We start from the raw sequence: 72,089 nt of genomic DNA, 5'->3' as shown, positions 1-72,089 counted from the left end.
ACTTACCTCGATGCCACGAACACAATTCAAGCCTCTACTATCGCTTTACCTCGTGATTCCACCACCAATTCACTCGTATATAGCCACAAGTTACTTAATTACATCAATAAATGCTAAATGAATCAATCCTAATGCATGAAAATGAGTTTTCTAAAGTTTTACCCAAAAAGTAAAAAATCACCTACGGGCCAACATGGTCAAAACCCGAGGTTCGAGCCTAAACCCGATTACCATTCCCCCACGAACCCAAATATATAATTTGTTTTGAAATCGGACCTCAAATCGAGATCCAAATCCCCAATTTTTGAAAAACCTAGGTTCTAGCCAAAAACGCCCAATTTCCCATATGAAAATAATTAATTTTGAGTTGAAATCATGTGAAAAGATGTTAATGATTGAAGGAAACTAGTTAGAAATCACTTACAATCGATTTGGAAGAGAAATTGCCTTTGAAAAATCGCCCTAGAGAGGTTATGTTTTGAAAAGATGTAAAAAATGGTTGAAAATGCGTCTAAGTTATGAACTTACAGGTCTCTGATGTCGCAATTGCGACCAAGGTTTGAAATTGCTAACCCTTCAGGATTTCTAAGACTTTCCCATTTGCGAACAAGATGTCGCCTTTGCGATACATGAGTCGCATTTGCGATACATGAGTCGCATTTGCGGCTTCAAGCATAAATTAAAACTTCGCATTTGCGAACGGTATCTCGCAAATGCGAGATAAGGGCTGGCCTGGGTTGTTCGCATTTGCGACTTAGCCTTCACATTTGCGAACTCGTATTTGCGAGCCAGGCTTCGCAAATGCAAAGCTTGCAGGCCTGATCACACCAGCAAAAAAACCTGCAATTTTCCAAGTCCAAAATCCACCCCGTGGCCTATCCAAAACTCACTCGAGCCATCGGTGCTACAAACCAAATATGCACACCAACCTAAAAGCATCATACGGACTAGCTTGTGCATTCAAATCACTAAAATAATATCAACAACTATGAATTTAGCATCAAAATCATGAAATTTCTAAGAACTTCAAATTTTCCAATTTTTCTCAAAAACGATCCGATTCACGTCATTTCAAATCCATTTCTTACCAAATTTCACAGACTTATCTAAAATCACATATAAGACTTGTACCGAGTGCCGAAACCAAAATTTTGGGCCCGATACGATCAAATTTTAAACACTTTTCATTTCCAAAACTCATAAACTTTCAGAAAATAATTTTCTTTAAAAATTCATTTCTCGGGCTTGGGAGCTCGAAATTCAATTCCGGGCATACGCCCAACTCCTATATTTTCCTACGGACCCTCGGGGACCGTCAAATCACGGGTTCGGGTCTGTTTACCCAAAAATGTTGACCGAAGTCAACTTAAATCAATTTTACAATCAAAATTCATCATTTTTCATAGATTTTCACATAATGGCTTTCGGGATAAGCGCCCGGGCTGTGCACTCAAATCGAGGTGATGCCGAAAGAGGTTTTTAAGGCCTCGGAATGCTCTAAAACAACCGTTCGTCCTCGAACAGACATAAGAAGGAAGTACCAGAGTCAGGGAAAAGATGGGGATAACAGCTCCGCATATCAGACTCGGACTCCCAGGTCGATGCCTCAGCAGGCTGACCTCTCCACTGAACACGAATAGAAGGAAAACTCTTTGATCTCAACTGACGAACCTGCCGGTCTAGAATAGCTACCGGCTCCTCCTCATTAGATAAGTCCTTGTCCAACTAGACAGTGCTGAAATCTAACACGTGGGATGGATCCCCGTGATATTTCTAAAGCATGGACACATGAAATACTGGATGCACGGCTGATAAGCTCGGTAGCAATGCAAGTTTGTAATCTATCTCTCCCACTCGATCATGAATCTCAAACGGGACAATAAACCTAGGGCTAAGCTTGCCCTTCTTCCCAAATCTCACCACGCCCTTCATAGGCGACACTCGAAGCAATACCCACTCACCGACCATGAAAGCCAAATCTCGAACCTTGCGGTCGGCATAGCTCTTTTGCATGGACTGAGCTGTACAAAGCCTATCCTGAATAATCCTGACCTTGTCTAAGGCATCCTGAACCAGATCTGTACCCAGCAACCGAGCCTCTCCTGGCTCAAACCACCCAACTGGCAACCGACACCGCCTACCATACAAATCCTCATAAGGAACCATCTGGATACTCGACTAGTAGCTGTTGCTGTAGGAAAACTCTGCTAAAGGCAAAAACTGATCCCACGAGCCTCCAAAGTCAATGACACAAGCTCGGAGCATATCCTCCAAAATTTGAATGGTCCGCTCGGACTGCCCGTCCATCTGAGGATGAAATGCTGTGCTCAACTCAACCCGTGTGCCCAATTCTTGCTGAACTACTCTCCAAAAATGGGAGGTAAGCTATGTACCTCAATCCGAAATGATAGACTCGGGCACACCATGAAGACGAACAATCTCCCGGATATAGATCTCAACTAACCTCTCGGAAGAATATGAGACTACCACAAGAATGAGATGTGCTGACTTGGTCAGCCTATCAATAATAACCCACACAACATCGAACTTCCTCTAAGTCTGTGGGAGTCCAACAACGAAGTCCATAGTGATCCGCTCCCACTTCCACTCGGGAAGCTCAATCCTCTAAAACAAACCACCAAGCCTCTGATGCTCGTACTTAACCTGTTGATAATTCAAACACCGAGCCATATATGCAGCAATGTCCTTCTTCATTCTTCTCCACCAATAATGTTGCCACAAATCCTAATACATATTCGTGGCGCCTGGATGAATATAGTACCGGGAACTATGGGTCTCCTCTAAAATCAACTCTCGAAGCCCATCCATATTAGGCACACAAATTCGACCCTGCAATCTCAAAACTCCATCATCACTTAAAGTAACCTGCTTGGCACCTCTGTGCTGCACCGTGTCTCTAAGGATACACAAATGTGGATCATCATACTGCCGATCACGGATACACTCCAATAAAGAGGAACAAGCGACCGTGCACGCTAACACATGACTGGGCTTAGAAATATACAACCTCACGAACTGATTGGCCAAAGCTTGAACATCCAAAGCAAGCGGTCTCTCACCGACCGGAATATAAGCAAGACTGCCTATACTAGCTGACTTCCTACTTAAGGCATCGACCACCACATTGGCCTTTTCCGGATGATATAAGATGGTGATATCATAGTCCTTTAATAGCTCCAACCACCTTTTCTGCCTCAAATTTAGCTCCTTTTGCTTGAACAAATACTGCAGACTCTTGTGATCCGTGAACATCTCATATGCCACGTCATACAGATAGTGCCTCCAAATCTTTGACGCGTGAACAATGGTTTCCAACTCCAAATCATGAACCGGATAGTTCTTATTATGAATCTTCAATTGCCGTGAAGCATAAGTAATGACTTTGTCATCCTGCATCAACACCGCACCAATTCTAATATGAGATGCTTCACAATAAACCGTATAAGGCCATGAACCTGTGGGCAAAATCAACACTGGTGCCGTAGTTAGAGCTGTCTTGAGCTTCTGAAAGCTTGCCTCACACTCGTTCGACCATCTGAACTGGGCACCCTTCTGGGTCAACCGAGTCATCGGTGCTGCGATAGATGAAAACCCCTCCACAAATCAACGATAATAGCCTGCGAATCCCAAGAAAATCCGAATCTCTGTGACTGATACTGGTCTAGGCCAGTTCTTGACTACCTCAATCTTCTTCGGATCAACCTGAATACCCTCTACGGATATAACATGACCCAGGAATGCAACTGAACTCAACCAGAACTCACGCTTCGAAAACTTAGCATATAACTGACTATCCCTCAGAGTCTAAAGAACCACTCTAAGATGCTGCTCGTGCTCCTCCTGGCTACGAGAATAGATCAAAATATCATCAATAAAAACTATCACGAACGAATCCAAGTAAGGCCTGAACACTCGGTTCATCAAATCCATAAAAGCTGCTGGGGCATTTGTCAACCCGAATGACATCACCAAGAACTCATAATGCCCGTACCGAGTGCGGAAAGCTGTGTTAGGGACATCAGATGCCCTAATCCTCAACTGATGGTAGCCAAATCTCAAGTCAATCTTCGAGAATACCTTGGCACCCTGAAGCTGATCAAACAAATCATCAATCCTCGATATTGGATACTTATTCTTGATTGTAACCTTGTTCAACTGCCGGTAATCAGTACACATTCTCAACGATCTGTCCTTCTTCTTAACAAACAACATCGGTGCACCCCAAGGTGAAACACTCAATCTAATGAAACCTTTCTCAAGCAAGCCTTGCAACTGCTCCTTCAACTCTTCCAACTCAAGCGGGTCCATACGATACGGCGAGATAGAAATGGGTTGAGTATCCGGAGCCAAATCAATGCAAAAGTCAATATCCCTATCGGGTGGCATACCCAGCAGGTCTGAAGGGAATACCTCAGGAAACTCACGAACAATGGGCACAAAATCAATAGAAGGGACCTCAACACTAGAATCACAAACATAGGCCCAATAGGCCAAACACCCCTTCTCGACTATATGCCGAGCCTTCATGTAAGAAATAACATTGCGGGTGGAATGACCAGGAGTCCCTTTCCACTCTAAACGAGGCAAACCCGGCAAGGCTAAGGTTATAATCTTGGCATGACAGTCCAAGATATCATGGTACGTTGATAACCAGTCCATTCCCAATATGACATCGAAATCAACCATGTCTAGAAGAAGCAAATCTACACGAGTCTCAAGACCCCCAATCACAACTATACATGAACGATGGACTCGATCTACCATAATAGAATCACCCACCGGTGTAGACACAATAACAAGAGCACTCAAAAAATCACTAGGCATGACCAAATATGGTGCAAAATAAGATGACACACATGAGTATGTAGATCCCAAATCAAATAAAACTAAAGCATCTCTGCTACAAACTAGAACTGTACCTGTGATAACTGCATCGGAAGCCTCAGCCTCGGGCCTGGATGGAAGAGCATAACATCAAGGCTGTACCCCACAACCTGAACTACATCTCTGGGACGGCCTGCTGCTGGCTGGCCTCCACTTCTATCGGTCTGAGCTCCACCTCTAATACCTCCACCTCTAGCACCTTTACCCCCACTTCTAGCTGGCTAGGAGGGCTGTGGAACACTCGGTGCCTGAGCCATGGCACGAGAACCCTGATGCTGAGAGCTGCTTGATGCTCGAGGGCAATATCTAGCAGTGTGCCTCGTGTCGCCACAAGTAAAACAAGCCCTCAGCTGCTAGGGATGACGACCTTGGAAACTCTGAAGCGGCGGTGCACTAATAGGAGCTGGTGGTGCGCTGTAGGTCTGCTGATCTGGATACTGCATAGGAGAGCCACTGCCACCTGAAGCACCGTGAGAAACCTGAAGTGCTGACTGAAAATGCCTAGAAGGATGTCCTCTACCATATGAATCTCTGCCTCCAGCCGAGGTACCACTGAATCGGCCGGAATGATGATGCCTCTTGTTAGACCCCTGACTACCTCCCTGCGATAGAACCATCTTAACTCTCCCGACCACATTCGCCGCCTCCTGGAAAGAAATATCACTCCTAGTCTCCCTGGCCATCTAAAGTCAAATCAGCTGAATAAGTCCCTCAATGAACCTCATCACCCTCTCTTTCTCGATGGGAAGTATGATAAGAGCATGACGACCAAGTCCATGAATCTGGTCTCATACTGAGTAACAGTCATAGAACCCTGCTGGAGACACTCAAACTGTCTCCGATAGATCTCTCTCTAAGTAATAGGGATAAACTTCTCTAGAAATAGCTGGGTAAACTGCTCCCAAGTCAAAGCTGGTGATCCAGGTGGTCTAGTCAAGCAATAATCTCTCTATCAAGTCTTGGCGGATCCAAACAAGCGAAAAGTAGCAAAATTGACCCCATTGGTCTCCACGATCCCCATGTTCCTGAGAACCTCATGACATCTGTCTAGATAATCCTGGGGGTCCTCAAAAGATGCACCGCTGAAAGTAGTAGTGAAGAGCTTGGTGAACCTGTCCAACCTCCACAAAGCATCGATAGACATTGATGCTCCATCACCGGTTTGAGCTACCATACCCAGCTGAACTGCTGGAGCCTGGAACTAGGGAGCTACCTACTCCGAAGTGCAAGTAGCAGGAGTATGAACTCCTCCTCCAGTCGGAGAGATGACTGGGGATACAGGAAGCAAGCCTGCCCCGGTGACACTCTCCATAAGGCCCACTAGACGGACTAGAGCATCCTGGAGTACTAAGGTAGCAATAAACCCCTTTGGGACCTGAGCTGGGCCCACTGGAACTGTCGGGGCCGAAACCTCATCATCAAAGTCAACCTGAGGCTCCACCGCTGGTGCTGCTGATCTGGGTTGAGCTCTGCCCCTACCTCGGCCTCTAGCACAGCCTCGCCCTCGCCCTCTACCCCTCGTGGGAGCTGCTACTAGGGGCTCGGGCTGTTGGTTAGTGGATAAGAAAGCGCGTGTTCTCACCATCTGCGAAAGAACATAATAGAAATTTGATTAGCTTTGAGAAACCAAACCGCACGACAAGAAAGAATAAATGGGAGGTTTTTCCTAACTCTGTAGCCGATGAGGGATAAATACAGACGTCTCCACACCGATCCTTTAGACTGTGCTAAGCTTGTCTGTGAATTGAGAGACCCTTGTAACCTAAAGCTTTGATACCAACTTGTCACGACCCGGATTTTCCACCCTCGAGAGCCGTGATGGCGGCTATTGGTGAAAGCTAGGCAAGCCAAATTATTCTAATTACTTAACCTTTTCAAAATTTAAACAATTATCAGTGATGAGTAGATATCATGCAAATAGCGAAAATAATTAAGCGGAAGACAAAATCTGATAATTAATCTTAATACAAACTGCGGAAGTCTAAATACAACTCTACCCAGAATTTGATATCACAGTTTCACAGACGGTCAAAGAATACTACATACAAAGTCTGAAGGATAAAATACACACTGTTTCTGAAATGAGTAAAGGAAACAGAATAAAGGAAAGATAGGAGGTGACGCCAAGGCCCGCAGACGCCTACAGGACTACCTCGGGTCGCCTGTTGTACTGAAGGCAGCAACTTCACTGCGGTCTGAAGTCTACAACACTAGGATCTGCACAAAAGAGTGCAAAGTGTAGTATCAACACAACCGACCCCATGTGCTGGTAAGTGTCTAGCCTAACCTCGGCGAAGTAATGATGAGGCTAGGACCAGACTACTAAATAAACCTGTGTAGTTATATCATAAACAATGGAAATAGAAGCAGATAATTGCAATTAAAAATTGGGCGGGGGAAACATGCTGTAGGGAGTAACAGATAACAATAGAATATCAAGAGGAATACAAAGAAATCTAAATCCAATTACTAACAAGGATAGGGAAAACAAATACAGAGTTCACTTTCATTTCACATCTCGTTGCAGGCGTGCCACCCGAATCCCATTTCATGTATCTCGTTACAAGCGTGCAACCTGATCCTATTTCATATATCTTGTTGCAGGCGTGCAACACCATCCCATTTACAAATCAACAACAATCACAAAAGAATCCCATCAAGGGTACAATTATATTTCAACAACATCCGGGCAATGGATTAATAATATCAAGACAACCATCCCGACAAGGGAACAATAATATGACAATAACATCCCGGCAAGGGAACAATATATGATAATAACATCCTGGCAAGGGAACAATAATGATAATAATATGTGAAACACAATAAACCACAACAGAGTCATAACAATTACAATATAAAACTCACGGGCATGCTTTACACCGACATATAGATACTCGTAACCATGCCTATACATCGTACTCCACAATTAACACATAGCAAATAAGACACAACTCCTAATCTCTTAAGCTAAGGTTAGACCAAACACTTACATCGATGCCACGAATACAATTCAAGCCTCTACTATCGCTTTACCTCATGATTCCACCACCAATTCGCTTGTATCTAACCACAAGTTACTTAATTACATCAATAAATGCTAAATGAATCAATCCTAATGCATGAAAATGAGTTTTCTAAAGTTTTACCCAAAAAGTCAAAAATCGCCCTGTCACACCTCCTTTTTGCGCGCCCGCCCCGAAGAGTAAGATGCGCGAGGGAGTTTTTCCATTTTAAGTGACAATATTCGAAATGGGATTATTTATTTAATTCAGAGTCGCCACTTGGGAAAGGTTTGACTTTTGGTGTCCCAAGTCACCGGTTTATCTTGAATCCCAAATCGAGGAAATTTTCGACTTTCCAAATGAAGTCTGCGAACCAGAAATTCTAAGTAAGGAATTCTGTTGACCCGAGGGAAGGTGTTAGGCACCCACGGATCCCGTGGTTCTAGCACGATCACTTAAATTGTTATAATGGCTAAATATTTGATTTTAATACATGTTATAACTTGTGTGCTTTTATTAAGTTTAAACCGCTTTTATTATTATCATTTTTTTTGGAATTGCAACGTCGTGAAAATGCATCTCGAACCACGTCACAATCAATGCACCCGTAGTTGTTAACACATTTAGACTCCGTTGAGATTTGAATTTGGGTCACATAAATGCGCACCCGAATTTAAGAATGTAATTTAATTAAGTCGCGCATAAAGAGTCTAACGCATTATTATCTTTGGGGAAGACAGTGATATTCACTAAACAGTCCATTCCAAATTCTAAGTATTTATTATGACCGATTACTGAGGGCCCCGCAATTTGCATTTTTTATTTGGCGAGGCTCGTCTCGTTATTTTTTAAAAGGATAATCTTAGCATGACTACATTTCCTTTTTTTTTTAAAAAATAAATGGAAGAAAGAAAATACATTCTAATTAAGTTACATGTTTGGCCTACTCCGGATTCTTGTTAGTTATCTGATTAATTATTCACGAGGCAGGAATTATTTTGTGCCTTATTCCATGGGTGAACATGCTTTTAATTTGATAAAGGAAATTGCATACGAAATTTGATGAAATGCCAAACTTACTCCAAATGTTTCTCGAGTTGAATTTAACTAACTTATTTAAACTAGATTAAAGGAATTAACTACTAGAAACTGTTACTAATGGGATTCGAACGTGGTCCTATATACTGCCTAACGGGATCCGATAAAAAAACTCAAAATAAATCAAAACTACGTTGTATTTAGCAAGGTTGAACCATTCTAACCTATACATACAACATATAGCTGAAAGGGAATCTAGCTATCACTATGTCAACTATTCATGCATCTCACGAATTGCATAATTGCATCCTTCGCACAACCAAACAACTATGAATCATAATACTAAAAAAACTAAAACTTCAGTTAAGTATAAAATTAACTATTGTTTTATGCTATTGAGTTACAAACTAGCAAGTCACACGAGTCCATCAATATCTTATAACACTATAAGTATTGCAGCAAATGATTAAACTTCTTCAACATCTTTCATTTCATGCTTTCAACTGTTACGGTTACATCAATGTGGGATTCAAAATGTGTACCTGGAATGCTGAAATGCAAAGAAGAAGAAGAAGGTAGGGAAAATCAGCAGCAGTAGCAGAAGATAGCAGCAACGACAAACAATACAGCAATAATGACAATCCCAGGCAAAATAAACCAAGCAGTAACCCGATGATACAATACCCAATGTCGATTTTTCAAATACTCAAAAGGGAAAATCCTAAGTCTTGACAGAACCAGTAGCAACTTGATGCTAAATTCCAAACAAAAGGATGAGGAAAAAGCAGTGTTTTCAGTTTCAAACAAACAGGAATTTCTTTTCTATCTCCCTCCCCGATTTCAGAAACCAACCCTCTCTTTCTAATTCAAAACTGTTTTCTGTCTTGTCTTTAGCTTCTCTCTGTATGTGTGTATTTGTATATCTCCCTCCTCTCTCTTTTCAGTCTGTGTCCCCCTTAACTAATGGAACCCCTCTCTATTTATAACCTGCCTCAAACCATCTACAGCCTGTAAAACCATTCACACTCCCTCCCATTTTCTGATGTTTTTCCACTCAACCATTAAAAATAAAACCCCTCCCATGAGATTCCCCTGACAACCAAACTCTTTTCATTATTAAAGTGCTTTATCATTTTATTAAAACTAAAACAAACATGGGCAACAGGAATGTATCCTGACAGCACATGTTGTCCCATTTGCTCAAATTTAATAAAGAAACTATAATGCACATGCTGCCCAAGAATACACATGCCATCAATTCAAAATTTAAACCTGAACTGAAACTATAACCCAAACCATAAATGTTTCTGATTCAAATTGAACAACTAACAAAGCTATACTCAGTTCCTAATTGGATTCAAACAAAACTTCAGTAGAAAAACCAATAACATGGATCAGATTATTACCATTCAAAGCTGAACTAATTGACGACATATATCGAATCGACTACGCGAATCACAACACATACAATCGAAGCCATTGATCAGAATCCACAATATTAACATGTGATTCAAATTGTACTGACCAAACAAAGTTGCCCTGGAAACTAATTAATCGACCAAATATAATTTCAGTCGATTGTACAGTTTACACACATACACGATCAGTAAATGAAGAAAAACTTGACCAAATACAGAAGTCTGGGCAAAGTGGATAGGACAGTCAACAAAAATTCAAAATAAATCAACTAAAACATTTGGCCATATGAACAGACATTTAACTATAACAGACAATAAAATGAACTGACAAAGAAAAAGAAAACAAAATACCTTAAAGGCTTGAAAAAATCAGAAAGCCCTAGCCCAGATTTGAATCGACCTTTCTTGGGGTTGAACGGACTTTAATCGAAGTGTTCTCAACTGAGAACACTTCAATTAAGGTCCATTAGACCCTAATCTTCTGGTTCAAACAGACACAAATTGAACTCAAGACTTCTAGGGTTCCTAAAGGCATATTTGGGATTCAGGTTGTCCTAGTTGGATTCGGACCAAACCAAACCTGGTTTGGTCATGGGGGAGGCCAGGGGAGTGCCTGGCATGGATTTGAGGTGGTTTGGTGTAGGTCGAGGTCCGGTTCGAATCTTCAAATGAAGATTCGAGAAGGTGGGGGAGGATTCAAGACCCACGGTTAGTGGATCTGTGTTCAGGGGGTCGAGGGGGTCCTAGGGTGTTAAGGTGGTGGTCACCGGCGTCCTTGCCGCCGGGTTTACGGTGAAGGTGCACAGGGGCGGCTAGGGTTCTAAAGGGTTTGGGTCTGTGGTGAGGACGATCTAAGGGTAGGGGGTTTTGGCTTAGGGCGCGGGGTAAAGGGGAAGGGTTTATATATGGGACGGGGGATTGGATCTCTGGCCGTTGGATCATTGGTGATCAACGACCATGATCTCTTGACTTAAAGAGATGACACCGTTTGGATTAATGACAGGTCCGAACTGGACCGTTGGATCTGTTTGACCAACGGTTCGGATGAGGGGTGCCCAGAAACGACGTCGTTTCCTTTGTGTCTGGGGCCGGACTGGGTTAGTGAGTTTGGGCCTGATTTTTGGTCCAATCCACTAGCCCAATTCCGTTTTAACTTATCTTCTTCTTTTAATTTTGGTTAAAAAATAAAATTCCTATTAAGTTGCAAAAATCAAAAAAAGTAAAATCACACAAATATTAATTAATACTCAAACAAATATTTATCACTCACGTTAGACATCCAATTAAAATAAAATCACTTAATGTCGCGTATTTTGTGATTTTCTCTTTTTAAAAACCAAATTATGGTTTTGATCAATTCCTAATAGTAGAGCAAAATCCCATCTTTATGTGCGACATACATTTTTTCGTATTTTCAATTGATAGAACTAAACAAATACAAATAAAAACTAACAAAAATGACCGGCAAATTTACAAAAATTATACACGAAGACAATTTATTGTTATTTTGATTTCTCTTGGAGTAATTGTCGTGTAAACAAAAATTGCGTGCTCACAGCTGCCCCTCTTTGTGCGAAAACACGAAGAGTTTCCGTACAAAGATAAAGTGAGCGGATATGAACGATTTTTGCCTATTGGAATACTCCGTGTGAAGCACATTTTGAAAGATTTGACCGAATCTTTGGTTCAAAGATTTCCTACATATCCTCGGCTAAACAGGAATCAGGTCAATGTAGTTCGGGAAATTTTTGGTAGCTGGGACTACCATGGGATTGCAATGCTTGCCGTTACTGTTGTTGTTGTTGCCGCTGCTGCTTACCGACTCCCTTATTACAACCAAAGGAAAATTGAAACTGAACTAACTGCGTATGCCTGTCAACCGCTAGTTACAAGATTCCTATCTATGATTCTTTTGCAACTTGATCTTGGGTCTTAGCTGATTCTGCTTGTAGACTTCGATCCGAATCTTGATGCTTGCAAGTTGTAGGCGCCTGTTTATTTCTGCGATATTGAGTGAGACGGGATTGGCAGAGCTCGGGACCTTGATCAAATCTTGGAGCGATCCGCCCTTCGTTTTTCCCAATATCTCGGAACATCTTCTTTTTGTCTTTTCTTCTTTTCTTTATTCTGGATCGAGACTCATCTCGTAGGTCATCTCGATCCATGCGCCTCGAGGTTAGACCTGCGGGGAAAAACAGACGAACGAAATTTTCTGCCCCAGTTTTACTAGGAAAATTTCGTGAGTTAATTGCCAGGAAGTTTATAGAATTGATGAAGGGATTGGAAAATTTCAGTCTACAAAATGCAACTCCGGGATTGGAGCCCTAATATTGCCATAAGGTAAAAACGCTCAGTTCAGGGATTAGAGCCCTAAAGCTGGCTAACAGAAAAAATGCTCAGTTCAGGGTTGGAGCCCTAATGCTGGCTGAATGGAAAAATGCTCAGTTCAGGGGTGGAGCCCTAATGCTGGCTAACAGAAAAATGCTCGGTTCAGCGTTGGAGCCCTAATGCTGGCTAACAGAAAAATGCTCAGTACAGGGTTGGAGCCCTAATGTTGGCTAACGGGAAAATGCTCATTTCAGGGTTGGAACCCTAATGCTGGCTAACAGGAAAATGCTCAGTTCAGGGTTGGAGCCCTAATGCTGGCTGAATGGGAAAATGCTCAGTTCAGGGTTGGAGCCCTAATGCTGGCTAAAAGGAAAAATGCTCGGTTCAGGGTTGGAGCCCTAATGCTGGCTAACAGAACAATGCTCAGTTCAGGGTTGGAGCCCTAATGCTGGCTAACAAAAAAATGCTCAGTTCAGGGTTAGAGCCCTAATGCTGGCTAAAAGGAAAAATGCTCAGTTCAGGGTTGAAGCCCTAGTGCTGGCTAACAGAACAATGCTCAGTTCAGGGTTAGAGCCCTAATGCTGTCTAACAGGAAAATGCTCAGTTCAGGGTTAGAGCCCTAATGCTAGCTAAAAGGAAAAATGCTCAGTTCAGGGTTGGAGCCCTAATGCTGGCTAAATGGAAAATGCTCAGTTCAGGGTTGGAGCCCTAATGCTGGCTAAAAGGAAAATGCTCAGTTCAGGGTTGGAGCCCTAATGCTGGCTAACAGAAAAATGCTCAGTTCAGGGTTAGAGCCTTAATGCTGGCTAAAAGGAAAAATGCTCAGTTCAGGGTTGGAGCCCTAATGCTGGCTAAATGGAAAATGCTCAGTTCAGGGTTAGAGCCCTAATGCTGGCTAAAAGGAAAAATGCTCAGTTCAGGGTTGGAGCCCTAATGCTGGTTAATAGAACAATGCTCAGTTCAGGGTTGGAGCCCTAATGCTGGCTAAATGAAAAATGCCGGGGATACTAACTGATCCCTTTTTTGAGTTTTCTTGTTTTAGTAAAATGTAAAAGAGAATTCTGTGGAAACTTCCCTTTTGAGTGGATTCCTTATTGCCAAACCGTTTCTTGCACTCATGCATTTCTTTTTCTTTTTGGGCGACACCTGCTTCTTGCACGGTTGCCTTGGATCATACCTGTTTCAACCTTTCAAACAAAGAACAATCGTCAATTCGAAAATGGCGGTTGGTTCGGTGGCCTTGATTGTTCCAGTTGCTTTGTTGCGTCCTTATATCTGTTGAGAAACTCTGCCATTGATTGGATTCAAAAGGCGAAACCCTTTTAGACTGCCCAGACTCGCATTTCCAGATTCTGTGATGATTTGTACAAGGGGGATTTTTATTGGGGAGATTCTGTGGGGATTTGTACAAGGGAAAGCTCTGTGGGGATTTGTCTAAAGGGAACTCTGTGGGGATTTTTACAAAGCAAACTCGCTGGGGATTTGTTGGGGCGGACTCTTTGGGGAATTTTTACAAAGGGAGGCTCTGTGGAGATTTTTACAAAGGGAGGCTCCGTGGAGATTTTTACAACGGGAAACCCTGTGGGGATTTTTTTTTTGGTATTTTTTTTGTATATATATGGGTGTGGCTCTACTTCGAATGCAGCCAACATCATGATCCATCGAGTTTGGACAAATGTACCACTAAAACGAGGTATTTACTTCTTACGAAACGGAATTCCGTGAAACCGGTCCTGCCACCTATTCTTTCCAGTATATCTGGAACTTGGAGTCAAAATGAAAGGGATTCGAAGAAAAGTAAAACAAAGAAAGGAGGAAACAAATTTTAGAAGGGAAGTGTCCCTTTCGGGACAAGAAAGACTTATCTGAAGGGAACATGCTGACTTTAAATGGACATGACATGCTTTTTGGACTGGACGCCTGACCTTCAATGAACTTGCATTTTCTCATGAACCAAAACGGATCTATGTTTCCAAATCGATGGAACTTTGCCGAGACTTCCTGTGGTGGAGTCATCCTTTCGGCCGACATCGCCCTTTGCGGGTTTTCGCTAGTCGACCTCTCTCATTTCTCTTCTTGTCGTCGCTTGATAGCACTCTTTGCGAGTTTTTACTAAACAAGCTCTCTCATTTTGGTTTTTCTACTCCCATCGCCTCGTGGTGCCCGAAGGTTTTCACCGACAAGACTCTCTCATTTTATTTCTCTCAATTCTGAATGTACCGGCCTCCAATTATGATATTTCTTGGCTCCCCCCTACCTTTGGTAATTGATCCGAAGGACTTGTGCTTGGTGAAGAACAGTAGATGATACTACAACTTCTAAGCCGTTTGGTGTGCCCCGGTTTCAATTTCAGGGCAAATGGGATTTTATTGTTGGTGTGACTGAACCTCAGAGAGAGGTTGCCTACGTATCCTTTCAGAATCAAGTCAGACGTAGTTCAGGCAATCAATGTTTTGTTTTGTTTGTTTTCTTCTTTTTCTCTTTTTTTTGGTGGGTAGCCAAAAAAATGTAACCGGCTCAAAGGGATTGTAGAGAGAGTTGATAGTGTTTGGGGTAGTGGGAATAAAACCTTCATCATTTCAAATGTGTCAGGACCACTAGAGTATAACTCAGACATAGTACCTTTTGACTGCGTCCGCATTCACTGTTGTTTCAGGATCATTCCCCTCAATATCACCCAGATACAATGCTCCTCTCGGCAATATCTTCCTGATGATGGATGGGCCTTTCCAATTTGGAGCAAATTTTCCTTTCGCTTCCTGGTGATGTGGCAGAATGCGCCTCAATACCAGTTGACCGACTTCGAAATTCCTGGGTCGGACTTTCTTGTTGTAAGCACGGGCCATTCTTCGTTGGTACAGCTGCCCGTGACAAACCGTAGCCATTCATTTCTCGTCAATCAGAGTCAACTGCTCCAATCAAGTCTTAACCCACTCGCTATCTTCAATTTCTGCTTCGACAATGGTTCGGAGCGAAGGAATTTCTACCTCTGCTGGTATTACAGCCTCGGTCCCATAAACCAAAAGATAAGGGGTTGCTCCTACTGACGTGCATACCGTAGTGCAATATCCCAACAATGCAAAGGGTAGCTGTTCATGCCACTGTCGGGAACTCTGGATGATCTTCCTCAAAATCTTCTTGATGTTCTTGTTTGCTGCTTCTACAATGTCATTGGCCTTGGGCCGATAAGGAGTGGAATTCCTATGCGTTATTTTGAACTGCTCGCATACATCTCCCATCAAGTGACTATTCAAGTTCGCTGCGTTATCTGTGATGATAGTTGTAGGAATACCGAAACGACAGATAAGATTTGAATGTACAAAATCCACTACAGCTTTTTTAGTGACCGACTTGAGAGTGACAACCTCTACCCATTTTGTGAAGTAGTCGATAGCAACCAGTATAAATCTGTGTCCATTTGAGGCCTTCAGCTCGATCGGACCAATGACGTCCATGCCCCAAGCAACAAATGGCCAAGGTGCAGACATGGGATGCAATTCCGTGGGAGGTGCATGAATCAAATCACCGTGCACTTGACACTGATGACACTTCCGAACGAAGCTAAATCAGTCCTTTTCCATGGTCATCCAGTAATAACCTGCTCGAATGATTTTCTTTGCCAAAACATACCCGTTCATGTGGGGTCCACACACTCCTGCGTGTACTTCATGCATGATCCTTGCCGCCTCCTCGGCGTCAACACATCTTAGCAGATTGAGGTCCAGGGTTCTTTTATACAATAACTCGCCGCTCAAAAAGAAACCACCTGCATGTCGCCTAATGGTTCTCTTTTGATCTCCAGTAGCATGTTCGGGGTATTCTTGTGTCTTCAAGAACCTCTTGATATCATGGTACCATGGCTGTGTACATGATCCTGCCTCGATTACGTTACAGTAACCGTGTCTTTCCTTGATTTAGATTTCCAAGGGATCGACGTGGGCGTTGCCTGGGTAGGGTAACATTGAAGCTGAGGTAGCAAGTGCATCCGCTAGTTCGTTGTGACACCACGAGATATACCTGAACTCTATTGATTTAAAACGCTTGCCGAGGTCCTCCACGTGCTGTCAGTAAGGAATAAGCTTGATATCCCGAGTTTCCCATTCACCTTGGGCTTGCCGGATAATCAGGTCAGAATCTCCCATAATCAACAAATCTTCGACATCCTGATCGATCGTCATATGCATGCCCATGATGTAGGCTTCATACTCAGCTGTATTGTTCGTGCAAAAGAAATGCAGTCTGGCTGTAGCAGGATACTGCTGACCAGAGGGCGAGATCAAAATTGTCCCGATTCCTACACCTTTGGCGTTTACGGCCCCATCAAAGAACATCTTCCAAACACAAGCGTTTTCCAAGACCACTTCTACGGTGTTTATTTCTTCGTCCGGAAAATAAGTGCTCAATGGTTGGTATTCATCATCGACCGGGTTTTTGGCCAAATGATCGGCTAATGCATGGGCTTTCATTGCAGTGCGGGTGACATAGACTATGTCGAATTCAGTAAGCAAGATTTGCCACTTGGCCAGTCTTCCAGTAGGCATTGGTTTCTGAGATATATACTTCAAAGGATCCAGCCTGCTTATGAGGAAAGTAGTGTGAGCTTGGAGGTAATGTCTCAGCTTTTGAGCAACCCACATCAGAGCGCAATATGTTCTTTCCAGCAGAGTGTACTTGGCCTCGTAGCCGGTGAATTTCTTGCTCAAGTAGTAGATCGCTTGCTCCTTCTTTCCGGTTACGTCATGTTGCCCGAGGACGCAACCAAAAGAATTTTCCAAAACTGTCAGATACAAGAACAGGGGTCTCTCTGGCTCTGGCGGGACCAAAACTGGGGGATTTGAAAGATATTCTTTGATTTTATCGAAAGCTTCTTGACACTCATCCGTCCACTTGATCGCTGCATCCTTCCTCAATAACTTGAATATGGGCTCACACGTGCTAGTTAGCTGGGCAATGAATCGACTGATATAGTTTAACCTGCCCAACAAACTCATCACGTCTTTCTTCGTTCTTGGGGGAGGTAGATCCCTGATAGATTTTATCTTTGTTGGATCTAATTCGATGCCTCTCCTGCTTACTATGAAGCCCAAAAGCTTGCTCGATGGGACTCCGAAAGCACATTTGGCTGGGTTCAGCTTCAAGTCGTACTTCCTCAGTCTCTCGAAGAACTTCCTCAAGTCTTGGATGTGATTATCCTGCGTCCTGGACTTGACTATCACGTCGTCCACATACACCTCTATTTTCTGATGCATCATGTCATGAAAAATGGTAGTCATGGCCCTCATGTAAGTTGCCCCAGCATTCTTCAGGCCAAATGGCATAACCCGATAACAGTAAGTGCCCCAAGGTGTAGTGAAAGCAGTCTTCTCGGCGTCTTCTTCATCCATCAACACCTGATGATACCCAGCGTAACAATCTACGGAAGACTGTGTCTCGTGTTTGGCGCAATTATCAACAAGGATGTGGATGTTGGGCAATGGGAAATTATCTTTGGGACTCGCTCTATTCAAATCTCGGTAATCCACACATACCCGAGTTTTCCCATCTTTTTTCGGCACTGGAACTACATTTGCCAACCATGTGGTATACTGGACTACCCGAATCACTCCCGTTTTCAGCTGCTTGGTGATCTCTTCTTTAATTTTGTCACTGACCTCAGTTTTGAACTTTCTTTGCTTTTGTTGAACTGGAGGACAATCAGGGTGAATTGGCAATTTATGAACCACTAGATCAACACCTAGTCCTGGCATGTCATCGTATGACCAAGCAAACACATCTTTAAATTCAAAAAGGAGTTGAATTATCGTGTCTCGCGTTTTCTCGTCCGTGTGAATGCTTATTTTGGTCTCTCGGATTTCTTCAGGAGTTCCCAAATTAACCGGTTCGGTGTCGTTCAGATTTCGGCTTAGGTTTATTCTCAAAGTGTTCCAATTCTCGGTTTATTTCCCTAAAAGCCTCTTCTTCGTCATATTCTGGTTCTTGGTTCATTATTTCACAATTAAATAGCTCGTTGTGATCTGGGCGTGAAGTCCGCAAGCATGTCATATTATTTAAAGCCGCATTATTATAACTGAAAGAAAAGATAAAGGAAAAATAACAAAAATCAGAACAAAGGAAAAATGAGAAAACAATGATTTTTATTTTCTTGGAATTTGGAAGACAACAAATGTTTATAACTCAGGAATTCAAAACAACATTTGAAAGGAAAAACATCCAAGTTATATCCTGGGGATAACTCGTGATGCAGGAAAGGTGGCAGGGCAGGTCTACCCAGACTCCTGTCTAATCGGGAATGGCGTGGCCTCCCAGTTTCGAAGCTTGGCGTTTGGCCCCACATATAGCATCTCAGCGGTGCTTGTGCCTTCTCCCGGTTGAACTATGTGAGCTTCATAGAGCATTTCTTTCATTGCCCCACATATCTCCTCGATTTCCTTCGCCGTGAAAACCTCATCGTCTTCTTCTTCAGTGTATTTTGGTCCGACGAATGTTTCATATAAATCCGGCAATGGCCGAGGCAGTTTCCAACCCTTATTTTTCCTCTTCTTTGCCCACTCTTCATCTTCTGAGGTGGGTTGAAAACCTATCCCAAAAGGTTTCTTGGCGGAAGGCAAGGTGATGAGTTCCGTTATTCCTTGCAATGTTCGTCCGAGCCCTTTCCCTGGCCTGAATCCATGCCGGATCATCTCTTTAGCCACCATGATCGAGGCGTTAGACAAGAAAGGTTGGGGGCAAGGTCTTCCCTCTTCATACTGCTCTGCTAGCACAACTTCAAAAGCCTGATAAACCGTGTGCTCGCTCCCTTCCTTTGGTTCAAGATATGGGATGGACGGGTCCCGATAGATAGACTGTTCGTCTTCTCCGTGGACCACAATTTCCCGGTCTTCATACTCAAACTTCACCATTTGGTGAAGAGTGGAAGGTACAGCCCCTGCCGCATGAATCCAAGGTCTACCGAGGAGAAAATTGTAGGACGTATCCATGTCTAGCACCTGGAAAGTTATTTCAAACTCCACTGGTCCTATAGTCAACACCAAATCTATCTCCCCAAGGGTGTCCCTCTTGACACCATCAAAAGCCCTTACACAGACATTATTGGGGCGGATTCTTTCGGTCCCAATTTTCATTCTCTGTAGCGTGGAGAGCGGACAAATGTGAACACCTGAACCCCCATCCAACATTACCCTCTTGACGTAGTAGTCTTCGCATTTAACTGTCAGATGCAAAGCTTTATTGTGAGCCGCTCCCTCTGGGGGTAAATCGTTCTTGCTGAAAGAAACCTGGTTAACGGCGAAGAACCTTTCCGTCATCCGTTCCAGTTGTTCAACTGAGGTTTCAACTAGTACGTATGCTTCGTTCAGGGTCTTGAGCAAGATCTTTTGGTGCTCGGCCGACCTCATCAGCAGTGATAGCATGGACACTTGCTCGGGGCACTTTCGTAGTTGATCTACCACTTCGTAGTCTGGCATTTTCATCTGTTGGAAGAAAACTTCCGCTTCTTCAATGCTTACAGGCTTCTTCGGTGGGAAGCGTCTCCGTGTGGCGTTGTTTAGCTCTTGAGTGTTCGAATACCTTCCAATGAAAGTATTTTCCGGAGATTCTCCCGTGACTTCTCTACCTTTGTACGTAACCAACGTTCTTTGATAGTACCATGGCACTGTGGACGGGTTGGTCATCGGCTTCTGTGGCACGCATCCGATAACCACTGGCTCATTCAGCTGAGGTGGTTGAATCGTTCCTCGAACCACATAGGCCCCTTTTGGTACGTACATTGGTTTTGCCCTTTTGACTTCGAAACTCTGTGGTTTCTCTGCTCGACCTCGTGGAACGTAAAGAACTTCATTCCTTACGGGCACCATCGTTACTGTTTTCTCTCCACCTTCTCTTCGGTGTCGCCCTTGACAGTACTGACCTTATTTTCCCCTTTCTCTAGCTTCGGGGTTGTTTCAGGCTTTTTCCTTGCGTCGACGATGACAATTATGGCTTTTAAAGCAGGATCAAATTCTTTGTCCTTGCAAATCATTCCGATCAGCGGCCCGTTATTGTGAGCTGGCAACGGGTTGTTAGTCATGTTTGGGACCTCCTCGTCCCTTAGTACTATTTTCCCCTGCTCTATTAAATTCTCGACTACCCTTCTCAAAGCCCAGCAGTCATTTGTATCGTGCCCTTCTGCTCCTGAATGATAGGCGCACCTAACATCGACTTTGTAAGAAGGTGGTGCCGGATTGTGCCTTGTCTGAAGGACTGGCTGCAGGAAACCCAACTGGACTAGCTTCGGGAACAAAGTAGATTATGGTTCACCAATGGGTGTGAAAGTCTGCCTTCTAGGTGGTTCCTGAGGGCGGAAGTTATTTTGAAGAGGCTGTGGGTTATAGTAGTTGCGGTAGGGAGGCTGATTTCTGGGAGGTGGAGCTTGGCCTCGATTGCCTTGCTACGGCGGATGGACATAAGGCTGGGTGTTCATGACCATGTAGGGTTGAGGAGCATATGCCACATTTTGGTGGGGGTAGTAGTGTTGTGGGGTTTTTTCTGGAAAACGGGGCCTGAGATTACGATATTCCCTTGCTTCTGATGCCGCCATGTCCGTTTCTTCCTTTTTCTTTCCTCTTGCCATTCCTCCGGACCCGCTTTGGACGGCTTGGGAGGTTGCCCTTATGGCTGCCTGACTTAAGATTCTACCCGTCTTCAAACCGTTCTCCACCATCTCCCCGATCTTGATTGCTTTCGCAAAAGGCTTTCCCATGGCTGACATCATATTCTGGAAATAGTCTGATTCTTGAGCCTGGAGAAAAGTAGTGACCATTTCTATCTCGTCCATGGGAGGTTTTACCCTCGATGCCTGCTCGCGCCACTTAATAGCATATTCTCTGAAGCTTTCTGAAGGTTTCTTCTTCAAGTTCGACAGAGAATTTCGGTCTGGTGCAATGTCGATGTTATACTGAAATTGTCTCACAAAATCTCTGGCGAGATCATCCCATATATGCCATCGGGATATGTCCTGGTCCATATACCATTCTGAGGCTATTCCTACCAGACTTTCCCCGAAATATGCCATTAGCAATTCCTCTTTTCCGCCGGCTCCCCGCAATTGGTTGCAATATTTCTTGAGATGAGCAATGGGGTCACCGTGACCATCGTACTTCTCAAACTTTGGGGTCTTGAAACCCATGGGTAGGTGCACGTGAGGGAACATGCATAGATCGGTATAGGAGACGCTCTTCTGTCCGCTCAAACCTTGCATGTTTTTCAAACTCTGCTCAAGGCTTCTCATTCTTTTGGCCATCTCATCTTGTTCAGCAATTTTGGGGTTCTGATCCTGCCCAGGTGCAAACTCACCTTGAGGTTGTGGAGGATGAGTGCTGGTGGCGAACCAAGTTGGTTCCATTGAGAAATATGGTGCTTGGAATGTGAACGAGGATGAGTCAAAATTTGGCTTGTATGTAGCGGGTTGCGCCACAATTGGACAGGGAGGTGCAGTAAAGATGTTTGTATTTACATCCGTTGTTGACACCCGGGGATAAGAATCAGAGGGCGATCCAGCAGAGAAGGCCGAAATGGCTGGGTACCCGAATGGGGCAGCCATATAGCTTATGGGGACGTTAGAAGTCCCGCTTGTCCTGGAAAACAACTCAGGGAATCCAGGGATGACACTTGGTGGCTCTTTTCCGTTATTCCAGTCATCCAGCATTTCCAACATGCGGAGCCACAGGATTCTATTTTCCTCCGCAGTTGCGGACTCGGGCGTGAGGACGGCCGAGATCGAACTCTCCTCGGAAACAGGAACTGTTGGCAAAGGAATTTCTGAAGACATTTCTATGCTTCCTTTTGATCTTGTGAAGTAAGTGTGAGTACCGCCTCTTGACTTAACAACAGGTAATTGAAAACTCCCTTTCGACCTCGTGAAGTATAAATGTGAGGCCAGACTTTCACCAAACCAACCACCTTTTCCAAAACCTAGAGGCTCAACGACAAACGAACGGTTAGTTCGAAACAAATAACAGATAGAAAATCTCACGTTGGGGCATGATGCACCTATACAGTTAAGTGAATTCCTACATGTTTGCGACAAAAGCATGCGTCATTCCGGCTTCCTTTTAGGCTTCCCTTTTATTTATTTATTTATTATTTTTTATTATGTTTTAATTTTTCTTTCTTTCTCCTTTTGTTACTGTTTTCAATTTTTTTGCAGTTAAAATGTGACCGGATCCGATGAGGATTGTCTACGTATCACGATGCCGCGTGAATCAGATCATTACGTAGTTCAAAATATATGAGTGTAAAAGAAACACACATTTTATTACTGAAGCGATCTATTATAACCAACATTTTCGAAAAAAAAAGAAGAAAAAAACCTTGAAAATAAACATAGACTCAAAACATACTAAAGCACCCTGATGCGAAAAGACAGACAGAAGATGTTAAGATACAGACTCGACCTATGAATACATTAAGGTTTCAAAAATTGGTGCCCACAGGGCATCGTTCGGCCTCACCGCGTTCCTAGGTGTGAGATCTCTTTCAAGTTGCTCTAGCTCATGCATGGTCTGCTTGACATAACCCATCACTGCCGAGAGAACGGTAATGCTGGTCATGTTCTCACACAGTAAACACCGTCTGATGATGGCATGGGCAATGGTCCTGATCTTATCTCTGGTTTGCTTCTTCTCTATGAGCAGGCGTTTTATCTGATCACTGCACGTCTTTAAAACCTGAGAATCCTGCATATGCTGATTCTTTAGTTGTCGCACTTCTACCTTCATCTGGGTAACAAGTCGTAACAGTATCTGCTCTCAATTTGGAAATCCTCGGCCTGATTAACTGCTTTAACCTCAAGTGTAGCCATCTCTCCCTTCATTTTGGCAACAGTTTTCTCGTGGTCACGTTTCAATTGACTCAAGTATCGGCGATGCTTATCTGCCCTTGTACCCCACTGTTCCTTGAGCTCTTCCATGACGTTTTCTGACCTTTCTAAACCATCTCGCCATTCCCTGACTTCACTTTTCAGCCCTTTTATCAACTGCTCGTCTGATCGACTCCTTGGCTGTTCATCAAGAGCCGACCTCAATTTCTGAATTTTGGCCCTAAGTTATTCATTTTCTTGGGCCAATCTATTCTTTTCGCCTCGATCCGCAGCGATTTGCATACTGTTATTGAATTTCAGACTGTCAACCTGTTGCTTCAAATCACTGATCTCTGCCCGATACCCCTTTTCTTTTGCTAACCAGTTCCATTGCTCTTGGGATGACTCAACGAAATCTTTGAGATGAGGTCTTTTTGCCGGTCTGTCGCAGGATATGTCACCCCTAAACCAAGCGTGATACCCTGGGGCAACTTCCCCTTTAGCTGTATCCATCACACAAGTGTTTGCTGTCAGGTGTTGGCACTCACTCCAGATTAGGCAGACTTCTTCTTCGGGGAAACGACCGTCTGGACTGATTTCAATCACTTGGGTACTCAAGTCTTCATCTTTCGGCACTACTTGATATCTCCCAAGTTGCCTCAAAACTCGATACAGCGCATAATGTTGGATGCTTTTAAGTCCCATCAACAGAAAGTGGGGCCTGGTCGCCGGCATGTATATGATTTCCTCAATAGGCAACCATCCGAGCGTCCACTGGATTTGATTGGCAGTGAGAGTTCGAAAAATGACGTCCAAGCTGTGACTCCCTCGGGTAGACTAAACCCTTTGATTCTTGTGTAGAATTCTCCAATACAAGTTTTTTCGGGCGAACTGTAACCCAAGAGCGGGGAGAGGTGGCATAAATGATCGGTCATCCACATTTGCAACAACAGGTTACATCTTTTGAAAAAGTCACTCCTGGCTCGGCAAGCAGTGAGAGCCCGGAAGATGTCAGCCATAATCATAGGCGCCAGAGTACTTTTATCTTGGGTGAGCAAAGTACTGACAACCCCAGTTACTTTCAGGTCGATGTTTCCGTCCTTCCTTGGGAACACTATAAGACCCAAAAAGCTGTCATAAAAGCTACCAACCTGTGTTCATCCCATTTTTGTCGGTTACCTCTACTGCATAGTTTGAAGTCTGGCTTATTGAACCCGCCCACGTGGCCGTATCTAGTATATATGAGGTGGAGACTGCAGAAACCTTTGGCAAGATCTGGATGGTGAAATGTTCGAGTTATTTTTAGGAAATCCAGAAACCGGTGTACTGTGACGGCCCTAGGTGCGATCAAGTACTTGAACCTTAACGGGGCTTCATCACCTCCGATGTATCCTGCTATTTCTTCCAATGTCGGGGTGAGCTCAAAGTCCGAGAAATGAAATACATTGTGTGCTGAATCCCAGCAAGTGACCAATGATCTGATAATATCACCCCGAGGCTGAATGTCTAGTAAATCCGGGAGATCTTTCAAATACTTCTTTACTTTGTCTTGCCCCTCCTTGCCTAAATCATTCCACCATAATCGCAACTCGAAAGGGATCTTGGTCATTATTGAAAAGGGTTTGTTTTGTATCGTGCTCATCCTGCACATTTATTAAGGTGGTTATGCCAACGAAAAACTTTTATTAGACTCAAGGAAATAAACTTTTATTCGAATGCGGCCTTTAGCACTTCGGGAACGAAGATTTTAAGGCTGCGAGGATCAACCGGTCGAAAACCAAAGTCGATGACCAAAGACGACCGTTTATGCAATGTCAGCCTTCCGCCGTCCCTTTCGGGAACATTCGGCTGTTTTTGACAACGAAAACATCACTTGATTTTTTATTATTATTTATTATCATTATATTTGTTTTTAGGAATGGTGACCCGATATTGGGAACATGGCCTCGCAGATCCTCTGGGACGAGGATCCTAATGCCATTGGGCAATTTGGTCAAAATTTTAAAAATGACTAAAATGGCTGTTTATGCAATGATAGCCTTCCGGCGTCCCTTTCGGGAACATTTGGCTATTCTTCGGCAAACGGCATCACCCGACCCTCAAATTAAAATTCTGATATTTTGGCTATTTCTGAAAAAGGGGAGGTTGGACCCGATGAGGGTTGCCTACGTATCTCGTACCCTACGAGAATCAAACCGGCGTAGTTCGGGGTTGACGAAGTGTAGAGTAAAACCTCTTCTGAATACAATCTTTTAAAAAGAAAAAATATTTTTCTGGATTTTTATATTTTTTTTTTTATTTTTGAAAAGAGATAAAGACTAAAGAATTTTTTTTAAGGAAGTATTTGGACTATTAGTCTGAATTTATAAAAGAGATACTACAAAAGAAACAACATTTTTTTTGAATTTTGAATTTTCCCTTTTTTATTTTTTTTTTATTTTTAAATAAATATATATATATTTTTTGGATTTTGAAAGTGATTAAAAGGAATTTTTTTATGTTTTTTTAATAAATCAAACTAAAAGACAAACTTTGTTTTCATTTTTTCTTTTTTCTTTTTTTTTTTTTAAGAAAATTCCGGTGAGGTTTTGACACTACTTGGACATTGGTTTTATTTTTCCAAAAATAAGTAAGTATCTCCCTACGCTGCTATTTTTTTTTAAAGTTTTTTTAGAAACCGGTCAGCATGCAGAACTGAAGCAAATAAATGCGCAAAACAAACGGGATGCAGCAGGATGGTCTTTTCATTTCAGGTTGCCTGTCCTAGACGGACCCAACCCCTGTGTTGAGTCCCCTATGTCAAATGCAACATGATGCAAATAAACGTTCCTACTAGGGATCCGGCATGAGGTTTCGTTATACTAGGTTTATAACCTGGGTATATGTTCTAGACTGTGTACCCGAGCGGACAACTCGAGTCGAGGAGGGGGCAACTTACCGGGAACCAAAAGGCCATCCGGCTTCGTAACTTGTCCGAGCCTCTTTTTTATTTCAGGGTATGACACTAACAGAATAGGGAGTCTCAACCAGTAAGCACATCCCCGGAGGTGAAGAAAGAAGGGTTCGACACAGTTTATATATACAGTCAAATAATATCAAAGCGGTAAAAACAACATTTAGCACATTAGGCTCAAACATGTAAAAATCAGATAAAGCCAAATATAACAATTTATCTAAGCTCGAATTTCTAAACCTGAACCAGTGGTTCTGGGTTACTACTTCCCCAGCGGAGTCGCCAGAGCTGTCACACCTCCTTTTTGCGCGCCCGCCCCGAAGGGTTAAATGCGCGAGGGAGTTTTTCCAATTTAAGTGACAATATTCGAAATGGGATTATTTATTTAATTCAGAGTCGCCACTTGGGAAAGGTTTGGCTTTTGGTGTCCCAAGTCACCGGTTTATCTTGAATCCCAAATCGAGGAAATTTTCGACTTTCCAAATGAAGTCTGCGAACCAGAAATTCTAAGTAAGGAATTCTGTTGACCCGAGGGAAGGTGTTAGGCACCCTCGAATCCCGTGGTTCTAGCACGGTCGCTTAAATTGTTATAATGGCTAAATATCTGATTTAAATACATGTTGTGACTTATGTGCTTTTATTAAGTTTAAACCGCTTTTATTATTATCATTTATTTTATAGAATTGCAACGTCGTGAAAATGCATCTCGAACCACGTCACAATCAATGCACCCGTAGTTGTTAACACATTTCGACTCCGTTGAGATTTGAATTTGGGTCACATAAATGCGCACCCGAATTTAAGAATGTAATTTAATTAAGTCGCGCCTAAAAAGTCTAACGCGTTATTATCTTTGGGGAAGGCAGTGGAATTCACTAAACAGTCCATCCCAAATTCTAAGTATTTATTATGACCAATTATTGAGGGCCCCGCAATTTGCCTTTTTATTCGGCGAGGCTCGTCTCATTATTTTAGAAGGGTACCCTACAATGACTACATTTCCTTTTTTTTAAAAAAAAATAAATGGAAGAAAGAAAATACATTCTAATTAAGTTACATGTTTGGCCTACTCCGGATTCTTGTTAGTTATCTGATTAATTATTCACGAGGCATGAATTGTTTTGTGCCTTATTCCATGGGTGAACATGCTTTTAATTTGATAAAGGAAATTGCATACGAAATTTGATGAAATGCCAAACTTACTCCAAATGTTTCTCGAGTTGAATTTAACTAACTTATTTAAACTAGATTAAAGGAATTAACTACTAGAAACTGTTACTAATGGGATTCGAACGTGGTCCTATATACTGCCTAACGGGATCCGATAAAAAAACTCAAAATAAATCAAAACTACGTTGTATTTAGCAAGGTTGAAGCATTCTAACCTATACATACAACATATAGCTGAAAGGGAATCTAGCTATCACTATGTCAACTATTCATGCATCTCACGAATTGCATAATTGCATCCTTCGCACAACCAAACAACTATGAATCATAATACTAAAAAAACTAAAACTTCAGTTAAGTATAAAACTAACTATTGTTTTATGCTATTGAGTTACAAACTAGCAAGTCACACGAGTCCATCAATATCTTATAACACTATAAGTATTGCAGCAAATGATTAAACTTCTTCAACATCTTTCTTTTCATGCTTTCAACTGTTACGGTTACATCAATGTGGGATTTAAAATGTGTACCTGGAATGCTGAAATGCAAAGAAGAAGAAGAAGGTAGGGGAAATCAGCAACAGTAGCAGAAGATAGCAGCAACGACAAACAATACAGCAGCAATGACAATCCCAGGCAAAATAAACCAAGCAGTAACCCGATGATACAATACCCAATGTCGATTTTTCAAATACTCAAAAGGGAAAATCCTAAGTCTTGACAGAACCAGTAGCAACTTGATGCTAAATTCCAAACAAAAGGATGAGGAAAAAGCAGTGTTTTCAGTTTCAAACAAACAGGAATTTCTTTTCTATCTCCCTCCCCGATTTCAGAAACCAACCCTCTCTTTCTAATTCAAAACTGTTTTCTGTCTTGTCTTTAGCTTCTCAAAAGGATCAGAATCCAACAGTATTAACATGTGATTCAAATTGTACTGACCAAACAAAGTTGCCCTGAAAACTAATTAATCGACCAAATTTAATTTCAGTCGATTGTACAGTTTACACACATACACGATCAGTAAATGAAGAAAAACTTGACCAAATACAGAAGTCTGGGCAAAGTGGACAGGACAGTCAACAAAAATTCAAAATAAATCAACTAAAACATTTGGCCATATGAACAGACATTTAACTATAACAGACAATAAAATGAACTGACAAAGAAAAAGAAAACAAAATACCTTAAAGGCTTGAAAAAATCAGAAAGCCCTAGCCAAGATTTGAATCGACCTTTCTTGGGGTTAAACGGACTTTAGTAGTTGAGAATACTTCGATTAAGGTCCATTAGACCCTAATCTTCTGGTTCAAACGGACACAAATTGAACTCAAGACTTCTAGGGTTCCTAAAGGCAGATTTGGGATTCAGGTTGTCCTAGTTGGATTCGGACCAAACCAAACCTGGTTTGGTCATGGGGGAGGCCAGGGGAGTGCCTGGCATGGATTTGGGGTGGTTTGGTGTAGGTCGAGGTCCGGCTCGAATCTTCAAATGAAGATTCGAGAAGGTGGGGGAGGATTCGAGACCCACGGTTAGTGGATCTGTGTTCAGGGGGTCGAGGGGGTCCTAGGGTGTTAAGGTGGTAGTCACCGGCGTCCTTGCCGCCGGGTTTACGGTGAAGGTGCACAGGGGCGGCTAGGGTTCCAAAGGGTTTGGGTCTGTGGTGAGGACGACCTAAGGGTAGAGGGGTTTTGGCTTAGGGCGCGGGGTAAAGGGGAAGGGTTTATATACTGTGAGCACGTGATTTTTGTCTTGCGCGACAATCGCTCCAAAAGAAAAATAAAAAAAAATAATAATAACAAATAGGTCCTGCTGTACAAATTTGGATTTTTATATGGCACTTTGTTAATTATTTATGATTTTTTGCCCATTTTTATTAAAACAAAATACAAAATGTATGTGTCGTGCGTAATTTGAACCATAATCCGATTGTTAAATAGGAAATCACAAAAAATACGCATTTCTTTTGTCCTGATTTGTTGCCTTGTTTAATTTTACCTGCTTTTAACATTTTATACACATGAAATAAATATGTTAAGTGCTTAATTAAGGGTGTCTAGTTTTATTTAATTAGGTTGTGCATTTAGGAAATTAGAAATAAAGAAAAAAGGGGAAAAATTTGTTTTAAAACGAAATTGGGCTACAAACATTTAAAATCTGAAGCCCAAACAAACAGCCCAAAACCAAGCCTGCCCAGTCCACACCAGCTAAACACCCAGAGCGTCCAAACGACGTCGTATTAATACAGGTTGATCTGGGCCGTTGATCTCAAATTGATCAACGGTCAAGATCGATTCCCCATAACCCACTAAGGAACCCGACCCGTCTCCCCCGGACCAACCCAAACCCTTTACCCTTGAAACGACACCGTTCCCTGTTAGTCGAAGGATCCTGGCCCTTCATTACACCTCATCCAACGGCCAGGATCCACCTACCCACTAACTATATAAGCCCTTTACCATACCCTGCCCCCCTATCCAACACCCCAGCCTTCGTCTTCACCAAAACCTTCCCCTTCAAACCCTAGCCGCCCCCATATCCCTTCACCAGAAACCCGGCGGCATGAACGCCGGTGACCCTGCCCTTAACACCATAGATGCTCCTCGCCGTCCTGAACCCAAATCCACCAACCACACACCTCGAATCCTATCCCACCTTCTCGAATCTTCATTTGAAGATTCGAGTCAAAACTCGATCTACCCCGATCTGCCCTAAATTCATACCAGACACTCCCCAGACCCCCCTCGTGACCAAACCATTCTTGGTTTGGTCCGAATCTGATCAGGGAAGCATGAATCCCAGATCTGATTTTTGGAACTTTGTGGTTCTTCGTCACTGGTCCATATCCATTCAAACCAAAGAGATTAAGGTCTAATGGACCTTAATCGAAGTGTTTCTCATATGAGAAACACTTCGATTAAAGTCCTTTCAGCTTTAAGAAAGGTGTGTTCGAATCCAAGTCAAGATTTTCTGATTTTTTGGGTTTTAAGGTGAGTTTGCTTTTCTTTACTTGTTTTAGTCCGTGTAATTTGTTTTAAAAGCTGTTCATGATTGTTGAAATCTGTTTGTTTTGAGTTTTTATTAACTGTGTCCTGTCCACCCTGCCCGAGCCTTTGTGTTTGATTATTTTCTTTCTTCTACTTGTTCACTGATAATGGCATGTGTAAGCTGTGCAATCAAGTGAGTATTGAATTGGCTCGTTCATTTAGCTCCTAGGGCCCTTCTGTGTTAACATTGCAATATGAACCCCTTGTGTGATACTGTTAAATGTCTGATTTTTGGTTACGACTGTATGTGTTATAACTAATATAGTCGAGTCGACGAATGCCGTCAATTAATTTCAGTAGTTCAAATGTTAACGATTGAACCTGTTGCTTGCTGCAACTTTGTTTGAATCAAAGTAAGAATCAAGTAGGGTCACTTATAGTTGCTATATTTGAATCTGAAAATAAAAGGGTAGATTGTTAGCTGCAATCTGAATTGATGGCATGTGCACTTGTGCACAACATGTGCATTGGGCACAGCCTGGTTCCTGCATAAAGGGGCTTTTGATTTTAAAATAGTTTGATAACATATGCTGTCAGATATATTCTGCTGCCCATACTTTGCTTTAGTTTAAGAAGTATTAAACCTTTTTAAAGAATAAGTCTGCTAGGGAATGTTGATGGGGTGGTTAATACTTAAATAACTAAGTGGAACTGAAAAGAAGAGGGCACATGGGAGGGGTGTTCTTTTGGGTCTAACAGGCTGTTAAAGGGCTGAGGTTTAGGCTTATAAAGGGCAGGGAGCTGAAAGATAGAGATAGACATACAGAGATTAGAGGAGAGAGGGCACATAAAGAGACACAGATAGAGAAGATAGGAGAAAAAAGAAAAGGGACACCACCTAATATTAAAAAGTGAACACAGAGGGAAAGGGGATCAGGCATAGTCACAGACTTCCATCAGTTCTGAGAAGGAGGAGACATCTGATATATACAGGGGAGGGAAGACACATAGAGGGAGAGACACAGACTTCCTTCAGTTGGAGAGAGAGAGAACACCTGATATTAGAGGAGATAGAGAGCATACAGAGAAAGGATAGATTTGAGAAGAGAGAGCCGAATACATCCTTATTAACACACACAGGTAGATACAAGGGAGAAAGGATAGGAAAATTAGGAACTGTTTTCTTCATATTGTCATCTGGATTTCATCTGTTCCTCTGCTCATTCTGTTACTTTCAAGTTTAAACTGAGCTCACTGGTTGTTAGTTTGCATTGGGTTACTTCTTGAAGTTTGGCCTATCTGGGGTTTTATATTTCCACTGCCCTGTCTGTTGCCTGCTGTTATTGCTGCTGCACCTGTTGCCATTGTTACTCTGCTGATTTCCCTCATCTTCAATTGTCAAATATTTCCAGGTACACAACTCCTGAAACCATGTGTTGTTGAAAGTTTGAAGTTGAAGTAGAAATAAAGAAATGAACATCTGTTTATGTTATAATACTGGTGTTCAAAATAGGTTGAATGTTAGTTTAGCCTGTATTTGTTTAACTGCAAACTGCAAACATTCTGTATAAATTAACGTATATTCTAAGTTGAGATGAACAATTAGATAGCATTGGCTTGATAGATCAGATGTATTTTTAAAGCATGCAACTGTTAGTTTTGTTTCAGTTATGATATCATAACATAGAATCATAGCAAGCATATGTATGTATTTTTGCCTAGATCTCTGAACCATCGAATCTGCTACATTCGTTTCTATTTGAATTCAAGATAAGTGAACCCCGAACTAATTCTCATGCAGCATTACGTTAACAAGGTAATAATGTATGCTGACCCTTTTATTGGACTACTTGTTTCTACATAGTTTCGATATGGGCTTCAATATAGATTCATCATTTCGAAATAACGCGACTATTTTTTGAGTTCAATTAACAGTGGTTTTCCTAATAAACAACTGATTTCATTTATCAAGCCCAAATGAGCTAGTTTTGCAATTCGAACTGGAAGATCGTTTTTTAATGCAAATTTAGTGTACGTTATTAGCAACCCCCTTAGCAAATTAACAAAACTTATTCACTCCTTAAAGACGAGGCATGAGATAATTCTTACCTCATAAACAACCAATTAGGCAATCAAGCAAAAATTTGGATTCATCATATATAGTAGGGATTTAGTATGTTAGTTGCTTAAACAAGTAAGTTTAGTATTTTTCTCTTTTATTTTCCTAGAGACAAATGTATTAGAAATGTAGCCACTTTAGGATATCCTTTTCTAAAATAGAGGCGAGCCTCGCCAAATAAAAATGCAAAATTGCGGGGCCCTCAATAAATAACCATAATAATTATTTAGAGTCCAGGATAGGCCGTTTAGCGAATTTCATGGCCTTCTACAAAAATAATAACGCGTTAGACTCTTTAGGCACGACTTAATTAAATTACGTTCTTAAACTCGAGTGCACATTGATGTGACCCGAATCCAAATCTCAACGAAGTCGAAATGCGTTAACAACTACGGGTGCATTGATTGTGACGTGGTTCGAGATGCATTTTCACGACGTTGCAATTCTATAAAATAAATGATAATAATAAAAGCGGTTTAAACTTAATAAAAGCACATAAGTCACAACATGTATTTAAATAAGATATTTAGCCATTATAACAATTTAAGCGACCGTGCTAGAACCACGGGATTCGAGGGTGCCTAACACCTTCCCTCGGGTCAACAAAATTCCTTACTTAGAATTTCTGGTTCGCAGACTTCATTTGGAAAAGTCGAAAATTTCCTCGATTCGGGATTCAAGATAAACCGGTGACTTGGGACACCAAAAGCCAAACCTTTCCCAAGTGGCGACTCTGAATTAAATAAATAATCCCATTTCGAATATTGTCACTTAAATTGGAAAAACTCCACCCGCGCATCTTACCCTTCGGGGCCGGGCGCGCAAAAAGGAGGTGTGACAGCTCTGGCGACTCTGCTGGGGAAGTATTAACCCAGAACCACTGGTTCAGGGTTCAAGAATTCGAGCTTAGAATAATTGTTATATTTGGCTTTATTATCTGATCTTTATTACATGTTTTTGCATAACGTGCTAAATGTTGTCTTTTACCGCTTTGATATTATCTGAACTGTATATAAACTGTGCCGAAACCCTTCTCTTCTTACCTCCGGGGAGAAGCTCGCTGGTCGAGACTCCCTATTCTGTTAGTGTCAATACCTGAAATAAGAAAGAGGTCGGACAAGTTACAAAGCCGGACGATCTCGCGGGTCCCCGGTACGTAGCCCCCTCCTCGACTCGAGTTGTCCGCTCGGGTACACAGTCTAGAACAAATACCCAGGTTACGAACCTAGAATAACTTGACTTCATGCCGGATCCCTAGTAGGAACGCTTATTTGCATCATGTTGCATTTGACTTAGGGGACTCAACACAGGGGTTGGGTCCGTCTAGGACAGGCAACCTGAAATGAAAAGACCATCATGCTGCATTCCTATCTGTTTGTGCATTTATTTGCTTCGGTTTCCGCATGTCGACCGGTTCCTAAAAAAGGAAAAATAGCAGCGTAGGGGAGATAATTACTTATTTTGGAAAAATAAAACCAATGTCCAAGTAGTGTCAAAACCTCGCCGGAATTTTTCTAAAAAAAAATGAAAACAAAATTTGTCTTTTTATTGAGAGTTATTAAAAAAAAATAATATAAAAATTTTTTCTTTTTTATCACTTTCGAAAAAAAAAAGTATTTATTTTAAAAGTAAAAAAAAAACGGAAATTCATAATTCAAAAAAAATGTTGTTTCTTTCATAGTACCCCTTTTATAAATTCAGACTAATAGTCCAAATATTTCCTAAAAAAATAAATAGTAATAAATATTTTCTTTAGTCTTTATCTCTTTTCAAAAGAAAATAAATAAATAAATATATATTCTTATTTTTCTAGGTTTATTTGATTTTCTCTATTCACGATATGCCCGAACTACGCCGGTTTGATTCTCACCGGATGTGAGATACGTAGGCAACCCTCGTCGGGTTCAACCCTCATTTTTGCTAAAATAGCCAAAATCAATGAATAAAAAAAAAAATGTGTCAAATTTTTAAAAGAGTCATAAATAAATCGGGTGACGTTGTTTTGTCATAAATAGCCGAATGTTCCCGAAAGGAACGCCGGAAGGCTGACTTTGCATAAATAGCCACCTTTGGGTCTTGTTTAGCATTTTTATCCAGTAGACCCACACAGCCTTAAAATCTTCATTCCCCGAAGTGTTTAAAGGCCGTGTTCAAAACTTGATCCCCTCTGTAAAATATTTTGAGTCAAGTCATTTTTGTTAAAATCACCTTAATAAATGTGCAGGATGAGCACGATGCAAAATGAACATTTTTCAATAATGACCAAAATCCCTGTCAAGTTACGGCTATGGTGGAATGATCTAGGTGTTGAAGGACAAAATGAGGTTAAGAAATATCTGAAAGGTCTTGTGGGTCTGTTGGAAATCCAACCTCGGGGAGATATCATAAGGGCTTTGGTTACCTATTGGGACCCGGCGCACAATGTTTTCCATTTCTCTGATTTCGAACTCACCCCGACTTTGGAAGAAATGGCCGGATACATCGGGAATACTGAACTTCCCTTGAGGGAAAAATACTTGGTCGCCCCAAGAGTCGTCACGGTACATCGGTTCCTAGATTCATTGAAGATACCTAGAACAGTCCACAACCCGGATCTGGCAGCCGGATTTTGTACTCCATGCTTCATATATGATAGGTACGGTCATGAGGGGGGATTCAATAATCCAATCAACAAACTGTGCAGCAAAGGAGTTCGTCAGAAGTGGGACAAGCACAGACGGGTAGCATTCATGATGATGTTCCTGGGCCTTCTGGTATTTCCAAGGAAAGATGGAAACATTGATTTGAAGATATCTGGGGTCGTCAGCACTTTACTCACGCAAAGTGACAGTACTCTCGCGCCAATGGTGGTATCTGACATCTTTCGAGCTCTTACAGCTTGTAAAGCTGGGGGAAATTTCTTCGAAGGTTGTAACTTGCTCCTACAGATATGGATGACCGAGCACCTCTGCCATCATTCCGAGATTTTGAGCCATGGTTCCCCGGAAAAGACCTGCATAGAAGAATCTTACACGAGAACCAAAGAGATCATTTTGCCCAAAGGAGTCCTGGCATGGACCTCGTTCTTTCAAGCTCTTACTGCCAGCCAAATACAATGGACGTTGGGATGGTTGCCTGTTGATGAGATCCTATATATGTCTGCAGCTAAAACTCATTTCTTACTGATGGGGCTTAAGAGCATTCAACCTTACGCACCCTGCCGAGTTTTGAGACAGTTCGGAAGATGCCAGACAGTACCTCATGAGGAAGATCTTAGCGCTCAAGCAGTTGAGATAAGTCCTAACGGACAATTCCCAGAAGCAAAGATTCGCCAAATCTGGAGTGAGTGTCAATATTTGAAATCAGATACTTGCGTGCGGGATCGAGCCAAAGGAGAGACGGCGCCAGGTTACCTTGCATGGTATAGAAGGGAACTTGAGCATGAAAGGCCGGCTAAGAGACCCCACATCCGGAATTTTACCGAATCATCGCAAAGACAGTGGGATTGGTTAGCAAAGGAAAGAGGCTATTGCGCCGAAATCAGCAGGTTAAAGCAACAAGTAGAAGGCTTGAAATATGAGCACAACGTGCAAGCTGCTACCAATTTGGGAGAACGGAACAGGTTAGTTCAGGAGAACGAAATGCTCAGAGCCCAGATCAAACAGATAAGGGTGGATGCGGATAAACAGCCAAGGCGTCGATCAGACGAGCACCTGATAAAAAGGCTAAAAAGTGAAATCAGAGAATGGCAAGATGGTTTGGAGAAATCTGAAAACGTCATAGCAAGAGCTCAAGGCACAGTGGGATACAAGAGCAGATAAGCATCGCCGATACCTGAATCAATTGGAAGGCGACCACGAGAAAACTGTTGCTAAAATGAAGAGAGAGATGGCTGCACTTGAGATCAAAGCAGCTAATCAGGCCAAGGATTTCCAAATTGAGAGCAGATACTGGTACGACTCAATAGCCCAGATGAAGTTGGAAGTACGGCGACTGAAGCATCAGCATATACAGGATGCTCAAGTATTCAAGATATGCAGCGATCAGATAAAACGCCTACTCGTAGAGAAGAAGCAAACCAGAGATAGGATCAAGGCCATTGCCCATGCCATCACCAGACGATGTCTACGATGTGAGAACATGTCCAGCGTTACCGTCCTCTCGGCAGTAATGGGTTATGTCAAGCAGACTATGCATGAGCTGGAGCAACTTGAGAGGGATCTCACGCCTAGGACCGCGGTGAGGCCGAACGATGCCCCGCGGACACCAATTTTCAAAACCATAATGCATTCATAGGTCAAATCTGTATCTTAGCATCTTCTGCTTGTTTTTCCCATCAGGGTGATTTTTAGTCTATTTTGAATCTAGGTTTATTTTCAAAGTTCGCTTTTTCTTTTGCAAAATGTAGTTTGTAATAGAGCATTTTTCAACAATAAAGAGGTTGTTTCTTTTACGATCATTTGTGTTTTTCGAACTACGTAATGATCTGATTCACGTAGGCATCGTGATACGTAGGCAATCCTCATCGGATCCGGTCGCATTTCTTTTACTGCAAGAAAAATAAAAAATAAAATATAATAATAAGAAAAGAAGGGGAAAAACTAATAAGAGGAAAAATGCCGGAATGACGCATGCTCTCGTAGCAAACATATAGTAATCCACTTAACTGTATAGGTGCATCATGCCCAACGTGAGATTAACTATCTGTTATTTGCTACAAATTAACCGTGCGTTTGTCGTTGAGTATATCCAGGGTTTTTGGAAAGACGGTTGGTTTGGTGAAAGTCTGGCCTCGCACTCATACTTCACGAGGTCAAGGAGAAGTGTTCAACTACCTGTTGTTAGGACCAGAAGCAGTACTCACACTTACTTCACCAGGTCAAAAGGAAGTGTGGAAATGTCTTCAGAAATTCCATTGCAAACAATCCCTGTTTCCGAGGAAAGCTCGATCTCAGCCGTCCTCACACCTGAATCCGCAACTGCGGAGGAAAATAGAATCCTACGGCTCCGCATGTTGGAAATGCTGGACGATTGGAATAATGGGAAAGAGCCGCCAAGTGTCGTCCCCGGATTCCCTGAATTATTCTCCAGGTCAAGTGGGACTTCTAATGTCCCCATAAATTATCCTGCTACCCCATTCGGGTACCCAGCCACCTCAGCCTTCTCTGCTGGATCGCCTTCTGAGCCTCATCCCCGAATGTCATCCACTGATGCAAGCATGAACATCTTTACTGCATCGCCTTGCCCGGTTACGGCACAGCCTACCACGTACAAGCCAAGCTTTGACTCATCCTCTTTTACATTCCAAGCACCATCGTTCTCAATGGAACCAACTAGGTTCGCTACCAGTACTAATCCTCTACCGCCTCAGTGCGAGCTTGCACCTGGGCAGGATCAGAACCCCAGAATTGCAGAACAAAATGAGATTGCCAAGAGAATGAGAAGCCTTGAACAAAGTTTGAAGAATATGCAAGGGTTGAGCGGACAAAAGAGCGTCTCTTACGCCGACCTGTGCATGTTCCCTCACGTGCACCTGCCAACGGGTTTCAAGACCCCGAAGTTCGAGAAATACGATGGGCACGGTGACCCCATTGCACATCTTAAGAAATACTGCAACCAATTGCGGGGAGCCGGTGGAAAAGAAGAACTGCTAATGGCATATTTTGGGGAAAGTCTAGTAGGGATAGCTTCGGAATGGTATATGGATCAGGAAATGTCCCGATGGCATATATGGGATGATCTCGCCAGAGATTTTGTAAAACAATTCCAGTATAACATCGACATTGCGCCAGACCGAAACTCTCTGTCGAATTTGAAGAAGAAACCTTCGGAAAGCTTCAGAGAATATGCTATTAAGTGGCGTGAACAGGCGTCGAGAGTGAAGCCTCCCATGGATGAAGTGGAAATGGTCACTACCTTTCTCCAGGCTCAAGAGTCTGACTATTTCCAAAACATGATGTCAGCCATGGGTAAGCCATTCGCGGAAGCAATCAAGATTGGAGAGATGGTGGAAAATGGTTTGAAAACAGGTAGGATTCTGAGTCAAGCAGCCATAAGGGCAACTTCCCAGGCCGTCCAAAGCGGGTCTGGAGGAACGACGAGGGGGAAGAAGAAGGAAGAAACGACTATGGCAGCCTCTGAAGCGAGGGAGTATCGTCATCCCAGGTCCCATTTTCCGGAAAGAGCCCCACAACACTACTACTCCCACTCAAATTTGGCATATGCTCATCAACCTTATATGGTCATGAATGCCCAACCTTATAACCATCCACCACAACAAACCAACCGAGGCCCAGCTCCACCTCCCAGAAATCAGCCTCCTTACCGCAACCACTATAACCCACAACCCCCGCAGAATAACTTTCGCCCTCAGGAGCCACCTCGACGGCGGACTTTCACGCCCATCGGTGAACAATACTCTACTTTGTTCCCTAAGCTAGTCCAGTTGGGTTTCTTGCAACCAATCCCCCAAACGAGGCAAAACCCAACATCGCCTTCTTACAAAGCCGGAGTCAGATGCGCCTATCATTCAGGGGCCGAGGGACATGATACAAATGACTGCTGGTCGTTGAAAAGAGTGGTCGAGAATTTGATAGAGCAAGGGAAAATAGTGCTAAGGGACGAAGAGATCCCAAATGTGACTAACAATCCATTGCCTGCTCACAATAATGGGCCGCTGATCGGAATGATTTGTGAAGACAAAGAGTTCGATCCTGCTTTGAAAGCTATAATTACCATTGTCGACACGGGGAAGAAGCCCGAAATGGACCAGAAACCAGAAAAGGGGAAAGAGGTCAAGGCTATAAAGAAAGTGCCTGAAAAGAAGGTGGAGAAGAAAGTGGTACCGGTAAAGGATGAAGTTCTTTACATACCACGAGGTCAAGCTGAGAAGACGCAGAACTTCGGAATCAAAAAGACAAAACCTATGTACGTGCCGAAAGGGGCCTATGTGGTCCGGGGGACGATTCAACCACCTCGGCTGAATGAGCCAGTGGTTATCGGACGCGTGCCACAAAAGCCAATGACCAACCCGTCCACAGTGCCGTGGAATTATCAAAAGACTTTGGTGATGTACAAAGGTAAAGAGGTCATGGGAGAACTTCCAGAAAATACTTTCATTGGAAGGTATTCAAATACCCAAGAACTGAACAACGCCACACAAAGGCGCTTCCCTCCAAAGAAGCCCGTGAGTGTTGAAGAAGCGGAAGTGTTCTTCCAACAAATGAAAATGCCGGATTACGAAGTGATAGATCAGCTGCGCAAGTACCCTGAGCAAGTATCCATGCTGTCATTATTGATGAGGTCGACCGAGCATCAAAAGATCCTACTGAAAACCCTGAATGAAGCATATGTACCAGTTGAAACCTCGGTGGAACAACTAGAGCGGATGACAGAAAGATTCTTCGCCGTTAACCAAATCTCTTTCAGCAAGAATGATTTACCCCCGGAAGGAGCGGCACACAACAAGGCTTTGCATCTAACAGTTAAATGCGAAGACTATTATGTCAAGCGGGTAATGTTGGATGGAGGCTCAGGCGTTGACATTTGCCCGCTCTCCACGCTACAAAGAATGGAAATTGGGACCGGAAGAATCCGACCCAACAATGTCTGCGTAAGAGCTTTCGACGGCATCAAGAGAGATACCATGGGAGAAATAGACCTGTTGTTGGTCATAGGACCAGTCGAATTTCGAGTAACCTTCCAGGTGATCGACATGGACACATCCTACAATTTTCTCCTTGGCAGACCTTGGATCCATGCGGCAGGAGCCGTGCCTTCCACTCTTCACCAGATGGTGAAGTTCGAGTACGAAGCCCGAGAGATCATGGTCCATGGGGAAGATGAGCCTGCCATTTATTGGGACCCATCCATCCCGTATCTTGAACTGAGAGAAGGGAGCGAACATACGGTCTATCAAGCTTTTGAGATCGTACTAGCTGAGCAGCACGAAGAGGGAATACCCTGCCCCCAGCCTTTCTTGTCTAACGCTTCGGTTATGGTGGCCAAGGAGATGATCCGGCATGGATTTAGGCCAGGGAAGGGACTTGGACGAACCCTTCAGGGAATAACAGAACCCATTACTTTGCTAGTCACCAAGAAACCTTTTGGACTAGGTTTCAAACCTACTCCAGCAGACGAAGAGTGGGCAAAGAAAAGGAAAAATGAGGGTTGGAAGTTACCTCAACCACTACCGGATTTATATGCAACTTTCATCAGGCCAAGGTACGTTGAAGAAGAAAAAGATGAGGTCTTCACAGCTGAGGAAATCGAGGAGAAATGTGGGGCGATGAGAGAGATGCTCTACGAGGTCCACATGGTTCAACCAGGTGAAGGCACAAGCACTGCTGAGATGCTGTACATGGGGCCGAACGCCCAACTTCAAAACTGGGAGGCTACGCCATTCCCGACTAGACGGAAGTCCGGGTAGACCTGTCCTGCCACCTTTCCTGTGTCACAAGTTATCTCCAGGACATAACTTGAACGTTTTCTTCTTTTCAATTGTTGTTTTGAATTCCTAAGTTGTAAACATTGTTGTCTTCCAACTTTCCAAAGAAAATATAAAAAAAATCATCATTGCTTTCCCATTCTTTCTTTTGTTCTGATTTTATTATTTTTCCTTTTATCTTTCTTTTCAGTCATAATAATGCGGCTTTAAATATGACATGCTTGCGGACTTCACGCCCAGATCACAATGAGTTATTTAACTGCGAATTAATGAACCCAGAACCAGAATATGATGCGGAAGAGGCTTTTAGGGAGATAAACCGAGAGTTGGAATATTTCGAGAATAAACCTAAGCCGAATCTGAATGACACTGAACCGGTAAATTTAGGAACCCCGGAAGAAATCCGGGAGACCAAGATAAGCATTCACACGGACAAGAAAACGCGAGAGGCGATAATTCAACTTCTTTTTGAATTTAAAGACGTGTTTGCTTGGTCATATGATGACATGCCGGGACTAGGTGTTGATCTAGTGGTTCATAAATTGCCGATTCATCCTGATTGTCCTCCAGTTCAACAAAAGCAACGAAAGTTCAAAACTGAGGTCAGTGACAAGATTAAAGAGGAGATCACCAAACAACTGAAAATGGGAGTGATTCGGGTAGTCCAATATACAACATGGTTGGCAAATGTGGTTCCAGTACCAAAAAAGGACGGAAAAACTCGAGTATGTGTAGATTACAGTGATCTGAATAGAGCAAGTCCTAAAGATAATTTCCCGCTGCCCAACATCCACATCCTCGTTGATAATTGCGCCAAGCACGAGATACAGTCTTTTGTAGATTGTTATGCTGGGTATCATCAGGTATTGATGGATGAAGAGGACGCCGAGAAAACTGCCTTCACCACGCCTTGGGGCACCTACTGCTACCGGGTCATGCCATTTGGTTTGAAGAATGCTGGGGCTACTTACATGAGGGCCATGACTGCCATTTTCCATGACATGATGCATCAGGAAATAGAGGTGTACGTGGATGATGTGATAGTCAAGTCCAAGACGCAGGATAATCACATCCAAGACTTGAGGAAATTCTTCGAGAGATTAAGGAAGTATGACTTGAAGCTAAACCCAGCCAAATGCGCTTTCGGAGTTCCGTCGGGCAAACTTCTGGGCTTCATCGTAAGCAGGAGAGGAATCGAGCTAGATCCAACTAAGATAAAATCCATCAGAGATCTACCTCCCCCGAGAACAAAGAAAGATGTGATGAGTCTATTGGGCAGGTTGAATTACATCAGTCGGTTTATTGCCCAGCTGACAAGCACGTGTGAGCCCATATTCAAGCTGTTAAGGAAAGATGCGGCAATCAAATGGACAACTGAGTGTCAAGAAGCCTTTGATAAAGTCAAAGAATACCTTTCGAATCCCCTAGTCTTGGTCCCTCCGGAACCAGGGAGGCCACTTTTCTTGTATCTGACAGTCTTGGAGAACTCTTTCGGTTGCGTCCTCGGGCAACACGACATAACCGGAAAGAAGGAGCAAGCAATCTACTACTTGAGCAAGAAATTCACCGGCTACGAGGCCAAATACACTCTGCTGGAAAGGACATGTTGCGCTCTCACATGGGTTGCTCAAAAGCTGAGACATTATCTCCAAGCCCACACTACGTTCCTCATAAGCAGGTTGGATCCTTTGAAGTATATATTTCAGAAACCAATGCCTACTGGGAGATTGGCTAAATGGCAAATCTTGCTTACGGAATTCGACATAGTTTATGTCACTCGCACGACAATGAAAGCCCAGGCGTTAGCAGATCATTTGGCCGAAAATCCGGTTGATGAGGAATACCAGCCATTGGATACCTACTTTCCAGATGAAGAAGTAAACACCGTAGAAGTGATCTCGGAGGAAGCTCATGTTTGGAAGATGTTCTTTGACGGAGCCGTGAACGCCAAGGGTGTAGGGATTGGGGCAATTTTGATCTCGCCTTCTGGTCAGCATTATCCCGCCACAGCTAGACTTCGTTTCTTTTGCACAAATAATACAGCTGAGTATGAAGCCTGCATCATGGGCATGCATATGGCAATCGATCAGGATGTCGAAGACTTACTGATTATGGGAGATTCTGACCTGATTATCCGGCAAGCTCCAAGGTGAATGGGAAACTCGGGATGTCAAACTTATCCCTTACCGACAGCATGTGGAGGACCTCAGCAAGCGCTTTACATCAATAGAGTTCAGGTATATCCCGAGGTGTCACAATGAACTGGCAGATGCACTTGCTACTTTGGCTTCAATGCTACCCTACCCGGGCAACGCCCACGTCGATCCTTTGGAAATCCAAATCAAGGAAAGACACGGTTACTGCAATGTAATCGAGGCGGGATCAAATACGCAGCCTTGGTACCATGACATCAAGAAATTCCTGAAGACACAAGAATACCCCGAGCACGCTACTGGAGATCAAAAGAGGACCATTAGGCGACATGCAAGTGGTTTCTTTCTGAGCGGTGAATTGTTATATAAGAGGACCCCGGACCTCAATCTCCTAAGATGTGTCGATATCGAGGAAGCGAGAAAGATCATGCACGAAGTACACGCAGGTGTGTGCGGACCTCACATGAACGGGTATGTCTTAGCGAAGAAAATCCTTCGAGCAGGTTATTACTGGATGACCATGGAAAAGGATTGCTTTAGCTTCGTTCGGAAGTGTCATCAGTGTCAGGTGCACGGTGATTTGATTCATGCACCTCCCACGGAACTGCATCCCATGTCCGCACCTTGGCCATTTGTCGCCTGGGGCATGGACGTCATTGGACCAATTGAACCAAAGGCCTCGAATGGACACAGGTTTATACTGGTTGCCATAGACTACTTCACAAAATGGGTAGAGGCTGTCACCCTCAAGTCGGTCACTAAGAAAGCTGTGGTGGATTTTGTACACTCAAATCTTATCTGTCGTTTCGGTATTCCTGCGACTATCATTACAGATAACGCAGCAAACTTGAACAGTCATTTGATGGGAGATGTATGCGAGCAATTCAAGATAACGCATAGGAATTCTACTCCTTATCGGCCGAAAGCCAATGGTGCTGCGGAGGCGGCAAACAAAAACATCAAGAAGATTTTGAGGAAAACGATCCAAAGTTCCCGACAGTGGCATGAGCAGTTACCTTTTGCATTATTGGGGTATCGCACTACGGTACGCACATCAGTAGGAGCGACTCCTTATCTTTTGGTTTATGGGACCGAGGCTGTAATACCGGCAGAGGTAGAAATTCCTTCGCTTCGAACCATTGTCGAAGCAGAAATCGAAGACAGCGAGTGGGTCAAGACTCGGTTAGAGCAATTGACTTTGATTGATGAAAAGCGAATGGCCGCGGTTTGTCACGGACAGTTGTACCAACGAAGAATGGCCCGTGCTTACAACAAGAAAGTCCGACCCAGGAATTTCGAAGTAGGTCAGCTGGTACTGAGGCGTATTCTGCCGCATCATGAGGAAGCAAAAGGGAAGTTCGCTCCAAATTGGAAAGGCCCATACATCATAAGGAAGATACTGCCGAGAGGAGCATTGTATTTAGGCGATATCGAAGGAAATGACCCCGACACAGCAGTAAATGCGGATGCAGTCAAGAGATACTACGTCTGAATTATACTCCAGTAGTCTCGACACATTGGAAATGATGAAGGTTTTATTCCCCACTACTCCCCAAACACTGTCCAATTCTCTCTACCAACCTTTGAGCCGCTTACCAAAAAGAAAAAAAAGAAAAAAAAACAACAAAACAAAAATTGATTGAGGCCTGAACTACGTTTGACTTGATTCCGAAAGGATACGTAGGCAGCCTCTCCCTGAGGTTCAGTCACACCAACAATAAAATCCCATTCACCCTGAAATTGAAACCGGGGCACGTCGAGCAGTTTAGAAGTTAGTATCATCTACCTCTCTTTACCAAGCACAAGCCTTCAGATCAATTACCAAAGATAGTGGGAAACCAATAAGCGTCACAAATGGAGACCGGCACACTCTGAATTGAGAGAGATAAAATGAGAGAGTCTCGTCGGTGAAAACCTTCGGGCACCACGAGGCGACGGGAGTAGAGAAACCAAAATGAGAGAGCTTGTTTAGTAAAAACTCGCAAAGAGTGCTATCAAGCGATGACAAGAAGAGAAATGAGAGAGGTCAGCCGGCGAAAACCCGCAAAGGGCGCTGTTGGCCGAAAAAGAATGACTCCACCCCAAGGAGGTCTCGGCAAAGTTCCACCGGTTTGGAATCACAGATCCGTTCTGGTTCAGGGAAACGCAAGTTCATGGAAGGTCAGGCGTCCAGTCCAAAGAGCATGTCATGTCATTTAAAGCCAGCGTTATCTTCCTCAGATAAGTCTTTCTCGTCCCGAAAAGGACACTCCTTTCCTGAAATTTGTTTTCTCCTTTCTTTGTTTCTTTTCGAATCTCTTTTATGTCTTAACCCCAAGTTCAGGATACACCGGAAAGGGCAGGTGGCAGGTTTGTTTGCACGGAATCCCGTTTCATGGAAGAAAACGCCTCATTTCATTGCTACTATTGCCCGAGCCTGATGAATCATGATGTGTGATGGTGTTTAAGGTAAAGAGGAAAAGAGAAATTCCCCCCAGCAAGTCCACTTTCAGATAAATCCCCACAGAGTCTCACTCTGTACAAATCCCCATAGAGTCTCCCCCTGTACAAATCCCCACAGAGTCTCTCCTTTTGTACAATCTCCCACAGAGTCTCCCCAATATGAAAAAAAAAATCCCCGTTGGAATTTCCTCAGCACATCCCCAGCGAGTCCCTTTGTAAATATTCCCCAACAAGCTTACCCCAACGAACCCTGGGAAACTCGTTTTGAAACAAATACCCAGCATGCCCCATTGTACAAAATCCGCACAAAGAATCCACTTCGTAAATATTCCCCCACAGAGCTTCCTTTTGTACAAATGCCCACAAAATACCTCCAATAAAATCCCCGTTGAGAACCTCCAATCAAAACAGGACAAAAAAGAGAAAAAAAAAGAGGCCTTACGAGGCAAATCATCGCAGAATCTAGAAATACAAGCCTGAGCAGTCTAAAAGGGTTTCGCCATTTGAATCAAATCAATGGCGGAATTTCACAACAGAAATAAAGACGCAAGAAAGCAACTGGGAACGATCAAGGTCACCAAACCGACCGTCATTTCCGAACTAACAAGTGATTCTTTGTCTGAAAGGTTGAAACAGGTCTAATCCAAGACAACCGTGCAAGAAGCAGGTGTCGCCCAAAGAAGAAGGTACATGGGTACAGGAAGTACTTCGACAATGATGAATTCACTCGAAAGTTAAGTTTCCACGAAACTCCCTTTTATCTTCTATTAAAACAAGAAAACTCAAAAAAAAATAGATCGTTTAGTATTCTCGAACTTTGTCCCCAGCCAGCCAGCATTAGGGTTTTAAACCCTAAACTGAGCTTTTCCATGCAATCAGCATTAGGGTTTTAAACCCTAAACTGATTTTTTTCATTTTAGTCAGCATTAGGGTTTTAAACCCTAAACTGAACTTTTTCCATTTAGCCAGCATTAGGGTATTAAACCTTAAACTGAGCTTTTCCTTCCAGTCAGCATTAGGGTTTTAAACCCTAAACTGAATTTTCCTTTTAGTCAGCATTAGGGTTTTAAACCCTAAACTGGACTTTTTCTATTCAGCCAGCATTAGGGTTTTAAACCCTAAACTGAGCTTTTTCATGCAGTCAGCATTAGGGTTTTAAACCATAAACTGAATTTTCCTTTTAGTCAGCATTAGGGTTTTAAACCCTAAACTGAACTTTTTCCATTCAGCCAGCATTAGGGTTTTAAACCCTAAACTGAGCTTTTCCATGTAATCAGCATTAGGGTTTTAAACCCTAAACTGAATTTTCCTTTTAGTCAGCATTAGGGTTTTAAACCCTAAACTGAATTTTTTCCATTCAGCCAGCATTAGGGTTTTAAACCCTAAACTGAGCTTTTCCATGCAATCAGCATTAGGGTTTTAAACCCTAAACTGAAACTTTTCCTTTTAGTCAGCATTAGGGTTTTAAACCCTAAACTGAACTTTTTCCATTCAGCTAGCATTAGGGTTTTAAACCCTAAACTGAGCTTTTCCATGCAATCAGCATTAGGGTTTTAAACCCTAAACTGATTTTTCCTTTTAGTCAGCATTAGGGTTTTAAACCCTAAACTGAATTTTTCTATTCAACCAGCATTAGGTTTTTAAACCCTAAACTGAGCTTTTCCATGCAGTCAGCATTAGGGTTTTAAAACCTAAACTGAAATTTTCTTTTAGTCAGCATTAGGGTTTTAAACCCTAAACTGAACTTTTCTCCTTTCAGCCAGCATTAGGGTTTTAAACCCTAAACTGAGCCTTTCCACGCAATCAGCATTAGGGTTTTAAACCCTAAACTGAATTTTTCCTTTAGTCAGCATTAGGGTTTTAAACCCTAAACTGATTTTTTTCCATTCATCCAGCATTAGGGTTTTAAATCCTAAACTGAGCTTTTCCATGCAGTCAACATTAGGGTTTTAATCCCTAAACTGAATTTTCCTTTTAGTCAGCATTAGAGTTTTAAACCCTAAACTGGACTTTTTCCATTCAGCCAGCATTAGTGTTTTAAACCCTAAACTGAGCTTTTTCATGCAGTCAGCATTAGGGTTTTAAACCCTAAACTGAATTTTCCTTTTAGTCAGCATTAGGGTTTTAAACCCTAAACTGAACTTTTTCCATTCAGCCAGCATTAGGGTTTTAAACCCTAAACTGAGCTTTTCCATGTAATCAGCATTAGGGTTTTAAACCCTAAACTGAATTTTCCTTTTAGTCAGCATTAGGGTTTTAAACCCTAAACTGAACTTTTTCCATTCAGCCAGCATTAGGGTTTTAAACCCTAAACTGAGCTTTTCCATGCAATCAGCATTAGGGTTTTAAACCCTAAACTGAATTTTCCTTTTAGTCAGCATTAGGGTTTTAAACCCTAAACTGAACTTTTTCCATTCAGCCAGCATTAGGGTTTTAAACCCTAAACTGAGCTTTTCCATGCAATCAGCATTAGGGTTTTAAACCCTAAACTGAATTTTCCTTTTAGTCAGCATTAGGGTTTTAAACCCTAAACTGAACTTTTTCCTTTCAGCCAGCATTAGGGTTTTAAACCCTAAACTGAGCTTTTCCATGCAATCAGCATTAGGGTTTTAAACCCTAAACTGAACTTTTTCCATTCAGCCAGCATTAGGGTTTTAAACCCTAAACTGAGCTTTTCCATGCAATCAGCATTAGGGTTTTAAACCCTAAACTGAATTTTCCTTTTAGTCAGCATTAGGGTTTTAAACCCTAAACTGAACTTTTTCCATTCAGCCAGCATTAGGGTTTTAAACCCTAAACTGAGCTTTTCCATGCAATCAGCATTAGGGTTTTAAACCCTAAACTGAATTTTCCTTTTAGTCAGCATTAGGGTTTTAAACCCTAAACTGAACTTTTTCCATTCAGCCAGCATTAGGGTTTTAAACCCTAAACTGAGCTTTTCCATGTAATCAGCATTAGGGTTTTAAACCCTAAACTGAATTTTCCTTTTAGTCAGCATTAGGGTTTTAAACCCTAAACTGAATTTTTTCCATTCAGCCAGCATTAGGGTTTTAAACCCTAAACTGAGCTTTTCCATGCAATCAGCATTAGGGTTTTAAACCCTAAACTGATTTTTCCTTTTTAGTCAGTATTAGGGTTTTAAACCCTAAACTGAATTTTTTCCATTCAGCCAGCATTAGGGATTTAAACCCTAAACTGAGCTTTTCCATGCAGTCAGCATTAGGGTTTTAAAACCTAAACTGAATTTTCCTTTTAGTCAGCATTAGGGTTTTAAACCCTAAACTGAATTTTTCTCCTTTCAGCCAGCATTAGGGTTTTAAACCCTAAACTGAGCCTTTCCACGCAATCAGCATTAGGGTTTTAAACTCTAAACTGAATTTTTCCTTTAGTCAGCATTAGGGTTTTAAACCCTAAACTGAACTTTTTCCATTCAGCCAGCATTAGGGTTTTAAACCCTAAACTGAGCTTTTCCATGCAATCAGCATTAGGGTTTTAAACCCTAAACTGAATTTTCCTTTTAGTCAGCATTAGGGTTTTAAACCCTAAACTGAACTTTTTCCATTCAGCCAGCATTAGGGTTTTAAACCCTAAACTGAGCTTTTCCATGCAATCAGCATTAGGGTTTTAAACCCTAAACTGAATTTTCCTTTTAGTCAGCATTAGGGTTTTAAACCCTAAACTGAACTTTTTCCATTCAGCCAGCATTAGGGTTTTAAACCCTAAACTGAGCTTTTCCATGTAATCAGCATTAGGGTTTTAAACCCTAAACTGAATTTTCCTTTTAGTCAGCATTAGGGTTTTAAACCCTAAACTGAACTTTTTCCATTCAGCCAGCATTAGGGTTTTAAACCCTAAACTGAGCTTTTCCATGCAATCAGCATTAGGGTTTTAAACCCTAAACTGAATTTTCCTTTTAGTCAGCATTAGGGTTTTAAACCCTAAACTGAACTTTTTCCATTCAGCCAGCATTAGGGTTTTAAACCCTAAACTGAGCTTTTCCATGCAATCAGCATTAGGGTTTTAAACCCTAAACTGAATTTTCCTTTTAGTCAGCATTAGGGTTTTAAACCCTAAACTGAATTTTTTCCATTCAGCCAGCATTAGGGTTTTAAACCCTAAACTGAGCTTTTCCATGCAGTCAGCATTAGGGTTTTAAAACCTAAACTGAATTTTCCTTTTAGTCAGCATTAGGGTTTTAAACCCTAAACTGAACTTTTCTCCTTTCAGCCAGCATTAGGGTTTTAAACCCTAAACTGAGCCTTTCCACGCAATCAGCATTAGGGTTTTAAACCCTAAACTGAATTTTTCCTTTAGTCAGAATTAGGGTTTGAAACCCTAAACTGAATTTTTTCCATTCAGCCAGCATTAGGGTTTTAAATCCTAAACTGAGCTTTTCCATGCAGTCAGCATTAGGGTTTTAAACCCTAAACTGAATTTTCCTTTTAGTCAGCATTAGGGTTTTAAACCCTAAACTGAACTTTTTCCATTCAGCCAGCATTAGGGTTTTAAACCCTAAACTGAGCTTTTTCCATGCAATCAGCATTAGGGTTTTAAACCCTAAACTGAATTTTCCTTTTAGTCAGCATTAGGGTTTTAAACCCTAAACTGAACTTTTTCCATTCAGCCAGCATTAGGGTTTTAAACCCTAAACTGAGCTTTTCCATGTAATCAGCATTAGGGTTTTAAACCCTAAACTGAATTTTCCTTTTAGTCAGCATTAGGGTTTTAAACCCTAAACTGAATTTTTTCCATTCAGCCAGCATTAGGGTTTTAAACCCTAAACTGAGCTTTTCCATGCAATCAACATTAGGGTTTTAAACCCTAAACTGATTTTTTCCTTTTAGTCAGCATTAGGGTTTTAAACCCTAAACTGAACTTTTTCCATTCAGCCAGCATTAGGGTTTTAAACCCTAAACTGAGCTTTTCCATGCAATCAGCATTAGGCTTTTAAACCCTAAACTGATTTTTCCTTTTTAGTCAGCATTAGGGTTTTAAACCCTAAACTAAATTTTTTCCATTAAGCCAGCATTAGGGTTTTAAACCCTAAACTGAGCTTTTCCATGCAGTCAGTATTAGGGTTTTAAAACCTAAACTGAATTTTCCTTTTAGTCAGCAATAGGGTTTTAAACCCTAAACTGAACTTTTCTTCTTTCAGCCAGCATTAGGGTTTTAAACCCTAAACTGAGCCTTTCCACGCAATCAGCATTAGGGTTTTAAACCCTAAACTGAATTTTTCCTTTAGTCAGCATTAGGGTTTTAAACCCTAAACTGAATTTTTTCCATTCAGCCAGCATTAGGGTTTTAAACCCTAAACTGAATTTTCCTTTTAGTCAGCATTAGGGTTTTAAACCCTAAACTGGACTTTTTCCATTCAGCCAGCATTAGGGTTTTAAACCCTAAACTGAGCTTTTTCATGCAGTCAGCATTAGGGTTTTAAACCCTAAACTGAATTTTCCTTTTAGTCAGCATTAGGGTTTTAAACCCTAAACTGAACTTTTTCCATTCAGCCAGCATTAGGGTTTTAAACCCTAAACTGAGCTTTTCCATGTAATCAGCATTAGGGTTTTAAACCCTAAATTGAATTTTCCTTTTAGTCAGCATTAGGGTTTTAAACCCTAAACTGAACTTTTCCTTTCAGCCAGCATTAGGGTTTTAAACCCTAAACTGAGCTTTTCCATGCAATCAGCATTAGGGTTTTAAACCCTAAACTGATTTTTCCTTTTTAGTCAGTATTAGGGTTTTAAACCCTAAACTGAATTTTTTCCATTCAGCCAGCATTAGGGATTTAAACCCTAAACTGAGCTTTTCCATGCAGTCAGCATTAGGGTTTTAAAACCTAAACTGAATTTTCCTTTTAGTCAGCATTAGGGTTTTAAACCCTAAACTGAATTTTTCTCCTTTCAGCCAGCATTAGGGTTTTAAACCCTAAACTGAGCCTTTCCACGCAATCAGCATTAGGGTTTTAAACTCTAAACTGAATTTTTCCTTTAGTCAGCATTAGGGTTTTAAACCCTAAACTGAATTTTTTCCATTCAGCCAGCATTAGGGTTTTAAATCCTAAACTGAGCTTTTCCATGCAGTCAGCATTAGGGTTTTAAACCTTAAACTGAATTTTCCTTTTAGTCAGCATTAGGGTTTTAAACCCTAAACTGGACTTTTTCCATTCAGCCAGCATTAGGGTTTTAAACCCTAAACTGAGCTTTAACATGCAGTCAGCATTAGGGTTTTAAACCCTAAACTGAATTTTCCTTTTAGTCAGCATTAGGGTTTTAAACCCTAAACTGAACTTTTTCCATTCAGCCAGCATTAGGCTTTTAAACCCTAAACTGAGCTTTTCCATGTAATCAGCATTAGGGTTTTAAACCCTAAACTGAATTTTCCTTTTAGTCAGCATTAGGGTTTTAAACCCTAAACTGAATTTTTTCCATTCAGCCAGCATTAGGGTTTTAAACCCTAAACTGAGCTTTTCCATGCAATCAGCATTAGGGTTTTAAACCCTAAACTGATTTTTTTCCTTTTAGTCAGCATTAGGGTTTTAAACCCTAAACTGAACTTTTTCCATTCAGCCAGCATTAGGGTTTTAAATCCTAAACTGAGCTTTTCCATGCAATCAGCATTAGGGTTTTAAACCCTAAACTGATTTTTCCTTTTTAGTCAGTATTAGGGTTTTAAACCCTAAACTGAATTTTTTCCATTCAGCCAGCATTAGGGTTTTAAACCCTAAACTAAGCTTTTCCATGCAGTCAGCATTAGGGTTTTAAAACCTAAACTGAATTTTCCTTTTAGTCAGCATTAGGGTTTTAAACCCTAAACTGAACTTTTCTCCTTTCAGCCAGCATTAGGGTTTTAAACCCTAAACTGAGCCTTTCCACGCAATCAGCATTAGGGTTTTAAACCCTAAACTGAATTTTTCCTTTAGTCAGAATTAGGGTTTGAAACCCTAAACTGAATTTTTTCCATTCAGCCAGCATTAGGGTTTTAAATCCTAAACTGAGCTTTTCCATGCAGTCAGCATTAGGGTTTTAAACCCTAAACTGAATTTTCCTTTTAGTCAGCATTAGGGTTTTAAACCCTAAACTGAACTTTTTCCATTCAGCCAGCATTAGGGTTTTAAACCCTAAACTGAGCTTTTTCATGCAGTCAGCATTAGGGTTTTAAACCCTAAACTGAATTTTCCTTTTAGTCAGCATTAGGGTTTTAAACCCTAAACTGAACTTTTTCCATTCAGCCAGCATTAGGGTTTTAAACCCTAAACTGAGCTTTTCCATGTAATCAGCATTAAGGTTTTAAACCCTAAACTGAATTTTCCTTTTAGTCAGCATTAGGGTTTTAAACCCTAAACTGAATTTTTTCCATTCAGCCAGCATTAGGGTTTTAAACCCTAAACTGAGCTTTTCCATGCAATCAGCATTAGGGTTTTAAACCCTAAACTGATTTTTTTCCTTTTAGTCAGCATTAGGGTTTTAAACCCTAAACTGAACTTTTTCCATTCAGCCAGCATTAGGGTTTTAAACCCTAAACTGAGCTTTTCCATGCAATCAGCATTAGGCTTTTAAACCCTAAACTGATTTTTCCTTTTTAGTCAGCATTAGGGTTTTAAACCCTAAACTGAATTTTTCCATTCAGCCAGAATTAGGGTTTTAAACCCTAAACTGAGCTTTTCCATGCAGTCAGTATTAGGGTTTTAAAACCTAAACTGAATTTTCCTTTTAGTCAGCATTAGGGTTTTAAACCCTAAACTGAATTTTTCTCCTTTCAGCCAGCATTAGGGTTTTAAACCCTAAACTGAGCCTTTCCACGCAATCAGCATTAGGGTTTTAAACTCTAAACTGAATTTTTCCTTTAGTCAGCATTAGGGGTTTAAACCCTAAACTGAATTTTTTCCATTCAGCCAGCATTAGGGTTTTAAATCCTAAACTGAGCTTTTCCATGCAGTCAGCATTAGGGTTTTAAACCTTAAACTGAATTTTCCTTTTAGTCAGCATTAGGGTTTTAAACCCTAAACTGGACTTTTTCCATTCAGCCAGCATTAAGGGTTTTAAACCCTAAACTGAGCTTTAACATGCAGTCAGCATTAGGGTTTTAAACCCTAAACTGAATTTTCCTTTTAGTCAGCATTAGGGTTTTAAACCCTAAACTGAACTTTTTCCATTCAGCCAACATTAGGGTTTTAAATCCTAAACTGAGCTTTTCCATGCAATCAGCATTAGGGTTTTAAACCCTAAACTGATTTTTCCTTTTTAGTCAGTATTAGGGTTTTAAACCCTAAACTGAATTTTTTCCATTCAGCCAGCATTAGGGTTTTAAACCCTAAACTGAGCTTTTCCATGCAGTCAGCATTAGGGTTTTAAAACCTAAACTGAATTTTCCTTTTAGTCAGCATTAGGGTTTTAAACCCTAAACTGAACTTTTCTCCTTTCAGCCAGCATTAGGGTTTTAAACCCTAAACTGAGCCTTTCCACGCAATCAGCATTAGGGTTTTAAACCCTAAACTGAATTTTTCCTTTAGTCAGAATTAGGGTTTGAAACCCTAAACTGAATTTTTTCCATTCAGCCAGCATTAGGGTTTTAAACCCTAAACTGAGCTTTTCCATGCAGTCAGCATTAGGGTTTTAAACCCTAAACTGAATTTTTCCTTTTAGTCAGCATTAGGGTTTTAAACCCTAAACTGAACTTTTTCCATTCAGCCAGCATTAGGGTTTTAAACCCTAAACTGAGCTTTTTCATGCAGTCAGCATTAGGGTTTTAAACCCTAAACTGAATTTTCCTTTTAGTCAGCATTAGGGTTTTAAACCCTAAACTGAACTTTTTCCATTCAGCCAGCATTAGGGTTTTAAACCCTAAACTGAGCTTTTCCATGTAATCAGCATTAGGGTTTTAAACCCTAAACTGAATTTTCCTTTTAGTCAGCATTAGGGTTTTAAACCCTAAACTGAATTTTTTCCATTCAGCCAGCATTAGGGTTTTAAACCCTAAACTGAGCTTTTCCATGCAATCAGCATTAGGGTTTTAAACCCTAAACTGATTTTTTTCCTTTTAGTCAGCATTAGGGTTTTAAACCCTAAACTGAACTTTTTCCATTCAGCCAGCATTAGGGTTTTAAACCCTAAACTGAGCTTTTCCATGCATCAGCATTAGGCTTTTAAACCCTAAACTGATTTTTCCTTTTTAGTCAGCATTAGGGTTTTAAACCCTAAACTGAATTTTTTCCATTCAGCCAGCATTAGGGTTTTAAACCCTAAACTGAGCTTTTCCATGCAGTCAGTATTAGGGTTTTAAAACCTAAACTGAATTTTTCTTTTAGTCAGCATTAGGGTTTTAAACCCTAAACTGAACTTTTCTTCTTTCAGCCAGCATTAGGGTTTTAAACCCTAAACTGAGCCTTTCCACGCAATCAGCATTAGGGTTTTAAACCCTAAATTGAATTTTTCCTTTAGGCAACATTAGGGTTTTAAACCCTAAACTGATTTTTTTCCATTCAGCCAGCATTAGGGTTTTAAATCCTAAACTGAGCTTTTCCATGCAGTCAGCATTAGGGTTTTAAACCCTAAACTGAATTTTTCTTTTAGTCAGTATTAGGGTTTTAAACCCTAAACTGAACTTTTTCCTTTCAGCCAGCATTAGGGTTTTAAACCCTAAACTGAGCTTTTTCCACGCAATCAGCATTAGGGTTTTAAACCCTAAACTGAATTTTCCCTTTCAGCCAGCATTAGGGTTTTAAACCCTAAACTGAGCTTTTTCATGCAATCAGCATTAGGGTTTTAAACCCTAAACTGAATTTTTCCTTTAGTCAGCATTAGGGTTTTAAACCCTAAACTGAATTTTTTCCATTCAGCCAGCATTAGGGTTTTAAATCCTAAACTGAGCTTGTCCATGCAATCAACATTAGGGTTTTAAACCCTAAGCTGAATTTTTCCATTTAGTCAGCATTAAGGTTTTAAACCCTAGACTGAACTTTTTCCATTTAGTTAGCATTAGGGTTTTAAACCCTAAGCTGAATTTTTTCTATTTCAGCCAGCATTAGGGTTTTAAACCCTAAACTGAGCTTTTCCATACAATCAGCATTAGGGTTTTAAACCCTAAACTGAATTTTCCTTTAGTCAGCATTAGGGTTTTAAACCCTAAACTGAGCTTCTTCCTTTAGTCAGCATTAGGGTTTTAAACCCTAAACTGAGCTTCTTCCTTTAGTCAGCATCAGGGTTTTAAAACCTAAGCTGAATTTTTCCCCAGTTGGTCAGCATCAGAGTTCCGACTCTAAAATCGAACCTCTCCCCAGCTAGTCGATATCAGGGCTCCAACCCTGAACTGAGCATTTTTATCTTCCTTCATCAATTTTATGACTTCCTGGCGAATAATTAACGAAATTTTCCTAGTGAAACTGGGACAGAAAATTTCGTTCGTTTGTTTTCTCCCGCAGGTCTAACCTCAAGCCACATGGGTCGAAACGACCCACGAGATGAGTCCCAGTTCGGAATCAAAGAAGAAAAAGAAAAAAAAAAGAGAAGATGTCCTGAGATATCAGAGTAAATGGAAGGCAGATTGACTCCAACATTTGATTAAGGTCCTGAACCCTGCCGATCGCGTCTCACTCAATGTCACAGAGATTAAACAAGTCGCCGCAGCTCACAAGCATCAAGATTCAGATCGGAGTCTACAAGTAGAATCAGCTAAGACCCAAGATCAAGTCGTAAAAGAATCATAGATAGGAATCTTGTAACTAGCAGTTGACATGCATATAAGTAGTTAGTTCAGTTCCCAATTTTCGTTTGGTTGTAATAAGGCGGTCAGTGACGCAGCAGTGACAACAGCAACAGCAGTAGCAGCAAGCATTGCAATCCCATGGTAGTCCCAGCTACCAAAACTTCCCTAACTACATTGACCTGATTCCTGTTTAGCCCAGGATATGTAGGAAATCTTTGAAGCAAGATTCGGTCAGATCTTTCAAAAAAAAAAGAGAAATAAAAACATGTTTCACACGGAGTAGTCCATAAGCAAATATCGCTCATATCCGCTCACTTTATCTTTGCACAAAAACACTTCGTGTTTCCGAACAAAGAGGGGCAGCTGTGAGCACGTGATTTTTGTCTTGCGCGACAATCGCTCCAAAAGAAAAATAAAAAAAATAATAATAACAAATAGGTCCTGTTGTACAAATTTGGATTTTTATATGGCACTTTGTTAATTATTTATGATTTTTTGCCCATTTTTATTAAAACAAAATACAAAATGTATGTGTCGTGCGTAATTTGAACCATAATCCGATTGTTAAATAGGAAATCACAAAAAATAGGCATTTCTTTTGTCCTGATTTGTTGCCTTGTTTAATTTTACCTGCTTTTAACATTTTATACACATGAAATAAATATGTTAAGTGCTTAATTAAGGGTGTCTAGTTTTATTTAATTAGGTTGTGTATTTAGGAAATTAGAAATAAAGAAAAAAGGGGAAAAATATGTTTTAAAACGAAATTGGGCTACAAACATTTAAAATCTGAAGCCCAAACAAACAGCCCAAAACCAGGCCTGCCCAGTCCACACCAGCTAAACACCCAGAGCGTCCAAACGACGTCGTATTAATACAGGTTGATCTGGGCCGTTGATCTCAAATTGATCAACGGTCAAGATCGATTCCCCATAACCCACTAAGAAACCTGACCCGTCTCCCCCGGACCAACCCAAACCCTTTACCCTTGAAACGACACCGTTCCCTGTTAGTCGAAGGATCCTGGCCCTTCATCACACCTCATCCAACGGACAGGATCCACCTACCCACTAACTATATAAGCCCTTTACCATACCCTGCCCCCTATCCAACACCCCAGCCTTCGTCTTCACCAAACCCTTCCCCTTCAAACCCTAGCCACCCCCATCTCCCTTCACCAGAAACCCGGCGGCATGAACGCCGGTGACCCTGCCCTTAACACCATAGATGCTCCTCGCCGTCCTGAACCCAAATCCACCAACCACACACCTCGAATCCTATCCCACATTCTCGAATCTTCATTTGAAGATTCGAGTCAAAACTCGATCTACCCCGATCTGCCCTAAATTCATACCAGACACTCCCCAGACCCCCCTCGTGACCAAACCATTCTTGGTTTGGTCCGAATCTGATCAAGGAAGCATGAATCCCAGATCTGATTTTTGGAACTTTGCGGTTCTTCGTCACTGGTCCATATCCATTCAAACCAAAGAGATTAAGGTCTAATGGACCTTAATCGAAGTGTTTCTCATCTGAGAAACACTTCGATTAAAGTCCGTTCAGCTTTAAGAAAGGTGTGTTCGAATCCAAGTCAAGATTTTCTGATTTTTTGGGTTTTAAGGTGAGTTTGCTTTTCTTTACTTGTTTTAGTCCGTGTAATTTGTTTTAAAAGCTGTTCATGATTGTTGAAATCTGTTTGTTTTGAGTTTTTATTAACTGTGTCCTGTCCACCCTGCCCGAGCCTTTGTGTTTGATTATTTTCTTTCTTCTACTTGTTCACTGATAATGGCATGTGTAAGCTGTGCAATCAAGTGAGTATTGAATTGGCTCGTTCATTTAGCTCCTAGGGCCCTTCTGTGTTAACATTGCAATATGAACCCCTTGTGTGATACTGTTAAATGTCTGATTTTTGGTTACGAATGTATGTGTTATAACTAATATAGTCGAGTCGACGAATGCCGTCAATTAATTTCAGTAGTTCAAATGTTAACGATTGAACCTGTTGCTTGCTGCAACTTTGTTTGAATCAAAGTAAGAATCAAGTAGGGTCACTTATAGTTGCTATATTTGAATCTGAAAATAAAAGGGTAGATTGTTAGCTGCAATCTGAATTGATGGCATGTGCACTTGTGCACAGCATGTGCATTGTGCACAGCCTGGTTCCTGCATAAAGGGGCTTTTGATTTTAAAATAGTTTGACAACATATGCTGTCAGATATATTCTGCTGCCCATACTTTGCTTTAGTTTAAGAAGTATTAAACCTTTTTAAAGAATAAGTCTGCCAGGGAATGTTGATGGGGGTTAATACTTAAATAACTAAGTGGAACTGAAAAGAAGGGCACATGGGAGGGGTGTTCTTTTGGGTCTAACAGGCTGTTAAAGGGCTGAGGTTTAGGCTTATAAAGGGCAGGGAGCTGAAAGATAGTGATAGACATACAGATATTAGAGGAGAGAGGGCACATAAAGAGACACAGATAGAGAAGATAGGAGAAAAAAGAAAAGGGACACCACCTGATATTAAAAAGTGAACACAGAGGGAAAGGGGATCAGGCATAGTCACAGACTTCCATCAGTTCTGAGAAGGAGGAGACATCTGATATATACAGGGGAGGGAAGACACATAGAGGGAGAGACACAGACTTCCTTCAGTTGGAGAGAGAGAGAACACCTGATATTAGAGGAGATAGAGAGCATACAGAGAAAGGATAGATTTTAGAAGAGAGAGCCGAATACATCCTTATTAACACACACAGGTAGATACAAGGGAGAAAGGATAGGAAAATCAGGAACTGTTTTCTTCATATTGTTATCTGGATTTCATCTGTTCCTCTGCTCATTCTGTTCCTTTCAAGTTTAAACTGAGCTCACTGGTTGTTAGTTTGCATTGGGTTACTTCTTGAAGTTTGGCCTATCTGGGGTTTTCTATTTCCACTGCCCTGTCTGTTGCCTGCTGTTATTGCTGTTGCACCTGTTGCCATTGTTACTCTGCTGATTTCCCTCTTCTTCAATTGTCAAATATTTCCAGGTACACAACTCCTGAAACCATGTGTTGTTGAAAGTTTGAAGTTGAAGCAGAAATAAAGAAATGAACATCTGTTTATGTTATAATACTGGTGTTCAAAATAGGTTGAATGTTAGTTTAGCCTGTATTTGTTTAACTGCAAACTGCAAACATTCTGTATAAATTAACGTATATTCTAAGTTGAGATGAACAATTAGATAGCATTGGCTTGATAGATCAGATGTATTTTTAAAGCATGCAACTGTTAGTTTTGTTTCAGTTATGATATCATAACATAGAATCATAGCAAGCATATGTATGTATTTTTGCCTAGATCTCTGAACCATCGAATCTGCTACATTCGTTTCTATTTGAATTCAAGATAAGTGAACCCCGAACTAATTCTCATGCAGCATTACGTTAACAGGGTAATAATGTATGCTGACCCTTTTATTGGACTACTTGTTTCTACATAGTTTCGATATGGGCTTCAATATAGATTCATCGTTTCGAAATAACGCGACTATTTTTTGAGTTCAATTAACAGTGGTTTTCCTAATAAACAACTGATTTCATTTATCAAGCCCAAATGAGCTAGTTTTGCAATTCGAACTGGAAGATCGTTTTTTAATGCAAATTTAGTGTACGTTATTAGCAACCCCCTTAGCAAATTAACAAAACTTATTCACTCCTTAAAGACGAGGCATGAGATAATTCTTACCTCATAAACAACCAATTAGGCAATCAAGCAAAAATTTGGATTCATCATATATAGTAGGGATTTAGTATGTTAGTTGCTTAAACAAGTAAGTTTAGTATTTTTCTCTTTTATTTTCCTAGAGACAAATGTATTAGAAATGTAGCCACTTTAGGATATCCTTTTCTAAAATAGAGGCGAGCCTCGCCAAATAAAAATGCAAAATTGCGGGGCCCTCAATAAATAACCATAATAATTATTTAGAGTCCAGGATAGGCCGTTTAGCGAATTTCATGGCCTTCTACAAAAATAATAACGCGTTAGACTCTTTAGGCACGACTTAATTAAATTACGTTCTTAAACTCGAGTGCACATTGATGTGACCCGAATCCAAATCTCAACGAAGTCGAAATGCGTTAACAACTACGGGTGCATTGATTGTGACGTGGTTCGAGATGCATTTTCACGACGTTGCAATTCTATAAAATAAATGATAATAATAAAAGCGGTTTAAACTTAATAAAAGCACATAAGTCACAACATGTATTTAAATAAGATATTTAGCCATTATAACAATTTAAGCGACCGTGCTAGAACCACGGGATTCGAGGGTGCCTAACACCTTCCCTCGGGTCAACAGAATTCCTTACTTAGAATTTCTGGTTCGCAGACTTCATTTGGAAAAGTCGAAAATTTCCTCGATTCGGGATTCAAGATAAACCGGTGACTTGGGACACCAAAAGCCAAACCTTTCCCAAGTGGCGACTCTGAATTAAATAAATAATCCCATTTCGAATATTGTCACTTAAATTGGAAAAACTCCACCCGCGCATCTTACCCTTCGGGGCCGGGCGCGCAAAAAGGAGGTGTGACATATACGGGACGGGGGATTGGATCTCTGGCCGTTGGATCATTGGTGATCAACGACCGTGATCTCTTGGCTTAAAGAAACGACACCGTTTGGACTAATGACAGGCCCGAACTGGACCGTTGGATTTGTTTGACCAACGGTTCGGATGAGGGGTGCCCAGAAACGGCATCGTTTCCTTTGTGTCTGGGGCCGGACTGGGTTAGTGAGTTTGGGCCTGATTTTTGGTCCAATCCACTGGCCCAATTCCGTTTTAACTTATCTTCTTCTTTTAATTTTGGTTAAAAAATAAAATTCCTATTAAATTGCAAAAATCAAAAAAAGTAAAATCACACAAATATTAATTAATACTCAAACAAATATTTATCACTCACGTTAGACATCCAATTAAAATAAAATCACTTAATGACGCATATTTTGTGATTTTCTCTTTTTAAAAACCAAATTATGGTTTTGATCAATTCCTAATAGTAGAGAAAAATCCCATCTTTATGTGCGACATATATTTTTTCGTATTTTCAATTGATAGAACTAAACAAATCACAAATAAAAACTAACAAAAATGACCGGCAAATTTACAAAAATTATACACGAAGACAATTTATTGTTATTTTGATTTCTCTTGGAGTAATTGTCGTGTAAACAAAAATCACGTGCTCACACGCCCCCGGGCCCACATGGTCAAAACTCGAGGTTCGAACCAAAATTCGATTACCCATTCCCCCACGAACCCAAACATATAATTTGTTTTGAAATCGGACCTCAAATCGAGGTCCAAATCCCCAATTTGTAAAAACTAAGGTTCTACCCAAAACATCCAATTTCCCCCGTGAAAATCATTGATTTTGAGTTGAAATCATGTGAAAAGATGTTAATGATTGAAGAAAACTAGTTAGAAATCACTTACAATCGATTTAGAAGAGAAATTGCCTTTGAAAAATCGCCCTAGAGAGTTTATGTTTTGAAAAGATGTGAAAAATGGTTGAAAATGCGTCTAAGTTATGAACTTACAGGTTTCTGATGTCGCAATTGCAACCAGGGTTCACAATTGTGAACCCTTCAGGATTTCTGGGACTTTCCCATTTGCGAACAAGATGTCGCATTTGCGACTTCGCATTTGGAATACATGAGTCATATTTGCGGCTTCAGGCATTAAATGAAAACTTCACATTTACGAAGGGTATCTCGCAAATGCGAGATAAGGGATGGCATGGGCTGTTCGCATGCGAAGCCTGCAGGCCTGGTGACACCAGCAAAAAAACCTGCAATTTTTCAAGTCCAAAATCCACACCGTGGCCTATCCAAAACTCACCCGAGCCCTCGGGGCTCCAAACTAAATATGCACAACAACCTAAAAAAAATCATACGTACTCGCTCGTGCATTCAAATCACTAAAATAACATCAACAACTATGAATTTAGCATCAAAATCATGAAATTTCCTAAGAACTTCAAATTTTTCAATTTTTCTCAAACCGATCCGATCACGTCATTTCAAATCCGTTTCTTACCAAATTTCACAGACTTATCTTAAATCACATATAAGACCTGTACCAGGCACCGGAACCAAAATACGGGCCCGATATCATCAAATTTTAAACATTTTTCATTTCCAAAACTCAAAACAATTTCAGAAAATAATTTTCTTAAAAAATTCATTTCTTGGGATTGGTACCTCGGAATTCGATTCCGGGCATATGCCCAAGTCCCATATTTTCCTTCGGACCATCCGGGACCATCAAATCACGGGTTCGGGTCCGTTTACCCAAAATATTGACCGAAGTCAACTTAAATCCATTTTACAGTCAAAATTCATCATTTTTCACAAATTTTCACATAATGGCTTTCCGGATACGCGCCCGGATTGCGCATGAAAATCAAGGTGATGAAAAAAGAGGATTTTAAGGCCTCGAAATACAGAATTCATTTTAAAACAAGTGATGACCTTTCGGGTCATCACACCTTAAATTTGAGCGAACTAGCTAATCTTTAAATATACTGTAAACTATAAATATAGTTTAAATAACATGCTTAAAAGTGACTACCTCGTGTAATTTCCACCAAATCTAAGGAATGGACCCAAGTCAGACCTATAATTGTTTTGCGGGGAAAGTGCACCGATAGCCATTATTTAGAGCTTGCAACATTTAGTTTGAACTAGAGTTTGCAACATTTAGAGCTTGGCCAGTCACATGAAAAATGAGTAGCTTGCTTCTCTCATTCTCATTATTTAGGCTTCTATTTAAGTTTCAACTAGAGTTTGCAAATTATCTAGAGCTTTGTTAGTCACATAAAAAAGAGCAGCTTGCTTCTCTTAGTTTCCTTCTCGCTTCTTCGATTGCTTCTCTTTTTTATGTCTTTTTCTTCAATGTCCCTCAATTCTTTTTCCTCCATAGATAACACTTCCTACCAAAGAACTTGTTCACTTTCACTAGCAATACAAATATTAACACAAAACTATCCATATACATATTTAACATTAAAAGTTCTTGCTATCTCTCTCATCGCAAAGACTCAAAACTCATCCGAACTCCTCATCTTTCAATCACAACGCAAGCTTGAAAATTTTGGGTTAATTATTCTACAAAATAAATATATACAAGTTTGATTTGAACTATACAGTTCAAACTTATGACACAATGTCGTGAAATTTTGAACCTAAAAGTTGAACTCCATGACATAATGTCACAAATTTTAAACTTGGAAAACGAAATTTAAAGAAACAATCTCTTGAAGCTTTAAACTGAAAAGCTGGAATTTAGGATATAATATCCTAAAAATTTAAACTTTAGATACTCATAGTGTCCTTAAGTTTAAACTAAATTATCGAACTTTAGGACATTGTATCTTGAAAATTTGAATTGAATGAATTTCAGGATACACGATGAAGAAGCAACATCTGCCAACTTATTTAAGTTGTGGCTAAACGCTAAATAATTTGCAAGTGTTAGAATAAAAGTTAAACAACATGTCATGACCCCAACCCCGGTCATGATGGCGCCCAATACATTGCTAGGCAGGCCTGACCATTCAACAACATTATCCCAAATCACCTAACGAAGCTACAACAACTCTCGGAATTCCATTCGGACTCTCGGATCAAAATCTCACCTATCAACCGGAATTCGCCAAAATACTAACTTCGCCAATTCAAGCCTAATTCTACACCGGACCTCCAAAATTACTTCCGATCACACTCCTAAGTCACAAATCATCCCCCGAGCCCTCTAACTCATAAGTCAACGTCCGGTTGACTTTTCCAACTTAAGCCTTCTTAAAAGAGACTAAGTGTCTCATTTCTTATCAAAACCACTCCAAACCAACTCGATCACATAAGATACGGATAATAAAGCATAAAGAAGCTGAAAATAGGAAAAAAATGGAGCGGTAACCCATGAGACGACCGGCCGGGTCGTCACATCCTCCCCAACTTAAACAAACGCTCATCCTCGAGCGAGTCAAGAAACATACCTGAAGACTCAAACAGTTGAGGATATCTGCTTCGCATCTCCCACTCGGTCTCCCAGGTAGCTTCCTCCATAAGCCGACCTCTCCACTACACTTTTACAGAAGATATATCCTTTGACCTCAATTTCCGAACCTGACGACCCAAAATAGCCACTTGCTCCACATCAAAGGTCAAATCACCATCCAACTGAACCGTGCTGAAATCCAAAACATGGGACGGGTCCCCAACATACTTCCGGAGCATAGAAACATGAAATACCGGATGCACACTCGACAAGCTGGGTGGCAAAGCAAGCATATAGGCCACCTCCCCAATCCTCCTAAGTACCTCAAAAGGTCCAATGAATCGTGGACTCAACTTTCTTTTCTTTCCAAATCTCATAACACCCTTCATGGGTGAAACCTTCAGCAAGACCTTCTCACCAACCATGTAGAACACATCTCGAACTTTCTGGTCCGCATAACTCTTCTGACGCGACTGCGCTATACGAAGCCTCTCCTGAATCACCTTCACCTTCTCTAAGGCATCATGAACCAAATCGGTCCCCAATAGCCTAGCCTCACCGGGCTCGAACCAACCAACTGGAGATCTACACCACCTCCCATACAAAGCCTCATACAGTGCCATTTGAATGCTGGACTGATAGTTGTTATTGTAGGCAAACTCTGCAAGTGGCAGAAACTCATCCCAAAAACCTTTGAAATCAATGACACAGGCACGCAACATATCCTCCAATATCTGAATAGTACGCTCGGACTGTCCATCCATCTGAGGATGAAATGTTGTGCTCAACTCTACCTGGGTACCTAACTCTCGCTGAAAAGTCCCCCAAAACTGGGAAGTAAACTGAGTACCTCTATTTGAGATAATGGAAGCTAGAACACCGTGCAATCGCACAATCTCTCGGATAAATATCCTTGCCAACCGCTCTGAAGAATAAGTAGTACACACCAGAATGAAGTGCGCGGACTTGGTCAGCCGATCCACAATCACCCAAATAGAATCAAATTTCTTCAAAGTCTGAGGAAGACCACTCACAAAATCCATGGTAACTCTCTCCCACTTCCATTATGGGATATTCATCCGCTGAAGCAAACCACCCGGTCTCTGATGCTCATATTTCACCTGCTGACAGTTGAGACACCGAGCTACATAACCTATAATATCTTTCTTCATTCTTCTCCACCAATAGTACTATCTCAAGTCCTGATACATCTTCGTGGCACCCGGATGAATAGAATACCGCGAGCTGTGGGCCTCGTCTACAATTAACTCTCTAAGACCATCTACATTGGGCACACAGATATGTCACTGCATCCTCAATACGCCATCATCATCTATAGTCACATCCCTGGCATCATCATGCTAAACTCTATCCTTAAGGACAAGCAAATGCGGATCATCATATTGGTGTTCTCTGATGCGATCATATAAGGAAGACCGAGAAACCACACAAGCCAACACCCGACTAGGCTCAGAAATGTCCAGTCTCACAAACCGATTAGCCAAGGTTTGAACATCAACTGCAAAGGGCCTCTCCCCAACTGGAATGTACGCCAAACTCCCCATACTGACTGCTTTTCGGCTCAAGGCATCTGCCACTATATTGGCCTTTCCCGGGTGATACAAAATAGTGATATCATAATCTTTTAGCAACTCAAGCCACCTTCGCTGCCTCAAATTAAGGTCTTTCTGCTTAAACAAATGCTGAAGGCTGCGATGATCAGTGAATACCTCGCAAGATACGCCATATAAATAGTGCCTCCAAATCTTCAAGGCATGAACTATAGCAGCCAACTCTAATTCATGAACATGGTAGTTCTTCTCATGGGGCTTTAACTGACAAGAAGCATAAGCAATAACTCTACCCTTCTTCATCAACACACAGCCAATCCCAACTCTCGAAGCATCACAATATGCAGTATATGAACCTGTAGCTGATGGTAACACTAATATTAGAGTTGTGGTCAAAACTGTCTTGAGCTTATGAAAGCTCTCCTCACACTCGTCTGACCATACAAATGGAGCACCTTTCTAATTCAACTTGGTCAAGGTCGACACAATGGATGAAAACCCCTGAACAAACCGACGATAATAGCCTGATAATCCTAGAAAACTACGGATCTCTGTGGCTGAGGATGGTCTAGACCAACTCTACACTGCTTCTATCTTCTTTGGATCAACCTGAATACCCTCGCTGGACACTATGTGTCCCAAGAATGCCACAGAACTTAGCCAAATTTCACACTTGGAGAATTTTGCATAAAGCTTCTCCTCCTTCAATCTATGCAACACCACACGTAAATGCTTAGCGTGCTCCTCCTGGCTACGCGAGTACACAAGAATGTCATCAATAAATACAATAACAAAAGAATCCAGATAAGGCCGAAATACATTGTTCATCAAATGCATGAACGCTGCTGGGGCATTGGTCAGCCCAAAAAACATTACTAGAAACTCATAGTGACCATATCTAGTCCTGAAAGCTGTCTTAAGAATATCTAAGTCCCTGATTTTTAACTGGTGATAGCCCGAACGGAGATCAATTTTTGAAAACACCCTCGTTCCCTGAAGCTGATCAAATAAGTCATCAATGCAAGGCAAAGGATACTTGTTCTTCACTGTTACCTTATTTAACTGCCTGTAGTCAATGCACATTCTCATTGTTCCATCTTTCTTCTTCACAAACAGAACTAGCACACCACACGATGACACACTAGGCCGAATGAACCCCTTGTCTAGGAGCTCCTGAAGCTGCTCCTTCAATTCTTTCAACTCTACTGGTGCCATACGATATGGCAGAATAGAAATGGACTGGGTGCCCGACACCAAGTCAATGCCAAAATCGATATCCCTGTCCAACGGCATGCCCGACAAGTCTGCAGGAAATACATCAGGAAAATCCCCCACAATTGGGACATAATCAATACTAGGAGTCTCAACTCCAACATCTCGCACAAAATCTAGATATGATAGACAACCCTTCCCAACCATACGCTGGGCTTTTAGGAAGGAAATCACTCTGCTAGGAACGTAATCAGTCATACCATGCCACTCGATCCTCGGAACACCCGGAATAGCCAAAGTAACTATCTTAGCATGACAATCTAGAATAGCATGACACGGAGATAGCCAATCCATGCCCAAAATAACATCAAAATCTACCATGCTCAATAGCAATAAATAAACTCGGATCTCTAGACCCCCAATAGTCATAATACAAGACCGATACACATGGTCTACAATAATAGTATCGCCCACCGAGATAGATACGTGCACAGGTAAAGCAAGACACCCTCGGGCCGTACTCAAATGATAAGCAAAATATGAGGACACATAAGAATAGGTGGATCCGGGATCAAATAAGACAGAGGCATCTGTGTGGCAGACTGAGATAATACCTGTGATAACAGCATCTGACGCAATGGCATCTGTCCTGCCTAGAATAGCATAGAAACGAGCCTGGCCACCGCCTGATCAACCTCCCCCTCTAGGGCGACCTCTAGCTGCCTGGCCTCCACCCCTAGCTGGCTGGGCGGGTGCTGAAGAAACTGGAGCAGAAGACGAAGGTTGGTCCCTCTACTGAAACTGACCACCACGAAGTCGAGGACACTGCCTCTTTATATGACCAAACTCTCCGCACTCGTAGCAACTACCAGGTACTGGAGAAGGGAACTGAAGGGAACCCCTCACACCTGAATGACCAGCCAATGCACTCGGCGTAGATGAACCCTGAATTAAAGTGGCATATGATGAGCTCTAAGCTGGGAGAGCGTTAAGTAAAGACTGGCCCTGCTGAAATCCCTGATGACTACGGTCTGAAAATGTCCTACTATACTCTGGACGGGCTAGCTGAGGAGGTCTGAAGGAACGACCTCTACCATGCCGGAACTGGACCCTAGACGGAGCACCACTGAAACTGCCTGAACCTATGGGCCTCTTAGCCTCCCTCTACTCTCTCTCTCTGCGACGAACTGTGTTAATATCATGAGCGATGTCAACCACATCCTCGAATGAAGCACCCAATACTCTCTCTCTAGTCATCAAAATGCGGAGAGAGTAGTTAAGACCATCCACGAATCTCCGGATCCTCTCACGATCTGTCGGAATCATCCAAGTAGCATGACGAGCCAACTGTGAAAATCTCATCTCGTATCGGGTCACGGACATATGTCCCTGAGTCAACCACTCAAACTGCCTACGCAGCTCCTCTCTGCGGGACTGAGGTACATACATCTCCAGAAATAGAGTGGAGAACTGCTACCAAGTAAGGGGCGCTGCACCAACAGGTCTACGCCTCTCAAAATATTCCCACCAGGTAAATGTATCTCCCTAGAACTAAAATGTAGTAAAAGATACACCACTCGACTCCAAAATCCCTGTGGTACGAAGCATACGCTGACACTTGTCAAGAAAACCCTGGGCATCCTCGCCCTCTGCACCACTGAATGTGAGAGGCTGGAGCCTACCAAATCTCTCGAGACGACGCTGCTCATCGTCTGGCATAGCTGGGACCACAAGGTTCTGAACTGGTGCAACCGGCTGAGCTGGAACAACTTCCGGTTTCTACAATCCCTACACAACCTGCTCAACTGTGCGATTAACAAGAGTTTGGGTGCCTTTCCTGGCCTGTGAAGTAGCTGCGGCTTTAGTGGCTGAGACCGCCTGAGCTAGGCCAGTGCAAACTGTCAAAATCTGAGCCAAGGTCTCCTGAAGACCCGGAATTACAATAGGCATAGCTGGTGCTTGAACTAGTACAACTGCTGGAGCCTAATCTGGAACTGGGGCAGCTGGTGGATTAACATGTGCTGCCCGTGCTACTCTACCTCTGCCACGCCCACGACCGCGTCCACGGCCTCTGGTGGCATCAGTGGGTGGCACTGGTGGTCGTCCACCTCGTCCAGTAGCACGAGTCCTTGCCATATGCGAGAGAATAGAATGATAGAAATTTTTAGTGTTCGGATCAACAAAGTCGCACGACAAGAATTTCAAGAACATGAAGTTTTCCTAAAGGTTCTGCAGCCTCTCGAGGATAAATACAGACGTCTCCGTACCGATCCGCGAGACTCTACTAAACCGGCTCATAACTCGCGAGACCAATTAACCTAGGCTCTGATACCAACTTGTCACGACCCCAACCCCGGTCATGATGGCGCCCAACACACTGCTAGGCAAGCCTGACCATTCAACAACATTATCCCAAATCACCTAACGAAGCTACAACAGCTCTCGGAATTCCATTCCGACTCTCGGATCAAAATCTCACCTATCAATCGGAATTCGCTAAAATACTAACTTCGCCAATTCAAGCCTAATTCTACATCGGACCTCCAAAATTACTTCCGATCATACTCCTAAGTCACAAATCATTCCCCGAAGCTAACCGAATCATCGGAATTGACATCCGAGCCCTCCAACTCATAAGTCAATATCGGGTTGACTTTTCCAACTTAAGCCTTCTTAAAAGAGACTAAGGGTCTCATTTCTTATCAAAACCACTCCAAACCAACTCGATCACATAAGATACGGATAATAAAGCATAAAAAAGCTGAGAATGGGAAAAAATGGAGCGGTAACCCATGAGACGACGGGCCAAGTCGTGACACAATAGTCCAATAAGTGGCTACCGGGTGACATTTCTACATTGTTTGCGGCTGTTGGGTCCTAAATATTATGGGCCAGAACGTTATTTAGAGTAAAAATAGCACGAACTAGCCAGTTTTTGGACTGATTATTAAAAAATAGCCAGCGTTTACAAAGTCATTGAAAAATAACCAAAATTGCGAAAAATTTATAAATGGCCAGTTTTACGCATGGTCAATCAAATTTAGCCACATAATCAAAGGTCAACCATATTTAGCCGCGAAGTTAGCACGATAACAATTTGTTGACTAAAATACCCCTACTCTGTTTATTAAATTTACGCGACTTGACCTCATATTTTTTTTAGCACAATCTTGCGGCATCAATCTGCAAATCGAAGTAAGCTCTCTCAATTATTTGAATTTAACTAGTTTGAATTTCTTCTACGATCACAGATTTAATTGTGATACTTTACGATTCTTCTCTTTGTAATTCAAACCAGAAAATTCAAAGTATCAGTAAAATTTTTTGATTCTTCGAATTTTCTGGTTTGTTTTTAATGCTTTAATCTGTGTGAATGTCTAATTTTCTCAATGCGTTAATCTGTGCTTAATTGTATTATATATTTTCTTTTCAGTAATTTAGACCGTAACTAATAAAATCTACATTGTTCAAAACCACAAAAAATAATATAAAATCCCGCAGAACATAAAGCCAGTCTAATTTGCTGGACCTTTCTAAATTAATCTCTAAAGCTGAGGTACTTCCAGCTTATTATACTGGAAATATCTCATAAAATGGTTTTACATTGCTTGATTCCAAAAATGAACAAAACACAAGTATAATACGCCGGAGTTTTTTATATTAATATGCAAAACTCAAAAACTCCAATGTATTACACTGGAAGTATCTTTCATCCAAACTACTATAAAAAATTGTAAATAAAATGGTATAGAACAAAACACCAGTATAGAATACTGGATGTTTGTTAATTTAATATGTAAAACTTAGACATTTCCAGTATATTATACTGGAAGTATGTGTGACTCCAGTAAACCTAGTATAATAAGCTGAAATTTGCTTAATTAATATGAAAAACTCAGTTAATTCCAACTTATTATATTGGAGTTATATTTTTAAACAGTATAACTTCTAAATATCTAATTATTTGGGTTCATTAAATATAGGATGCATACAAATTTCTTGCTTATCGCATTCGATGGCAAATGGACAACAGATTACAAGTACTTAGATCATAAAACGATTCTTTTCCTTATAAGTGATGGGACTGTCACACCTCCTTTTCACCTATACCCCGTAAAGGGTATAAATGGGTAAAAGAAGTTTTTACAATTAAAGGACAATCGAAACGGGATTATTATTAAAAGATTCAGAGTCGCCACCTGGGAGATTTATGCTGTCCCAGGTCACCGGTTGAATCCCGAATCGAGGAAAATATGACTCTGTTTAACAGTACGCGAACCAGAGATCCAAGTAAGGAATTCTGTTAACCCAGGAGAAGGTGTTAGGCACTCCCGAGTTCCGTGGTTCTAGCACGGTCGCTCAACTGTTATATTCGGCTTAATAATCTAATTTTAGAACATTTTGAACCTATGTGCAAATTTAACCTTTTAACCGCTTTTAACTTATTTAAAGAATTAATTCAAGGTCATTTAAAACATATCGCAAGACACACCACATGAAATGCACCCGTGGTTCACGACACGCTCTATTTAACCTTGTTGGCAATTAGAACCGGGTCACATGAAATGGAACCCCGGATTTTAAAAATTGCTGTGATAATTATAAATTTAACGCGCCTAAAGCAAACTACGATATTGTTAATGAATACTACAAAATTATTTATGGACTAAAAAGAGAGCAACTACATGATATTAACACGCCTAGCATGCGCCTAGCGAATTCAAAATAAACAGATCTTGACTTATGTTCAACTCGAATCATGGTCACCTAGCATTTTTGCTTAAGAATTT

This window comes from Nicotiana sylvestris, chromosome 8, assembly GCF_000393655.2.
Source record: "Nicotiana sylvestris chromosome 8, ASM39365v2, whole genome shotgun sequence".
Lineage (NCBI taxonomy): Eukaryota > Viridiplantae > Streptophyta > Magnoliopsida > Solanales > Solanaceae > Nicotiana > Nicotiana sylvestris.
The sequence above is the reverse complement of the archived record's forward strand: the minus strand, read 5'-3'. Positions refer to the sequence as shown.